The sequence below is a fragment of the Mchenga conophoros genome, linkage group LG2 (assembly GCF_057382185.1).
Source record: "Mchenga conophoros isolate Kocher_MC1m ecotype Shallow Benthic linkage group LG2, M_conophoros_male_GT1.1, whole genome shotgun sequence".
Classification (NCBI taxonomy): Eukaryota; Metazoa; Chordata; class Actinopteri; order Cichliformes; family Cichlidae; genus Mchenga; species Mchenga conophoros.
In genome coordinates this window covers 29,994,572-30,066,660 of record NC_140527.1, presented here as the reverse complement: position 1 = coordinate 30,066,660, position 72,089 = coordinate 29,994,572, and the positions used below count along the sequence as shown (strand labels likewise).

At 38.3% G+C, this 72,089-nt stretch overlaps 5 protein-coding genes across 5 annotated transcripts in view; all 5 read left to right on the top strand.

Moving 5' to 3' along the window:
- Positions 1–3,999: 3,999 nt before the first annotated feature.
- On the top strand, positions 4,000–9,266 carry LOC146582234 (uncharacterized). Its single transcript, XM_085293143.1, has 6 exons — positions 4,000–4,305; positions 4,395–4,757; positions 6,492–6,812; positions 6,927–7,184; positions 7,409–7,531; positions 7,721–9,266. Exons 1-6 carry the CDS (start codon positions 4,251–4,253, stop codon positions 7,957–7,959), a joined length of 1,359 nt encoding a protein of 452 aa, XP_085149269.1. The 5' UTR covers positions 4,000–4,250; the 3' UTR covers positions 7,960–9,266.
- A 2,306-nt stretch (positions 9,267–11,572) lies between these two features.
- LOC146582233 (uncharacterized) lies at positions 11,573–34,033 on the top strand. Its single transcript, XM_085246088.1, has 17 exons — positions 11,573–11,618; positions 11,705–12,067; positions 13,197–13,501; positions 14,750–14,759; positions 19,860–19,889; positions 20,040–20,297; positions 20,377–20,502; positions 20,722–20,902; positions 20,999–21,002; positions 21,635–21,726; positions 22,824–23,048; positions 28,267–28,316; positions 28,405–28,770; positions 29,859–30,179; positions 31,590–31,847; positions 32,323–32,442; positions 32,862–34,033. The coding sequence occupies exons 1-17, from the start codon at positions 11,573–11,575 to the stop codon at positions 32,933–32,935; spliced, it is 2,829 nt and encodes a 942-aa protein (XP_085102214.1). The 3' UTR covers positions 32,936–34,033.
- Positions 34,034–38,326: 4,293 nt separating this feature from the next.
- Positions 38,327–41,604, top strand: LOC146582232 (pregnancy-specific glycoprotein 22-like). Its single transcript, XM_085293152.1, has 5 exons — positions 38,327–38,498; positions 38,891–39,211; positions 39,507–39,827; positions 40,357–40,677; positions 40,870–41,604. Exons 1-5 carry the CDS (start codon positions 38,450–38,452, stop codon positions 41,133–41,135), a joined length of 1,278 nt encoding a protein of 425 aa, XP_085149278.1. The 5' UTR covers positions 38,327–38,449; the 3' UTR covers positions 41,136–41,604.
- Positions 41,605–47,265: 5,661 nt separating this feature from the next.
- LOC146582231 (uncharacterized) lies at positions 47,266–50,691 on the top strand. Its single transcript, XM_085293181.1, has 6 exons — positions 47,266–47,320; positions 48,259–48,621; positions 48,918–49,232; positions 49,385–49,642; positions 50,072–50,191; positions 50,483–50,691. Exons 1-6 carry the CDS (start codon positions 47,266–47,268, stop codon positions 50,560–50,562), a joined length of 1,191 nt encoding a protein of 396 aa, XP_085149307.1. The 3' UTR covers positions 50,563–50,691.
- An 11,016-nt stretch (positions 50,692–61,707) lies between these two features.
- The window catches only part of LOC146582230 (uncharacterized), a 21,684-nt gene continuing 11,302 nt past the window's right edge, over positions 61,708–72,089 (top strand). Inside the window, exons 1-4 of the mRNA XM_085293119.1 lie at positions 61,708–61,727; positions 62,051–62,153; positions 64,965–65,279; positions 65,841–66,095. Of these exons, the coding sequence (XP_085149245.1) occupies positions 62,105–62,153; positions 64,965–65,279; positions 65,841–66,095 (619 nt within the window). The 5' untranslated portion in view covers positions 61,708–61,727; positions 62,051–62,104. The remainder of the gene's footprint in view (positions 61,728–62,050; positions 62,154–64,964; positions 65,280–65,840; positions 66,096–72,089) is intronic.

Here is a 72,089-nt window from a genome sequence, read left to right as displayed (position 1 = left end):
CCAAAATCACAAAGACAGTTTTGGACATAAGATCATATTGCTGACAGTGGATGCCCAAATATGTTGTGCGACAGGCTCCACTATCAGCAGTGGTTCAGTATACAAATTTCACAGCTACTTGACTGACAAATTCTTTTGGACTCCTGCACTTCTGTATAGCAGCTAGACTGCTTCATACAGTGATGCCAGTTCCTAACACCTGAGAAACTTGAGCATCATCCTCATTTCCCTTGTAAATATAACAACTAGCTGTAAGTTCCTTTGTTATATCTACTGATTTCTGACACTTTGAAACTCTTAAAAAGAATTTTGTGGTCATTTCACAAATGATTTTGCTTTGAACCACCAGATTAAACCTTCTTTCAAAAGTGCACTGTAAATACCTTTAGGATGTTTTAAATATCACAATGTTATTGATGCTGTTATATCAGACAGATTTCTCCTGTCTGAAAGGGAGAGGCAGTACAGGCTTAAGAAAGAAAAAGACTCAGTAATAATAAAAAGGGTGGCGATTCAGATGAAGATGAGTGGGTAGGATCCACAGAACAGTAGAGACATCATTTAGGGACAAGGTGGCAGTGAGTGATTTAATTATTGAGTATGCTTAAACAACATTTTTGAACTTCTTAGGGTAACTCTCCTGTCTGAAAGGGAGACACAGTACAAGTTAAGGAGAGAAAGGCCTCAGGCTCAGTATCACACCTGGCTGGGAATCCTGGTGGGAGGAGTTAAACGATAAGCATGATTGGGATTCACAACTGACATTGTGAAAGGAAGGAATTGTTAGAAATAAGTTTAATTATGTTTCATTTTTAAATTAATTGCAATTAATTGCAATAGAGTTAGATAATAGAGTTAATACACTCCTCATTAGAAGGATACAAGCATCCCATGGTGTGAAGGGTTAACAGGTAAGAAAGTTGAGTGTTTTTAGGTGAAATTGCTACACGCTTACACAACAGAAAGGGAGAGGATGCCTTGGCCTTGTGCGGGGGTATAAACTGTTGTTCCAGTAATGATGATGGCGCAACAACAAATAGAAACTATAAGGTGTCAGTTAAAGCTGACATCAGCGAGGAAATTAAACATGTCTGGTAACAAGTGCAGACTTCCTGTGTTGTCTCACACAAGCAGCGCTTTCCACACCTGCCTTGCATATTGTAATCAACTGTGGAGTATTTCAGATTGAAGCTTGCAGCAGTTCTCATCATAGATCATGGATCATTGTCTATTAAGAGAAATATGTCTCATTAGCATTGTAAATGTGTACGATATGACCCACAAGCGTAAACTAGGCTTTACAAATGTGTACAATGATTCATGTGTAACTTTTGAGGACTCACATGTGCGTGCTTCAATCCACATACAAATCTGAAGCAATTTGGCCACATGTAAAAATATTTTACAAATGCATACATCCAAACCTGAATAAATACCAGGGGCAGATCTGCTTAAAGTACTTGAACTTAATACATTCTGGGTAGTGATTAGTATTCATTCAGGTTTGAGACATATTTCTCTCAATAGTTGCCATAATAGGGAACATTAAGTCATTTCTGTTACCTTGCCTGCAAATGCCTGTTTTGGGCTAACCAGTTCTCTTTTCAGTTCTCTTAGTTACTTCCTTTGTACTTCCACAGAAACCTTGCTAATCTAGGTGACCTTAGACTACCTCCACTGCTCCATTCAGTCCCAACTCAAGTAAGACTGTTAACCACCCACTGGCTTTTTAAAATTAATTAAATCGACCTTTCGGACGCCATTTAATCACTTTTTTCCCCTCTAACAAAGCTCGCGTGTGTCAGTCTGCAGTGCTGCAGAGTTCCCCCATACACTCCCTTTAATCCAAACAGACATGACAAAATGCACAGTGGACTCCAACACTCATCTGACAATCCATCCATGATCTGACCTTTCCAGCCCAACTGCCTGATCACGTTACGCTCAAAAAGGAGGGTGAGCAAAGCAGTACACATTACTGACTGGTACCCCACACTAATGGGATTATCAGGTTGTGATGAGTCCCTCACTGAGAGGCTTGATGGGGATAATGTGTTGGAAGCCATCAGTGAAGGAAAAGAATCGCCCAGGCTGGAGATCTTGTACAATATCAAACCTTTGTATAACTATGCACGCACTGGCTTCCTGCAGAAATGAAATGGGATTTGGGATACAGTCAAGAAACTAAACATTTGAGTTCAGAACGCCATGCTTTGAGTTTTTGCGAGTTTATGTTTTCTTGTGGTTTTGACGAGGGATTTGTTCTAACTCTGTGTTGGTTATGGTCTTCTGTTCATTCATATTCACCGATACTTTTTGGGTTTCTTTGTTTTTTTGTTTCTTTAGTTTCATGCTGAGTTTTGGATTATTTTGGGTTCAGTAGTTCCCTTTTGTGATTCCTTTCTGTTCCTCCAGTCTTTTCTCTGCGGTTTTGTCAGCATGACATCAATTGTAATGACATATACCAAACTTAATTTCCTTTATTGGGATTGTCCTCTTAACTACTCTGTTTACATTTTTTCAAACTGAAGAGTATGAAATGAATAAATTGTATATCTCATATCTCAATTCTATATCTTCTATGCTCAATATATTTTCAACTTCTTATTTGAGAAAACAGGACGTTTTGTCGACACGTGTGCATAAACATAGTTCTTACTTCCATTTTTAAGGCAGAGTAAGAGGAAGTATGTAAAACAATAGTCCTGCCATAACATTCGGACAGTTTCATTGCAACCCCCTCAGAGTTGAAGGTTCCAGCTTTGTTTTATAATGCAGAGAGTACTTATGCAGGGTTTGCTTTTCTCATAGATGTATTCAGTGCATTGATGGAGTTAGGGTATGTGAACCATGATTTCCTTAGATGATTTTTCACATTTCCAGTAGAGTGCTTATATATGACCTCTCTGCATTGAATCACATCTGTTATTAACCTCTGTCTCTCTTCCACAGCATGTCTTTTATCCTGTCTTCCTTCTCTCACCCCAACCGGTCGAAGCAGATGGCCGCCCCTCCCTGAGCCTGGTTCTGCCGGAGGTTTCTTCCTGTTAAAAGGGAGTTTTTCCTTCCCACTGTCGCCAAAGTACTTGCTCATAGGGGGGTCATGTAATTGTTGGGTTTTTCTCTGTATCTGTGAAGCGCCTTGAGGCGACTTTTGTTGTGATTTGGCGCTATATAAATAAAATTTAATTGAATTGAATTGAATATGTTGCTTACTTAGGCTTTGCTGATGTGTGCATCCATTGCAACATAAGTATATCATTTACATCCTATGTTTCTTGATCATGATTCTTCTTCTATCCATGTTCGCCATCACTCCTCGTGCTTACTGAGAGTAATCAAAAGTAAGTGAAAAATTGCAAAGCCTCCAGTGTGCAGAGTCTGCAGTGTTTAATTTAAATACATTCAGTGACATTCTGCTATTTACCACTGAAAACCTGTGTTATTACACATTCATTCTAAACACATTACGAGCCGTTTACGGAGAGAGATTTAAATTTGCATTGTTTTCATTTGTTTTCTTTATTCAAATACTGTAAGCGAGTTCTATTACTTTTGAGTCTGTCTGCTTTGATGGGTAAAAAAAAAACATGTTTTTTGTTTTTGTCTAGAGGACATTGTTTCACAGTTTCATGTTGTGGCAGTGATTTGCATCCATTTAGTATTTACAGTTTACACTCTTTCTTTATTGTTTATTTCTCTTTCTTTCAAAAAGCAAACTTACGCAAACCTGCAAACATAAAATGATGTCTCTCCTGCACACACTGTAAAGACCATGAAACAACAAAGCTCTCCCCACAGAAACCTCTGGTCTATTTTGAATTACTTCCTGTTTTTTTTCTTAAAATTTATATATTAAGACCATATGTGAAGGCTTTATTGACACTTGAAAGTTTTACCCCAGTAAAGAGTATTGCCTAGATTGTCTATAGATTGTCTATAGATTGCATAGGTAATTCCCCCAAATTACACCAGTTGAGGGAAAAAGATTCATTAACATTTGAGGATATTTCTTGAGATCAGTTCATTACAGCACACAAGCAAAAGCCTGCCTCACTTCTCTCTATGTCACTTCTATTTGTGTGGGCAAGTAGAAGTGAGTCACTTTATTTCCTGCTCTTGTGAAAACACCCTGTCTGTATCATCTACTGTTTGTTGTCAGTTTGCCTGAGGTTCACAGGAGGTTCAGCATTTGTTAATATTTTTCTATTATCTTTATTCTTTTAAGATTAAATCCACAGTGTTGATATATGAAGAGGATGGAACCGTTTCTTATTGTTGTGTTATTAGCAGGAGGAACTCATGGTAAGATTGTCTTCATAAAAAACACCAAACATTCACATTCGTAGTGTGATTCTTATAAGCTCATGTTCTTTTGAATGCATCTTTTTCAGCTTTCTTTCCAGTTGATGAAACTACATGTGATCTCAATGCAAACAGATGTCCATGCTCTCCTCTTCTTAAAGGAACTGTGTATATCCAATGTGATGTGATGGCTAATGCTAGTGGCCGTGATGTGAAGTGTTTGAAGGTGCTTCCCAGGGTGAACATAACTGTGTTTAATCTCAAGAAAGAAAAATTAATGATAGACAAGGAATTTAACAACAGACTACAGTTCATGAACGGGACACTCAAGATCACAAACGTGAAGAGGAATGATTCAGGTCAATACAGCATTGAGGTCTTTAATTCAAATGGAGTCCAAGAGAAAAACATTGTTTTCACCCTGGATGTTAAAGAAAATGGCAAAGTTGAAGGCAAGTTATATAACTTATTCTTTATTGCATAGTTTTGATGTTATTATAAAGATAATCGGACATGTAAACATTATGTGGCAGTAGAACTGTTAATCAGTATACATCACTTGGGCAACAAAATGATAGAAGATGAAATGACAAAAAATAAGCATATGCACAGAGCAAATGTACAGTGAACAGAATAGAACAGAACATTTCCTGATATATTATTTGTCTATCTATTGATGTTTCCAGTTATTTTTGCAACATGTGGACCACTACTCATATTCATAAATTAATCATCTTTTATTTCCCAGTAACTACCACATAAACTTAAAAGGCACACTGAAACTTTCCACTTGGTCATTGATTATTATTAGTTGCATTAAATTTAAACATTAAGGTTGGAAAAAGAAGCACTGTAGCAGATGATAAGAACACAAGTAAATCAGAAACCATTAAAAAGCAAAGAAGAAACAAAGCTGAAGTTCTCAATAACTGGGTTCACAAAATAGGGTTGGAAAGAATAACAGATGAGAACAATAATAAATTGGAAACCTTTAAAAAGCAAATCTCACTGAAAAAGATGTACTTGGAGTGTATCAACGTGGATTTCCTGACACCCGAATTGGGGTCAGTTAATAAAGTATTCGACCCCAATGTAAACTGCGTAACGGTACCTCAGAAAACCACACAGGCATTATGATTGTTGTATTTTTAACCTAATTCTGCAGCCTCAAAACCAAGTGGCTCGTTTCACATTTGAAACTTCTATGTTGCAAACACATAGACTTAGTTTGTGTTTGAATAAAAGTCTAATCATCTTCACATACAGGCTAATATTTTTTTAACTGAACCAAACTGTTACTATTAAGCTGCACATAGCTGTAAAAGACAATGACGGTTTTAGTAAACTTTGAGTAGGGCGGTTCATTTAGCTCTGTATTCACCAGCTCTTTGTTTGCTTCAAGCACTAAAACCACTTGATTCATTTTAGGAAAAGATCCTGGTTTGGGCTACTGGAATACATTTTAAAAGTAACCTTCCCATCACTGCATGCTCAGTGCCCAAGTGCTGTGTCAGCTAATGTGATGTGTGTTGCACCTTTCCACTTACTTGCTTGCTTTTCTTTAAATATTGATGCCTCTTTCTGAGATCCTTTCAAAATGAATATGCAGTAAAAAACAGCTTTGAGAAATTAGATCATTAAATAATCTGTAAAAGGTCAAAATACAAAAGATTACAAGAGCTTTGCTTTTCTCAGTTTCCATTTTGGAAAAATCACTTAATAACGGATTAAAATAGCCTTATTTTACAGCAGGTATTTTAAATGCTTGTAGAAAAGCATGGGCTTGGTGTCACATCCTCATTATCATCATGGTGTGACAGTAACTCAACATGCATATCAGCAGAACTCTGAAGCTACAGCAGCTAAATTAAATTCAGTCTTTTTTTTTTTCATTTTCATTTGTGATTTTCGATTTTCCAGTTAGAATTTCCAAATTTTCATTTTGAAAAAGATCAGCACAAGTAAAATAGAACCCTTGCTGTGTTTAAGTCATAAACCTGTGTAGTGCTCATCGGCATGAGCACTAAATATTTCTTCACATAGTGTGAAGTGAGACAGACAGTAGGCACAAAACATCGACGATTGTTTTAGGTAAACATTTGCAAAAGCTGCTGCAATCCTTCTGGTAGGGACTGAATACTCCAAAAGTTTACAGTTTTGCTTTTGTTTACTTTTTTTATTTGCAGGTTTGGAAACTTGCTGTGACATTAAACAGCATGGAGCTCAGTGTTATGGATCTTTAGGTGGAAATGTGGACATCCAACTGATGGACAATACCTCAAAGACATCAAAATACCAATTGATAAAAAATTCATTAAAAATACTAAATGTCAGAAATAATAAAGTTCTTCCTAATGCTGAAGGACAAAGATTTGTCTTTTCTCCCAGTAATGGAACATATAGGATTCCTAACATGAGCAGGAATGACAGTGGTAATTATACCCTTCAAACCTTTGATTCAGATGGAAGAGCATCAGGCGAGTGGACTTTACAGTTGTTTATTCAAGGTAATTCCTTTTAATAGAAATGTAATATTGCTTTAGTAAGCTTTAGAATTTTCTGCTTTTGCTGTTTTTCATTAAAGGCCAACTTAAAGACTCATCTGCATGTGTTTCTCTCAGCTCCTGTGTCCTCTGTCCTGCTGGTCTCTCAGTGTCTGTCCCAGGGAGAGAGGAGGGCGTCCTGCTCCTCTGAGGGAGGGGACAGTCTTCAGTACAGCTGGACTCTGAATGGACGCACACTGACAGATGCTGAGCTCCTTTCTGTAAATAATGAGACTAACATTATTACCCTGAAACAGCACGTCGCAGGACATCTGGTCTGCTCAGTCAGGAACAACGTCAGTAATGTCTCCAAAGAGGAGAGGATATCTACCTGTGGTGAGTGAGAACGTGATGAAAAAAGGTTGATAATTAGTTTTTGTTGATTATTTGTACTTTCATAAATCCTCAGACTGTTTGTGGTACATTCAATTAAAATGAGCAATCAGTAAAACAATGATATCACATCAGTAAATCAAGTGGTCAGCTGTAATGGTATATTAGTAAATTAGTAAAAACATGCATTTGTTTACTTGTTTGTTTTTTATGTCACTTTATTTCAGAAGCAGGTATTTTGCAAGTGATCGGTGGTGTTCTCTTAGCACTGCTAATTTTATTAGTTATTGGTATAGCAATCATCTTTGATCAGAGGAAAAAACAAAACTACAAACCTACAAAGGAAAAAGGTACAAAACCTCATTTTTACTTCACTCAGAAGTATCATATTTTTGCTAAGACTATGTTGATGCCGCTGTCATGTAAATTCAGAAATGGATAATAAAGGCATTGTGTTTGTGATTTTTAGTCAGAATCAGAAATGACAGTGAAAATCAGAAGTCAAACTAATGTTTTAATTTGATCTTACTACTCTGCAGACGAAGAGGATGACCAAGTGGAGCTCAGAGCAGCAGTGAATTTGCAGGCCGAGATTGAGCTGGAGTTCGATGTCGAGATTGAGAGTGAAGATGAAGATGAGGGTGAGGGCGAGGGTGAGGCAGAGGCAGAGAAAAAGGTGGAAGTGGAGTATGCCCAGGTCAAGTTTCCAAAGCAACCTCGACACACTCAACCAACAGGAGATAATTATTTATATGCAACAGTCCGTAAAATGAGGTGATTTAAATGGTCAGTGTCTTTATACAGACTGCACCACTGAAGGTCCACATGAGGAGGTGACATCAAGACACCTAAAGACACTTTTAATTATCAGGCAAATACACAAAGCTCAGCTGATTAAAACAGAGCATCAATGCATCCAGTTTTAGGTTCCTTCCGTGTTTAATTACAAGCAATATGTGCGTTGTCTGCATTTGCATTGTGTTAAAGCTCTGATAGAATTAAGGTCATGATTGTAGTCATCCTTTAAATGAAAATGATTAAAGTAAAAAGTGTGGTGAACATTTCTATGAATTTCTGTGCAGCAAAAACTTGAAACAGTGATAAAGCATCAATGTAAATAAGGCCCAGCAAAGGCTCTTTAGACTGCTGGCAAACTTCTATAGATATGCAACAGAAAGCATCATCTATTGTAGTATGACAGTATGGCATGGCAGCTGCACGGCACAGGACAGAAATGACATGGCCAGGGTAGTGAGAACAGCACAGGGCACTGTGGGAAATCTTCTCCCAGATCGGGACTCTGTGTATGCTTGCTGTGTCCAGAAGAAAGCCAGCTGCTTTGGTGCAAATCCCACGCACTTGAGTAAATGACTGTTTGTCCGTCTGCCTTCTTGAAGGTGGTTTAGGACTAAGCAAGAAGCATTAGACTGAAGCACACTTTTTCCCCTAGAACAATGAACTCTATCACCCCCTGTGCACACACACACACACACACACACACACACACACACACACACACACACACACACACACACACAGGACAACTGCACTTTGGAACATGTAACTACAATGCTACCGTATTTTCCTGTTCTGTATATTTATATATTATGTATCTTTCTGTGCTTTGTATACTAGTTGGTATTAAGCTGACCACATGCAATTCCGTTATGTGACTGCGTAATAAAGGAAACAACAAAGGATCTTTGACTCATTTAAATCTTTGAATCAGCCATTCAAAACAATGGACAATGCACAACAGAGCTGTAGGTGAAAGTTCAGGCAGGGTGGAGAGGGTGAAGATGAGTGTCAGGGTGATTTCTGAAAGAAGGATATTGGAGCTAGAATGAAAGGGACAGTTTCCAAGATGGTAGTAAGACCTCCTATGATGGATGGAGCGCTGATTTGGAGACAGAAACAAGAGACAAAGCTGGAGGTGGCAGAGTTGACAATATCAAGATTTACAGTTGAGTGTCCAGCATGCACAAGATTATAAGTAATTATATCAGTGGGGCAAGAAAAGTAGATTTAGAATGTAAAAAAGTAAACTGTGAATTTGTTTTAAGAATAAAGTGCTAACAAAAATGTTATCTGTGATGTGTGATGTACTTCTTGATCTGGTCCCTGAACATACCTGCAAAGGATGCAGCGTTTCCAGCTCAGAGTAACTCTTTATTACAAACTATGAACAATGCTTCTGATGTTGTCCACTCAACTCAACTGATGTAGGGCACCAGCTCCTTACTGTTAGCTTATCTTCTCTGCCACACACACCCTGGTCACAGCATACTCCTGTGTACTGTGAGACCAGGACGTTGCAAGTGTTGATCTTAAGCTTTAATCCACTATAAATAAATTCATGTAAATAAATTGTTGTGGGAACTTATGAAGATGTGTTTTCACTCAAGGAGTCAAGTTTGTAAAAGATTGATCTCCTAGCTGCAGGTAAATGTTTGGTCTCCCAAAGAGAAAATCTGACCGGCTCTAGTGATGTTTTCATTATTATTATTTTGGATCTGCTTATAATGTGTTACCAAAATGAACATTATAAGTTCAAAAATATTGGCTGGTTCCATTTTATAAGCTATAGCTGTGAGTATGTGGAAACTAGTGTGTTTATTATCAACTGGTAAGGATTATTTCACAAATGGTAAATGGTAAATGGCCTGTAAATGGCCTGTATTTATATAGCGCTTTATCCAGTCATCCACCCATTCACACACACATTCACACACTGGTGATGGCAAGCTACATTGTAGCCACAGCCACCCTGGGGCGCACTGACAGAGGCGAGGCTGCCGGACACTGGCGCCACCGGGCCCTCTGACCACCACCAGTAGGCAACGGGTGAAGTGTCTTGCCCAAGGACACAACGACCGAGACTGTCCAAGCCGGGGCTCGAACCGGCAACCTTCCGATTACAAGGCGAACTCCCAACTCTTGAGCCACAATCGCCCACAAAATCAAAATATGTTTACTTGACAAGGATAACAAGTTGAAATCGCAGAAGGGAATATGCAGTTTTGATTCATCTGTGATTATAATGTCACATTACAAACTTCATCATTCATTAATGCATATATATATATATATATATATATATATATATATATATATATATATGTATATATATATATATATATATGTATGTGTGTGTGTGTGTGTGTGTGTGTGTGTGTGTGTGTGTGTGTGCGTTTGTATGTTCTGTTTACATCTCCTCCAAAACGTAAACCCTAATTTCTATGCTTAATATATTTTGGCCTGATTATTTGTAAAAAACTGGTATTTTTGCCAGATTGTCCCAGGGTAAAAACTGATGAGATGCCCAGCTGTACACAAGTATGTTGCCTGACATGTGCATAGACATAGTTGTATAATTGTAACTTTTATTACCGCTTTCAGAATAGAAGATCCCATCCTTGCTCTGTAATACGGGAAGTACCCATGTAGGTTGTTTTTTTTCTCACGAATGAGTTTTTCTCAGTTCCAGTTAAGTGGTTGCATGTGTATTACTGCCTTAGCTTGGTCATCCATTCAAATGTAAGTAAGTTATATGCATCCTTCTTTTGTTGACGTTCACCATCACGTTTTATGTTTACTGTGTGTAACTGTACAGAGTCTGGAGTATTTAATTACACTACATTCATACAGACTGTCTGACATTTAACTCAATGTTTTGTGTTATTACATGCCTATTCTATTCTATTAGCACATTTCAAGTGATGTAAAGCTTAAAATATACATTTTAATTTCCTTTTATCAAAATAATATTTTTACAGTGTGCTTTGATGGATATCTGTGTTTTAATATTATCTGGACAGCATTGCTTCACAGATTCATGTTGGGGCAAAGATTTGCATCCTTTTAACAAGCTGCTTTTTACCTGGTTGTCTACATTTTATTCTTTATATATTGTTTATGTAACACTGATGAAGCGCTAATGAATTAATACAGGCTAGGTATTGAGTGAAATATTATTGTCCCATCCTTTCTGAATAAAAATGTCTCTTCAGCACACCCATGAAGCTTACTAAGCAGTATAGCTCTCCTCACAAGAACTTTTGTAATACTTATGAACTTGTGATTTTAGCTTTTGTGTGTCGTTTTCAAAAGTATACATTATGTGAGACCAATTCAGTGTTGTTTAAACTTAGTTATTGAAATAGTGGAGGAAAATGATTTGTTCACATGTGGTACATATTTCTTTCGGTTTGCTACAGCAGCCTGTATCATTATTCTGTGTGCTGGCAAGTAGAAGTGATAGTTTCTTTTCTGTTTTAGTGAAAACATCATGTGTTGTCACCGATTTACTTTTTCCTGTCAGTTTGGGTTTAGGTTTGTTGCAGATTTATATCTGGATTTGTTCATAATTTTCCAGTCAATAAATGAAGAGCATGGAGCAGTTTCTTATCATTGTTCTATTAGCAGGAGGAACACTCGGTAAGGTTTTCCTCATAAAGATGACAAACATATACATTTTTAGGATTAATAATTTAAACTTGTGTTTTTTCATGCTTTTTTTCCAGCTCTCGTTGCAGTTGATGAGACTACTTGTGACCTCAGGATGAACACAGGTCCATGCTCTCCTATTCTTGAAGGAACTGTGTATATCCAAGTGATGACTAATGCTAGTGGCCGTGAAATGAAGTGTTTGAAAGTGCTTCCCAGTGTGAACATAACTATGTTCAATCTGAAGAAAGAAAAAATAATGATAGACAAGGAATTTAACAACAGACTACAGTTTATAATCAAGAACGGGACACTCAAGATCACAAACATGAGGAGGAATGATTCAGGTCAATACAGCATTGAGGTCTTTAATTCAGATGGCGTTCAAGAGAAAAATATTCATTTCACCCTGGATGTTAAAGACAATGGAAAAGTTGAAGGCAAGTTATATATTTTGAAGTTATTATAAAGTTAATCAGAAATATAAGCATCTGTCACAACGGGACTGAAGGGACTCAAGCGCAGGCTCTGGGTCGTGAAAAATAAAGAGTGTTTATTTACAGAAACACCAGTTGAGCTATTTACAAAGTGAGGGAAAAGACAGATTCCGGGAATCCACACGAACAGGGAAAGACACTTGCACCAACACACGCTCCTAGGTCCACGCTCCTAGGTCCACACTCCATTCACGCTCCACGCCACATGCTCCTCTTCACTCTCCACCAATCCACAAGAAACACAAAGCTGGCTCCAATTCTCACACACTCAGTCACGCAGGTAACACGTGGACAGGTCCAGGGAAATCTATTCACAAAGATACGAGAAGATTACTACGGGAAGATCGCTAGAGATACGAGAATAAACAAGGCCGGGGTTAACACTGACAAGAGTTGGCAACGGTCCAGTGACGAGAAACACAGAGCTGACATCTTATATAGTTACTGGAACATTGTCGAGTGATGAGCCACAGGTGTGAGATTACGAACAGGTGCGTGGGCCAAGGGAGGGAGCCCACAGGTGAGCTCTCCCCAGGCAGTAGGAGGAAGGAGGGACAGTGAGGGAGGGAGAGAGAGAGCAGGAGCAAAAAATCTAAACAAAAACATGTGTAGTCACACTGAACCGACCGGTTAGAAACAGGGACCCTGACAGCATCATGCTGCAGTAAAACTGCAAAACAGTACCCACTTGTGCAACAAATGATAGAAGATCTACTGAAAAAACTACAAAGACAGATGCAAATGTTTCATGCTGCTTGATGTTTCCAAATTCTTGAAGAGAATGAATGGAAAATTTTGCAATATAGTATTTGTCTATCTATTGGTATTTCCAGTTATTTTCACCACACATGGGCTGGTATCCATTTTCATAATGTAATCTTTAACTTTAAACTGTAAAGGGACACTGAATTTTTAAACATGGTCACTGATTAGTGTTAGCTGCACTAAATTAGTACTTTAGGCAGTGAAGAAGAAGTATTATAGTAGAAAATTTGCCAGGAATGAAGCCAATCATTTCCATTTGAAGTGTGAATAATTTAAGCTCATGTTCTTTTGAATGCCTTTTTTCCAGCTCACGTTTCAGTTGATGAGACTACTTGTGACCTCAGGATGAACACATGCCCATGCTCTCCTATTCTTGAAGGAACTGTGTATATCCAAGTGATGACTGATGCTAGTGGCAGTGAAATGAAGTGTTTGAAGGTGCTTCCCAAGGGAAACATAACTGTGTTCAATATAAAGAAAGAAAAAATAACAACAGACAAGGAATTGAACAACAGACTACAGTTTATAATCAAGAACGGGACACTCAAGATCACAAACCTGAAGAGGAATGATTCAGGTCGATACAGCATTGAGGTCTTTAATTCAAATGGAGTTCAAGAGAAAAATATTCATTTCACCCTGGATGTTGAGGACAATGGCAACGTTGAAGGCAAGTTATATATTTTGAAGTTATTATAAAGTTAATCAGAAATATAAGCATCATGTTGCACTAAAACTGCAAAACCGTACAAATCACTTGTCCAACAAATGATAGAAGATCTGAGGAAAAAAACTACAAAGACAGATGCAAATGTTTCATGCTGCTCAATGTTTTCAAATTCTTGAAGAGAATGAATGAAAAATTTTGTGATATAGTATTTGTCTTTCTATTGGTATTTCCAGTTATTTTCACCACACATGGTATCCATACTCATAATTTAATCTTTAACTTTAAAGGGACATTGGACTGTTAAACGTGGTCATTGATTAGTGTTAGCTGCACTAAATTAGTACTTTAAGCAGTGAAGAAGAAGTATTATAGTAGAAAATTTGCCAGGAACGGAGCCAATCATTTCCATTTGAAGTGTGAATAACTTAAGCTCACGTTCATTTGAATGCGTCTTCTCCAGCTCTCATTCCAGGCGATGAGACTACATGTGACCTCAGGACGAACACATGTCCATGCTCTCCTATTCTTGAAGGAACTGTGTATATCCAAGTGATGACTGATGCTAGTGGCCGTGAAATGAAGTGTTTGAAGGTGCTTCCGAGGGGGAACATAACTGTGTTCAATCTGAAGAAAGAAAAAATAACGACAGACAAGGAATTTAGCAACAGACTCACGTTTATAATCAAGAACGGGACACTCAAGATCACAAACGTGAAGAGGAATGATTCAGGTCGATACAGCATTGAGGTCTTTAATTCAAATGGAGTCCAAGAGAAAAACATTCATTTCACGCTGGATGTTAAAGACAATGGAAAAGTTGAAGGCAAGTTATGCAACTTACTCTTTATTGTATATTTATGAAATTGTTATAAAGTTAAACAGAACTATATAAGTATCATACGTTTTCAGTGTGTCTTTTTGATTGGTGTCTGACACTACCAGCTATGGTGGTGTGCTGAGGTTTAATCTACAGGGTGGGCCATTTATATGGATACACTGTAATAAAATGGGAATGGTTGGTGATATTAAAGTCCTGTTGTGGCACATTAGTATATGTGAGGGGGCAAACTCCTCAAGATGGGTAGTGACCATGGGGGCCATTTAGAAGTCGGCCATCTTGGATACAACTTTTGTTTTTTCAATAGGAAGAGGGCCATGTGACACATCAAACTTATTGGTAATGTCACAAGAAAAACAATGGTGTGCTTGGTTTCAACGTAACTTTATTCTTTCATGAGTTATTTACAAGTTTCTGACCACTCCTAAAATGTGTTCAATGTGCTGCCCATTGTGTTGGATTGTCAATGCAACCCTCTTCTCTCAGTCTTCACACACTGATAGCAACACTGCAGGAGAAATGCCAGCACAGGCATCCAGTATCCGTAGTTTCAGGTGCTGCACATCTCGTATCTTCACACCATAGACAATTGCCTTCAGATGACCCCAAAGATAAAAGTCTAAGGGGGTCAGATCAGGAGACCTCGGGGCCCATTCAACTGGCCCACGATGACCAGTCCACTTTCCAGGAAACTGTTCATCTAGGAATGCTCGGACCTGGCACCCATAATGTGGTGGTGCACCATCTTGCTGGAAAAACTCAGGGAACGTGCCAGCTTCAGTGCATAAAGAGGGAAACACATCATCATGTAGCAATTTCAAATATCCAGTGGCCTTGAGGTTTCCATTGATGAAGAATGGACCCACTATGGACAAACCATCACTTTTGTTGTTCCAACAGTCTTGGAGGGATCCGTCCAATGTGGGTTAGTGTCAGACCAATAGCGGTGGTTTTGTTTGTTAACTTCACCATTCACATAAAAGTTTGCCTCATCACTGAACAAAATTTTCTGCGTGAACTGAGGGTCCTGTTCCAATTTTTGTTTTGCCCATTCTGCAAATTCTGTGCGCCGATCTGGGTCATCCTCGTTGACGCGCTGCAGTAGCTGGAGTTTGTAAGGGTGCCATTTGTGAGTAGCTAAAATCCGCCGAAGGGATGTTCGACTAATGCCACTCTCCAGTGACATGCAGCGAGTGCTACGCTGTGGGCTCTTGCTGAATGAAGCTAGGACAGCCACTGATGTTTCTTCATTAGTGACAGTTTTCTTGCGTCCACATTTTGGCAAATCCAACACTGAACAAGTTTCACGAAACTTAGCAAGCAGTTTGCTGACTGTAGCATGGGAGATGGGTGGTCTCGTAGGGTGTCTTGCATTGAAATCTGCTGCAATGACCCGGTTACTGCGTTCACCAGATATCAACACAATTTCAATCCGCTCCTCACGTGTTAACCTCTTTGACATGTCAATGGCTGTGAACAAAGAGAAACATGAAAGAATAAAGTTACGTTGAAACCAAGCACACCATTGTTTTTCTTGTGACATTACCAATAAGTTTGATGTGTCACATGGCCCTATTCCTATTGAAAAAACAAAAGTTGTATCCAAGATGGCCGACTTCTAAATGGCCCCCATGGTCACTACCCATCTTGAGGAGTTTGCCCCCTCACATATACTAATGTGCCACAGATAGGACTTTAATATCACCAACCATTCCCATGTTATTACAGTGTATCCATATAAATGGCACACCGTGTATATAAGAACAATAAACTTTATTTACATGGCACATTTATTAACATTTATTAAGGTTATTCACAGAAAGGGTTGGAAAGAATAACAGATAAGCACAATAATAAATCAGAAACCATAAAAAAGCAAAGCTCAGTGAAGAAACCAACTTGGAGTGTATCAATCTGGATTTCCTGACAACTGAAATGGTTAATCAAGTATTGAGCCACAATGTTAACTGTGCAATGGTAGCTGAAAAAGTGCCAGATGCATTATTTTTTGCACTTGTAACCTGATGCTTCAGCCTTATAAAAAAGTGTCTGTTTCATATTGTGTTACAAACTCAGTGACATCATTTTTGATGGGCACCTTTGTAATTCCAAAAAATGTAGGTAATGCTTTATAGTAAATCGGTTAATAAATAGTAAATTCATAGATAAGTAATATATTAAAAGAGCTTGCATTTGCACAGTCACCTTCCTTTGGGAAAACAACTGAACAACCTCTATTAAACCATTAAAATGTAGTTCACAGATGAAATGTAAAAACTTGTTCTGACTTGTAGAAAAACACTGGGAACCTGCTACATTTAAAATGGCTTAAAAAAGTACTAGCTTTGAAATGTACTCAAAGTAAGAAAGTAACACCAACTCCTTGAAGAACATTCAAAACTTTAACTTGTGAAGCTAGAACTAAACAAACAAAAAACCTAAAACACAGGGAATACATCAAAACAGCTTGGAATAACCAAGGAAACACAAAGACACAAGGAAGGATAAGCAAACGCACTGAAAACGGATGTAATATATACATGAGGGTGATTAGGGAAGAAGAAACACATGGGAAGCAAAACCAAATGCACTGATCTCGGGACGAACAACTGTCAAAATGAAACAGGAAGTACACAAACACGTGACACAGAAACCTGGAGAAGAGCGGGGGAAGAAACAAGGAGACAGATAAGACCACAGGCTCACACAAGCGACACAGGAGTGTGACAAAGACACAAGAGGAGCCTCACTAAACAAGAACACAAGACTAAAGCTGTATAAACTTGAACTTAAATCATCATTATAATACAAAGACCTAATAAATCTGATTTAAAAACATGAGGACTTGCATGTAAACTTCTAATTTCCAGTTGATCAAATACACTTAGAGCTTTTTTAGACTTAGAGCTTTTTATTGTCATTGTGCAGTTTCTTGCACAGCGAAATTGGGTAAATACCACTGAGCAGTCCTTGACTTTATATCTAACATCTCTTCTTCCTCTGCCACTTGAACCCTTGACTGTGGCACACAGTTTTTCCTCTTTGATCTCTTTTTATGCGACATCCCCTGGTGATTAACACACAAACAGGATTGTATTCCATGCGTTACTGCTTAGGCACAAATCGGTTTGATGTTTGAACGCATGTACTGATGAGAAATAATAACTCCTCTCAAATATGTTAAACCAATAATAAAAAGCCTGTGTTGAAAATGTAAGGAGTAGAACAAAATTTTTTAAAAACTATTCAAGTAAAGCACAGATACCTGAGAATTCTACTTTAGTACAATAACAAAGTACAAATACTTTCCAACTCTGTATAGTATCAAATAGGGCTGCTCAATTAATCGAATTTTAATCACGATTACGATCTGGAATTTCAACGATCATTAAAAATGACTGAGCCGATTATTAGCCCCTCCCTCATTTATCTGCGACACCTTAAAGGCCGGTCCGTGAAAATATTGTCGGGCATAAACCGTCCGTGGCGCAAAAAAGGTTGGAGACCGCTGATTAAGAGGACCCGAGGGAAGCTCGGAAAGCTAAGCAGAAGTTATTTGGAGAGTGACTGCCGCTGGTTGAAAAGAGAGTTTAAAAAAAAAAAACTTCAGTGGTGTTGCACATTATTTTATATTATTTTTTTAAAGTCATTGTTAACCCTTTAAAGCCGGTCAGAGCAGCACGCTCCGTGTTGTGTAACTATTTTTAAATCCCTGTAGAACCTGAACCGTGTAAGCTAGCGCAATAATTTGTTTTGCATATGAAACCGGAGGAGTTGTACTTACATCTGATGCCATCAGCTTGTCCTCGGTCACGGTTTCCTTCCACATATAGCTTTGCAAAAATTGCATAAAAAGCGCTTGCAGGAACAAAAACATAATATTCCAGAAACACGCTTTGCCGTTCCTATCAGCTGTTCGTAACACTTCCCAAGACTTTGTGGACTGGTGCCAGCTGAACTACCTCCAGATCAACGCCAGTAAAACCAAGGAACTGGTGGTAGACTTCCGCAGGCACAAGCATTCTCCACTGCAACCACTGAACATCCAAGGTATGGACATTGAGGCTGTGGACAGCTACAGGTACCTTGGTGTTCATCTGAACAACAGACTGGACTGGACTCATAACTCAGACGCCCTCTACAGGAAAGGGCAGAGCAGGCTGTACCTGCTGCGGAGACTCAGGTCGTTTGGAGTGGAGGGCCCACTCCTGAAGAAATTCTATGACTCTGTTGTGGCTTCTGCTATCTTTTATGGCGTGGTCTGCTGGGGCGGCAGCATCTCTGCTGGGGACAGGAAGAGACTGAACAGGGTGATCCGAAGGGCCAGCTCTGTTCTAGGATGCCCTCTGGACCCAGTGGAGGTGGTGAGTGACAGGAGAACGGCGGCTAAGCTGTCATCCCTGATGGACAACATCTCCCACCCCATGCAGCAGACTGTGACAGCACTGAGCAGCTCCTTCAGTGGGAGACTGCGGCACCCACGGTGTGGGACGGAGAGATTTCGCAGGTCTTTCCTCCCCACTGTTGTCAGACTCCATAATAAAGACTTTAACTGATCAAGCACACACATCCATACATATGCAATAATACTAAGTGCAATAATCCTTTCTGTCATCGTTGTATTTTTACTCAGTTGTATATAGTATTTGTATTTGTATTCTATTTTTATCTTATTGTATATTTATTTTATTTTATTCTACTGTATATAGTATTTTATTTTATTCTATTCTGTACAGTTGTGTACTGTATTTATTCTTATTGTATTCTAATTTTTGCCTCATAACTTTTGCACTGTCCACTTCCTGCTGTGACAAAACAAATTTCCCACGTGTGGGACTAATAAAGGTTATCTTATCTTATCTTATCTTCCCACAGTGAAATGATGCACATGCTGTTTTCTTTGCAAATTTGCATCATAGGATTGTTTTTTGTTTTTCCTGCAGTATATAAAAACTGTATCTCCAAAATAAAACTATGAAGACACTCAAAATAAATTTCCTGTTGTTGTAAACTATTTTTTGCAACTTTATTGTATTTAAAGTTTTGAGGGATAAGCCTCTTAAATTTCTCCAAGTAGAAATATATGTAAACAAAACAAAAGCGATTTTCAATTTTTTTTGTAGTTTATTGCACTTTTTTGCAATTTATGTAATTACTATGGACTTAATGCATACATATTATTAAAATATGGGCTATAACAGTTGTATTGATGTATAGCAACTTGAAATGCTCCCACAAATGGCACTACAGCATGTAAAAAAAATAATATAAGCTCTGGTGGACTTGGTTCTATAGTAGGTCTTAAAGGGTTAAATAAATATCGTCAAATAATCGTGATCTCAATTTCAGTGAAAATAATCGTGATTATCATTTTTGCCATAATCGAGCAGCCCTAGTATCAAACAGGAGTGACAGTGATAATTATACTCTTCAAGCCTTTGATTCAGATGGAAGAAAATCAGACGAGCGTATTTTACAGTTGTTTATTCAAGGTATTTTTTCTGTTCTGTTGGCAAACTAAATAATATATCACAAAATATCAAATACATGTATTTTGTTCTTTCCTTGTTTCTTTTTAGAGACTATAGAAAAAGACAGAGATTCTGATTTAAAATCTAAACTCATCTGTGTGTTTCTCTCAGCTCCTGTGTCCTCTGTCCTGCTGGTTTCTGAGTGTCTGTCCCAGGGAGAGAGGAGGGTGTCCTGCTCCTCTGAGGGAGGGGACAGTCCTCAGTACAGCTGGACTCTGGATGGACGCACACTGACAGATGCTGAGCTCCTTTCTGGAAATAATAAGACAAACATCATCACTCTGAAACAGCACGTCTCAGGACATCTGGTCTGCTCAGTCAGGAACAATGTCAGTAATGCCTTCAAAGAAGAGAGGATATCTACCTGTGGTGAGTGAGAACAATACTGATAAAAGCTGATTCTTAGTGTAATTTTTTTTTAAAAAGTTATCTCTTTATCTGCTCATAGGCTTTGTTTTCATCAGCTGCTCATTATTTAATGGGACACAGATGTCAGGGTGGGTGCATAAGTCCAGTAATACCCTTTGTCCCGAACCAACAGGAGACCCTTCCACGGCCACACAAACTGCAGTGGGTAAGGAGAATAACATAGTGTCAAATAATCCGCTTTGATTAAACTGCCATCAATAATGACCCAAGGTATTATTAAAGAGGGAAGATTAACTCTGATGAAGGGGATTAATTCATGGTTTTTTTCCCTTTGTCTTATAAAGTATGGTATATAAGCAAAATTCTACAATGACTCTTCTTTCACCGCTCTAACTTGTCATAAATATTTTGTTTTTCTGCACAGGTGCTTCCTGGTTCGTGTTTGGTTTGAAAGCCGCTGTGGTAATTATATCATTAAGTGGAATTTCGCTCTATTTCGCTTGGAAGAAAAAAACAATATTGGAGGGCCCTGCTGTCCCACAAAGGATGGAATATCCAGATAACTCTGTTTTGATGATTGCATTGAGTTCTCACTCCAACACATAGTGTCACTTTTCACCTGTTGTACATTTCTCATGTGTCCTCATAGGCTTGTAAATAAGCATTAGTGGGGGTTTTTTCATTCCACATTTTATTGACAGCTTAGTATATTTTTAGTATATGTCAATATGTTTTTTGTGTTTTTATTATTCAAGAACAGCAATCCAGCAAAATATAATCGAAGTGGAAAATCAGAGAAAGATCTTTGTCTCCTTCTTTCATGTATTATTTATTTTGCAATTGCATTTCATCTGTCTACTTGAAATATATTCCAAAAAGACATTAAGCACATATGTTAGTATTTTTTTTATCATGGTGGCTGTGTGGGTGCCAGAGGTTGGACACAAGACTTAGGCTACGTTCACACTGCAGGCGAAAGCGCATTAAATCCGACTTTCTTGACCCTATGCGACCCATATACGATCATGGTATGACAGTGTGGACAGCACAAATCCGATATTTTCAAATCCCACCTATGTCACTTTCGTATGTGGTACTGAGTCCGATACATATCTGATGTTTTAGAAAGCGACTGCTGTTTGGATGGTCATGTTCATGGTCATGATCATTCAATCCATCTTTTACGTCACTTACACAAGACAGACACCAATTATCAGCAAAGACAAACGAGAAAGCATGGCGGCGGAAACTGGAGACGGAGGGAGTCAATGGACAGAAACTGAGGTTTTGGACTTGATTACCATAGGGAGACAATTCTTTTCATGCTAAATTTGAAGGGTCGTATCGTAACCGGGCTGTGTTCGAGTGCATTGCCAAAGAAATGGCTGAACGAGGGAAAAGGCGAACGTGGCTACAGTGTCAGAGGAAAGTGAAGAGCCTTTGCTTTCTAAATGGTATTCTTTTTAGGATTGGGAAACATCCGACTGGGTTATGGGATTGGTGTAATGCTATGGAGACGGTTGAACATGTGTTTATTAATTGCAGGAAGTATGTAAGTCAAAGGAGAGTGCTGAGGTTTGAGATGAATGGTGGAATGGAACATTTTTTGTTTTTTGTGTTTTTTTTTTTTTTTTAAGAAGAGGCTCCAATGATTTTTAAGTGAAGTGAGAGTAAAAGCCAGGAGATGGCAGTAGTGCAACATCTTTGGATGCAAGCTGCCGTTAAAACCGACAGAAGAAGAAGAAGAAGAAGAAGAAGAAGAAGAAGAAGGAAAATTAAACAGGGACTAACAGACACACACATGTGTGTGGATAAACAGAATGAATATTACAGTTTTTTACAGTCGCTAACAAGCGCCTACCCATACTTCAGATACTTTTTCTAAACTCTTAACACAGACCCACACCTACAAAACACAATTGGCCAAATGGATAATATCCTTCCCAAAAATACACTTTGTTAAATATATACTAACTCCTCATTTCAAAATTAGAACACATCTTTCTCTGCACACACTAACTGTACAAAAACACTATAAATCTGACTCAAAATGAAATTAGTCTGTCAAAGAATAACACTTGTTTTCACTTCACAAGGTACATGCAGTCAAAGTACACCAGGTTTCAAAATACTGGCTATTATTGACATTACAAAAACTGCATAGACTTTTATGTTTCAGTTTCACAGGTATTTGCATGCGAAACATGCAATCCACCATATTGACACCAGAAATGTCTTGGTTGGTAACTGTATGTCCACATGTACAGTAATGTTCACATTCAAAAGCATTCCAGTAAAAAGCAAACAAGTTTTTGTTTCTTTACTGTTTACCACAGGAGGTACAGTAGAAACACGGTATGATAGGACAGAGAAAGTTTTACAGTATTGCTTACAGTGAACAAAATATCCATGAAACACACAAGAGCATTCTGAACAAAAAAACAACAGCAAAAAGCCAAGATAAAAGGGGGGGAGGGGGGCTAAAAAAAAGGCAAAAAATTTGCATCTAATCTCTGCGATCTTCAGGGTTAGGCCACATGTTTTCATCAACATCACATCTGATGTCAGCCAAGTCGATGCACCTGGGATAAAACCGCCTGGTATGTCGGATCCACCTTTGGCAATCGTCAACTGTGATGTCCCTGGAGCCAGCATCCATGGCTTCAAGGAGGGACATCTGGTCATGTGGCTGATGGTCATAAACCTTCCACCGCCATGCAGAAAAGAACTCCTCTATGGGGTTGAGGAAAGGTGAATAGGGTGGAAGGAAGAGACTTACCAGTCTTGGGTGGACTTCAAACCATGTTGTTATTGCTTGCGAGTGATGGAAAGCCACATTGTCCCAGGTAATTACAAAGGTCCTCATGTTTTCACCCTCCTGACCTTGCTCTGGAACCAGGCGCTGGTGGAGATCATTGAGAAAGGCAAGCAAGCGCTCTGTATTATAGGGTCCAACCTGACATTTGTGAAGGAGTAATCCTGCATTTGCAATTGCTGCACACATGGTAATGTTTGCCCCTCTCTGTCCTGGCACATCAACTGTGGCCCTTTTTCCAATCACATTCCGTCCACGTCGACGCCTTTTGGCCAGATTGAATCCTGCCTCATCGATGTATATGAATTCATGAGGGGCCTGGTTGGCCTCCAATTCCATAACTCTCTGAAACAAAGTTTATGTAAGTCATGTTAGTACTGTATACCATACTGTACTGTAACCTAGTATTGTGTAGGTTACCTACTTGCAAAGTGCAAAGCTTATAGAACTGGACATTGGATTGAATATACACTGTACCTGGACATATTGTCGTCGTAGCTCCTTGACCCTCTCACTGTTCCTCTCAAAGGGAACAGTGTAGAGCTGCTTCATCCGCACTCTATGTTTGGACAATGTCCGCGAAATGGTTGTGAGGCTGATTCTATCGATATTGTCGAATATCTCATGGTCCGCCACAATTCTAGGTTGAATTTCACGCAGTTTTATTGCATTATTTGCAGTAACCATTTCCACAATGGCAAGCTCCTGATCATTATTGAGGAGCTTTCCTCTTCCCCCAGAGGGTGGAAGACGTTGCATTCTTTAGAAAGACAGACAATTCAACATATGCATTACTGTATGACCATATTGACATGTCAAGTGAGAATAGGAACAATCCATGTAAAATGCAATACTTACCTATTGGTTTGTTGAAAGGTGCGTATAATGGAGGCAACCGTTGACCGCCTCAAATTGGGCTGCACTCTTTCACCAGCCTCTCTTAGTGAAAGACCATGGTTGATTACATGGTCAATGATAGTGGCACGGATTTCATCACTGACTACTGTTCTTGCAGTCCTTGGAATGCCACCACCACGCATTCTTACACCTATACCTTGCCCTCTCCTTGGGCCTGCTCTTCTCTCTGGGCCCCTTGCTCTTACTCCTCCTCGACCAGACATTACAGTGTTTATCTTTTTTTTGTTTCCAAAAACATCACTCCTCAAGGTCTTGCCTTATGAACCCCACTGAGTCTAAGCCAGAATGGAAGAAGGTGTGGTTGGCCCAATTTACCCAACATAAATCAGCTGTGTGTCAATTATTCAATTGTTTGTTTGTTTACAGCTGAGATATATTTTTGATATTGATATTGTTTTTGTACTGATATCATTGCAGGGGCAGAGGTTTTTATACTGTATCTACGGTTTGGAATATTGTTTTTGCTATTGTGGGATGTTGTGTGTTAACATTCGTAGATACTACAAGAACAGTCCATAGTTTTGTTGGGAGGTATAACTTGTCTGTTAAGAAAATGTAAGCATTGTGGAAATGTGTTCACTGACTGCATATTGGGTGAACACGACATGAAATGTGTGAATGGTATGGCCACAACAGACCGATCCTGTGCTAATTGTGTTTAGAGTTTTGCAAATGTGACAACTGTTTGGACAAACGCTTGTTAGCGACTGTAAAAAACTGTAAAAGTACACACTAGAAAAATACTAAACTATAAAGAAGTAACACTTAAGTCATAAATTAACAGAAAGAATCATTAGTCCAAAACCAACTTTAAACACTGGGTAAGAGACACAAGGACCATTACAGTTTTTGTTGTTTTTTAAATTAAATTAAATAATTGATGGATAATTGCTTAATTTAAATCAATAATAATAATAATAATAATAATAATAATAATAATAACAACAACAACAATAATTATTATTCTACATAAAAGTGTTTCCCATCAGTGTTAAATTGATTAATATTTTTGGTGCATACAGGCTGAGCTAATTTTAAATACTTTATTATGTGTTTAATGTGAAGCTTCATATTTTGTGTTTGTAGTGGCAGTTGTTTATTAGCTCAGAAACACAGGCCTACATCTTGATTTTTCAAAAAAAAAAAAAAAAAAAAAAAGAAGCCTGTTTACTTCCTGATGCTACCTGTATTTCCATATGAAGTGCAGGTCAGAACTGATCTCAGAACAGGGAAAGCAGAGCCACTGGAAGCTTGTGTGGCAAGTTTCTACCAGATCTACCATCAGTTTACAGACCAAAAGTTTATCTACAAAGTACATGCGCAAATGACCAGGAACACGTTACTGACCTCTCAGTTTGCCCAGCTCCAGTTATCATTCACAGGAACCAGATTGCGCTACACTTTGCTATGAGATGAAATAAGCACAGCTTTGACAGATGACTGTAGCCACAAGGTGGCAGTAATGTCAAGGATAGATGCACTTATTAACTGACGGGCGAGGAGCAGTGCTTTCTGATATCAAAGTAGCTTTAAATTGCTTTGCTTTTCGTGACAGAATACTACTGATAAAATATGAATTTATTAATTATCTGCTAACAAAAATATTGTTTGTGGTTATTTTTGGCCTGTTTCTATCAATATTTCAAGCAGTAATGATGTGAAATCTTTGACAGCATTTTATTTCCTGTTCAGTTAACTGTCTTTGTACTGTGTCATCAGCTTATCCTGTTAAGCTTTGCTGACATTTCAACTGTGGGCTGTTTCATTGAACAAAAACCTATCATCAGTATGCAGAGGTGTGAGGTCTCCCTCTACTGGTTTACCAAGGGGTTACTGTTGTTTATACATAATGTCTGTACTCAGTAAAACTCTTTGTTAATAACGTGCCAGTAGTTGAAATAAATGATACCTATAGAAGAAAAGCTATGTAAGACTGAAATTCAAAGCATAATATGTCTTCAAACCATAGACAACCAGTGTTGGGTGAAGGAATTGAGCCAGAAGAGAGCGAGTGAGTTGAGCTCTGCAACAGAAAAGTTACAAAGCAAAGGCATGGGTGTTAGACAAGTGTGAAATAACACCACAGTGTGAATGTATGTATTTGATCACTTTGCATGTATATTTCTCCTTTCTGCTAAGAAGGTGTGAAGAGTTTCCTTTGCCATTTCATAAGGTTGTGAATTATAAACATTAAATCAGCAATTTCACAAACTAAAAATCTCAAAAACATTATTTTAATTTTTTTAAATTTTTCAGGAAACTCAACATTAATCACTATCAATAGAATTTATGACATGACTACAAAATCAAGAGTTGTTCTTTTTGTTGTCAGGACACATGAAAACGTATTTTTACTATTAAGCCAAAGTGCTATAAGATCGAGTTGTAGTTGTAGCTGAAGATGTTCATTCTCTCAGGGGGGGAACTGACTGGATCCTCTGACATTTTGATATACAGCTGTGAGATTGCGCAAATCAGTGTGTTTACTGTCGTACTACTTAAGTTGTTGCATGTTCTTTCTCAAAAGTATATGTGAAGATCGTTCTAAACTACAGATAGAGTGTGAAAGTATACTATGGTGAAGGGTCAGAATATAAGCAAGAAGAAACATACAGAGGCTCTTCGTGGTAAAAGCTGCATCTGAGCTTGTCGTGTGTGTAGTGACCCTTACTGTTGTGGTTACAATGACAATCTTTTCTTTTATGTTAAAACCTAACATCTAACCTCAACACACTGAGCAGTACAACAATCATTAATGTCTGTAAATGTGTTTTGAGCAATTAAGCTCAGATGTATCAAATAAAATATTTATAGCTTAATTATACATTATAATGCCTGTCATGTCTGTGTTAAACTGGCATCAATTTGTTTGTAAACTTCTTTTTTGGGGTTATATCTATTTAAAAGAAAATATTACAGTCTCAGTGAAACTGCATTATTAGTTGGAGTATAAAATGACACGACTGGTTTTGGGAGTTTAAGTGTCACTAAATTGATACACAACTTCTCTCTCTACAGTTCTATTGTAGTTACATCCTGCCTCGTGTGAGTTTATGCATTCTTATCTGAATCTGATCAGTAACACCAAGCAATGGAAACCAATGAAAACTGAGTACAGTTTATTTGAAGCCGATCACTTACAGGAAACATGGTCATTCTAAACTGGGCCTATTTGCATCTTGGTAAAATAAAGGACCTTATCTGAAAGTTGTCTGCTGAGTCCACAGAGGCTGAATAGTAAAGAAGAAGCATAGAAGCTATGTTTGGAGTGTAGGTGATGCTATAGGAGACTCTTAAGGTGAGCTGTGTTTACTTATTTATAACCTGCAGTCAGTGTGACAGAACAGTTACTGAATACATTTCGATATCCTGTGTTTTATACATCAGACTCAGAATCAGAATCAGAAAGGGTTTTATTGCCAAATGTTGAGCGGGTTTACAACATTAGGAAATTGCTGCGGTGCTTCAGTGCAAACATACTGTTATAAATACTGTTATAAATTAAGCTTAAATAGACATGAAAATAAAAATGAGAATAAGAATTAAAAGTGCTAAGTAGATAGATAGATATATACATGAGTGCAGGTGGTGATCAGTGCCAAAAACATAAACACAAAGCTGAGAACAAAAGTTGAAAACCAACTCAAAGCTACTTTAAAGTAGCTTTGAGTTGGTGTAGAAGGACACTTCTACACTATTTGTGAATTGTTGCCTGTGCTTTCTAGGAAGAAAACTCAAGACGGCCGTAAACAAGAGATATTGTATGATAATCACCCTTTAAAAGTTTCGCTTTAGTGACACAGTGTTGTCTAGACTCAGTTTTGCAAGTACAATTAAAACAGGAAGAGGAAAATGAGAAGAAGTAAGACAGTTTAGCTTATTTTATTCTTTTTACAAAAATACTGTGTCTACATCATCACCCATTTACTGTTTCAGTGTGAACTAAAGGTCCCAGCAGATTTATAACCAGATTTGCTCATAATTCAATTCAATTCAATTCAATTCAATTTTATTTATATAGCGCCAAATCACAACATAAGTCGCCTCAAGGCGCTTCATAGATACAGAGAAAAACCCAACAATCATATGACCCCCTATGAGCAAGCACTTTGGCAACAGTGGGAAGGAAAAACTCCCTTTTAACAGGAAGAAACCTCCTGTTAATGTCATTTCATTTTTAAAGTGCATTTTTTTAATTTACTTTTCAAGATTCAAACCACAGCGTGGATGAATAAGGATCATGGAGCAGTTTCTCACCCTTTTGCTAGTAGTATCAGGAACTCATGGTAAGATTGTCCTCAAAATGATGCCAAAAATGTACATTTGAAGTGTGAATAATTTAAGCTCAGAATCTTTTGAATGCATTTTTTCCAGCTTTCTTTCCAGTTGGTGAGACCACATGTAATCTCACCAAGAACACATGCCCGTGCACTCCTCTGACTGAAGGAACTGTGTATATCCAAGTGATGACTAATGCTAGTGGCTGTGAAATGAAGTTTTCGAAGGTACTTCCCAAGGGGAACATAACTGTGTTCAGTCTGAAGAAAGAAAAAATAACAACAACAGACAAGGAATTTAACAACAGACTACAGTTTATAATCGAGAACAGGACACTCAAGATCACAAACATGCGGAGGAATGATTCAGGTCAATATACTGTTGAGGTCTTTAATTCCAATGGAGTCCTAGAGAAAAACATTAATTTCACCCTGGGTGTTAAAGACAATGGCAAAGGTGAAGGCAAGTTATGTAAGTTACTTATGATTTTATAGTTTTAAAGTTATTGTAAAGTTTATCACAAATCATATAAACGCCATCTGAGTAGAACTGCAAAGCACAGTGTACATCACTTGTGCAACATATAACAGAATTTCAAAGGAAAAACATATATCCACACTCAGACACAACTTTAATGTTTAAGGTTTCCAGATTCTTGAAGTGAATGAACAGAATGTGTGATATAACATCTGTGTATCTATTAGTATTACCAGTTATTTTAGTTACACATGGGCTGCTATTAATATTACTGATTTAATATTAAATTTTATGCTTTAAAGTCATACTGAAGCTTTCCACTTGGTCACCAATCATTATTAGCTGCACCAATGAGAAAATTAAAGTGTCAAGCACAAGTATAATAGTAGATGTGGTTGTGATTGTGCTGCTTTCACACAAGTTTTCCATGCAGCTTTTTTTGGGTGTCTAACAGCTATCATCTCTGGTGTTGTTTGGTGAGGTATAACAATATAATGTACTTTTTTTACATAGCACAATTCTTAAGTAGCTTCTGCACAGAAAGAATAAAAAAGATTCAAAAATAAGAACAAGCTTGAATGAGAAACGATGAAAGAAACAAAAAAAGTTCTGAAGACCTGTACTGAGGTCAGTTAATGGTATTTGTGTTTAAAAAAAACTCCTGCCAGATGCATTATTGTTTAAAAAAAACAATAATACCTCATTCTGAGATAACTTCAACATGAGTATGCGGTTAAATTAATTATAGCAATGAGAATTTTAGTTATCAAATTATATGGAAAAGTAAATCTAAAACTATCCTTTGCTTAATCCTCTGTTTTTCCCATTTTGGAAAATCACTGAATTACTGATATTAATCCATTAAAAGGTTTTTTTGTTTGTTTGTTTGTTTTTGTTTTTTTGTAGAAAGGCTACAGGTTATGTACAACATTTAACATTTTTTCTATTTGATGATGATGTGACTGTAAAGCTACAGTGACCGACAGCAACTACTACTTGGAGGGCATTGAACAATGAAAATTGTCAATGTTTTGATTGTGTTTATTTTGTTTATTTTTTCTGTTTATTTGCAGGTGTGGAAACTTACTGTGATGGCAGACAGGATGGAGCTCTGTGTTATGGAGCTTTGGGAGGAACTGTGGACATCCAGCTGATGGACAGCACCTCAAAAATAACAAGATACAAACTGTTAAAGAATTCATTAAAAATACTAGATGTCAGAAATAATAAGGTTATTTCTAATATAGTACAAGATAGATCAGTCATTCTCCCCTTTAATGGGACATTTAGGCTCAGTGACCTGAGCAGGAATGACAGTGGTAATTATACCCTTCAAACCTTTGATTCAGATGGAAGATCAACAGGCGAGCAGACTTTACAGTTGTTTATTCAAGGTAAATAATGAGAGTAAATTTTTCTCCGATTGGGAAATGATGACAATTTGTAGATAGAAATTTAACATTGTGAAATTTATTTTTCATTTGAGACTATAACGAATTAGATTTTGATGTAAAATCTAAACATATTTTTTTAACCTTTTGTATTCAAGGTAAACATTAATAGTAAATATTAAATGTTAAAATACTTTAATAATAATAAAAAAATAACAACAATAACTATCCTCTATGGGAAATTGACAACAATTACACACACACACACACACACACACACACACACACACACACACATATATATATATATATATATATATATATATATATATATATATATATATATATATATATATATATAAACTGACCGAGTGCTCAGTGAATACCTCAGGCAGCAGAAACCCAAGAAAGAGGAGGGAAACGAGGAACCATCATGGAAGGACAGGCCCCTGCACGGTATGTACCACCGGCAGATAGAGGAGGTGGCTGATATCCAGAAATCCTACCAGTGGCTGGACAAAGCTGGACTGAAAGACAGCACAGAGGCACTAATCATGGCAGCACAAGAACAAGCTCTGAGTACAAGATCCATAGAGGCTGGGGTCTATCACACCAGGCAAGACCCCAGGTGCAGGCTGTGTAAAGATGCCCCAGAGACAATCCAGCACATAACAGCAGGGTGCAAGATGCTAGCAGGCAAGGCATACATGGAACGCCATAACCAAGTGGCCGGCATAGTGTACAGGAACATCTGTGCCGAGTATAACCTGGAAGTCCCGAGGTCAAAGTGGGAGATGCCCCCAAGGGTGGTGGAGAATGACCGAGCTAAGATCCTGTGGGACTTCCAGATACAGACGGACAAAATGGTGGTGGCTAACCAACCGGACATAGTGGTGGTAGACAAACAGAAGAAGACGGCCGTAGTGATCGATGTAGCGGTTCCGAATGACAGCAATATCAGGAAGAAGGAACACGAGAAGCTGGAGAAATACCAAGGGCTCAGAGAAGAGCTCGAGAGGATGTGGAGGGTGAAGGTAATGGTGGTCCCCGTGGTAATCGGAGCACTAGGTGCGGTGACTCCCAAGCTAGGCGAGTGGCTCCAGCAGATCCCGGGAATAACATCGGAGATCTCTGTCCAGAAGAGCGCAGTCCTGGGAACAGCTAAGATACTGCGCAGGACCCTCAAGCTCCCAGGCCTCTGGTAGAGGACCCGAGCTTGAAGGATAAACCGCCCGCAGGGGCGTGCTGGGTGTTTTTTTATATATATATATAAACACACACATAATAGTTTTTTGGTAATTTATATATTTCACAAAATTTCATGTATTTTGTATTTTCCCTGTTCTTCATTGGACAATATAATTAATAACGCGCATCTTAAAATCAATAGTCATCTGTGTCTATTTGTCTCAGCTCCTGTGTCCTCTGTCCTGCTGGTCTCTGAGTGTCTGTCCCTGGGAGAGAGGAGGGTGTCCTGCTTCTCTGAGGGAGGGGACAGTCTTCAGTACAGCTGGACTCTGGATGGACGCACACTGACAGATGCTGAGCTCCTTTCTGGAAACAATAAGACAAACATCATCACTCTGAAACAGCACGTCTCAGGAGATCTGGTCTGCTCAGTCAGGAACAACGTCAGTAATGTCTTCAAAGAAGAGAAAATATCTATCTGTGGTGAGTGAACACATTATTAATAAAAGCTAAATAGCAATTTGTGTTTACTATGGGCACTGTAAGGTTTTCATAAATCTTTCGATTGTTTGCTCATTTCTATTGTTTGCACATTAGTCAACAGGGCACAAATATCATATCCATCCATTCCATTCTGCTTATCAGGGTGGTGGAGAGGGCTGGAGTCAATCTCAGCTATCTTAGGGCAAGAGGCAGGCTACACTTTTGACAGGTCCCCAGACTGATTTAGGGCTAACACAGAGAGACAGACAACCATTTCCACTCATACCTATGGGATATTTACATTAACCAGTTAACTTAACCCAACTAATCTCATGAAATCAAAATGTCAGCAATGATGACTGGTACTTTAGCAAATAAAAATGGAGTTTTATGAAGTGGATTCACTGATGTTTATTTTCTTTGTTGTTTTCTTCATTTGTTGACTTATTTGTTTTTATGTCATTTATTTTTGCAGCAGTAATTTTGCTATTGATGGTTCGTGTCCTCTCAGCACTCGTGATTTTCTTAGTTGTGGGTATAGCAGTCATCTGTTTTCAGAAGAAGAAACAAAACAACATATCTGCAAGACAAGAAGGTACAAAACTTTCATTGTGCTCACTGCACTCTGGTTGTTTATTGCTCTTTTTATAAATTGATAATACATTTAAATATATAAAGAATAAAATTTGCTCTTGCTTTTTTTAAAAAAACAAACAAACAAACAACCGTTTTACTTTCTTAAATATTGATAAGGAATGTCTTGATGCATGCTCAGTTATTCAGTTAAGTAAATCCCAAAAGGTTGATTCTGATCATGTTGATAAAGAAGTCATGTGAACTCACAAAAAAGACAATTTTAAATCAGTTTGTGTGTGATTTTTGCTCAGAATCTGAAATGACATTAAAAAATGTTTATCATTTCCTGTTTCTTTTTAACTCCTGTCAATCTGCACAAGTCACACTATTGTATTAATGACTTACTGAGCTTTATTTTATCTTCTTGTTACTCTGCAGAGGAAGAAGATGACGAAGTGGAGCAAAGAGCAGCAGTGAAGGTGTCAGACACAATATGCCCAAGTCAAGACTAAAAAGCGATGTAGGCACACAAAACCGACAGGAGGTGATTGCTTGTATGCCAAGGCCCATAAAGGTAATTTAAGTGATTGCTGAGTTTAGGTGGGCTGCAACACTGAAAGTCCATGGAGGAGAAGGTGATGGAAAGATACCTAAAGGTTTTTCATTTAATGTGATTTCACATCAGACTAATCATCAAAGCTCATTAATATTGATTTTCATTACCGGTACTTCGAGTTCCAAATTACGACAGGGCATCAATGCATCCAGTCTTAGAGTCTTAGATTCTCTCTATATTTAATTACAGAAGCACTGTATGTGTTTTCTGCATTTGTATTTTGTTGAAGGTCTGATGGAACAAAGACTGTGATTGTAATGAGGGACTTTCTTTTAATTTGAAATTGACTAGTTTTTGACTTTGTAATTGTGGAAATTAATCATCAGATTAAACTGTTGCATGACTGCAGTGCAACCAGTACTCTGGGCAGTGATAAAACATCCAAATTCCAGCTTCTCTTATAGAATTATTATTTTTAAAGAATAATCAAACACATTGTGTTATTTGGTGTCATCACTACTAAGCAGTACTGGCAGTATAACAAACACACATTCTTTATACATTTAAACACAAATCAGATCAGATTTCTTTATATGACACCAAATCATAACATCTCATGAAACATCACACAGTAAAACCTTAGAGTATTGTAGATTTGTGCACTGCTAAACTACTTTTTATAGTGATTAAAATAAGCATCAGTTTTGGATCTATGGGCACATGCGCAACACAGTGGAAGCCTTTTTTCACTTACAACAACCTATAAATGCTTTGAATACTGGACAGTAAATTGACAATAAGCTTCAGCACGAATATCAAAGAGATCTTCAGAGTCAAGATAACATTTAATCAGCTCAACTATGCTTTTATAATTATGTTCTTGCTTTTTTATTCAATGTCAATATTAGATAAACAACAAAATGCACATGTAGAGATAAATTTGGAGACAGTGACATTATTCTTTTTTGTTTAAGATTGTATCATTGTGCATTTGGTAATTTACAGAAATATTTAGATATACTGAAATGCACGTCTAACATAAACTTTGAGATGGTTGAATGATGTTGATAATTATTGTGTTACTGATGTCTTTGGAGTCTGTTTCACATCCACATCCTATCAGCATTACTGATGAACAAAGCTCTAAAGTTATTAAATATTTAATACTTTAATCTCGTTGACTTTTTGCATCATTTTTAAAATAAAAAAAACAAAAACAAAAAACAAAGGTTTCAGTGAGCTATCCTTATAATTACAGATCTCACATCTCTTTCAATAATCTTTGGCTCCAAAGGCTAATAACTACTTTGTGTTGAGCATTTAGGATTATTAAAGTAAGCATGATAGTCAGTGGTGAAAATATTCTCCAAGCCTACTATTGATACTGGTAGTAAAGCAGACAGTCTCATTATTGACAAAATTAATTGTGTTACAGTATCTGTGAAAAATGCGCAGAAAAGTGCACATTGTTTTTTGCATTTGCAGCCTGATATTCCAAGATCATACATTACGTGATAAAAAACCTAGCTGGACCTTTTATGTTGGAAACAGTTACACAGACTTTGAAGGCTACTACTTTTGTGTGCATTTTCTGTTTCACACAGTTTAGTTTTACTTATATCAGCTTTTTGTTAGATTTAAGCACTAAAACCTCAAGATTAAATCTGTCCTATTAATAACCCTTTACCTTAAAAAAAAAAAAAACAATGGAGGTGTGCCGAAGCAGCTATGTATCTACAGCTTTTTAATAATACTTACTTTTAAACTGTTACCAAATTCTACACTTGAATAAAGAGAAACTGCTTTAATCTGAAAACAGTCATCATCCCAGTCTGTGCTCCTGATAACACTGTCTGTTGTGTACAGAGAAGTGAAGCAACATAAGAGGTCAGGTAAAACTCAACACGCCAGCTCATCATGTATTTAAAGGGTTAGTTGTATTGGCAATTACAGACCATGTTTGTGTTTCAATCCGATCCTATCATGAAAAAATGGATACAGGAGGCCAACTCAAGGGGTTCAGCACAGCAGGATGTCATGATTCGGCTGTGTGGCAGGCAGGAGAGGACCCAAACGCAAACTCACGGAGACAAAACGTAAACTCAAAAACACAGCTTTAATGCTGGCAAAAAGTGGAACACGAAAACAGTACTAAACTAAACTGGGAACGCTAAACATAAAGTATACCAGGAACCACAGGGAGCCTCACACACAGCATGAAGGAGACTACGACACTGACAAAGAGAAACACAGGGCTTAAATACACAGAGGGATAACGAGGGAATGAGACACAGAAGGAGGGCACAGCTGGGAGAAATCAGGACTGACGAGACAAGCAAAGCAGGGCACATTCACATAAGACATGGAACTTCAAAGTAAAACAGGAAGGATCACACAGAGACGCGAACTTGACACAGTGGAGACAGCAACTAAGAAACACAGAGACATAAACCATAAGGCAGAGGACTCTAAGAACTGAAAGACACAGAGGGGAAATCAAACATGCAGACACAGACTTACACAGAACAGAGGGGACACAGAGAAACATGAAGGGCAAGGGATCGAAACTAGAAACCATAAAATAACTCACACAAGTACAATATTACAAACATCACAAGGAACTAAAAACGCTGGGTCAGGGGACCCAGGACCATGACACAGGATAGATGCAACAGAGCAAGGGAGAAACTGCAAAATGGAGATCAATGATATCTGGGACCTGGAAAGCATGGCAGGGAGATCATGAAGTTGTTTTGTTTTTTTTGGTACCAGTGTTGGTTATGGAGAAGGAAAAGTAACAGGTGAGTGCATGTGAGAGAGTATACCCCTATAATACTGCTGTAATGGTTTCTAGAGCAGTAAGACTGTTATGGACATGAATGCAACATACCGTTGGACCGCTAATTATAGGGAAGGGTCAAAAAGGGTCAAAGACTTTTAAAACTCACTGAGCAACACAACAATCATTAATGTCTGTAAATGTGTTTTGAACAAGTAATATGTTATTTAAATGTCTCAAATAAAATATTTATAGCTTAATTATAAATTATAATGACTGTCATGTCTGTGTTAAATTGGAATCAAATTTTTCATTAACTTCTTTTTTTTTGGGTTAATTTTATTCAAATGTAAAAATTAAAGTCCATTAATTAGTTGGACAATAAAATGACATGACTTGGTTTGGAATTTTAGTGTCACTAAATTGATAAACAACTTCTCTCTCTTCTCTCTCTGCAGTTCTATTATAGCTACATCCTGCCTATTGTGATCAATGGAAACCAATGACAACTGTGTTCAGTTGTTAAGATTAAAAAACTGTGAAGCAGTCGCATCCTGGATGGTCTGTATTTACCACAGGAAACATGGTCAGTGAAGGCTGGGCCTGTTTGTATCTTGGTAAAGTATAGGACGTTGTCTGAAAGTTGCCAGCTGAGTCAAAAGAGGCTGAATAGTAAAGAAGCACAGAAGCTATGTTTGGATTGTAGGTGATGCTATAGGAGACTCTTAAGGTGTATAATTATTTAAAACCTGCATCAGGTGTGGCATTAGGTACAGTTACTGAATACATTTCGATATCCTGTGTTTTATACATAAACACAAAGCTGAGAACAAAAGCAAAGTTGAAAACCAACTCAAAGACACTTTAAAGTGATCACCTCAGTGATTCGTCTGTAAAAACATGAACGGGGTTAGCTGGTGAACCAGTGCTTCAAACACACGTCCGCATCACTGCAGCCGCCGCACCAATCCGTCTGTTGATCTCTGGCTCCCTTTTCCCATCACTCGCGAACAAGACCCCGAGACCATGGAAAAAGACTTTCGGACTGCCTCGAAGAGATTCTGGCAAACCGTCAGGCGTCTCAGGAGTGGAAAGCGGTGCTCTACCTGCACTGTGTATAGTGCTGGCGGAGCGCTGCTGACTTCAACTGAGAAAATTGTCAGGCGGTGGAAGGAATACTTCGAGGACCTCCTTAATCCCACTGACACGTCTTCTAAGGAGGAAGCAGAGTCTGGGGATGAGGGGAATGACCCGCCAATTTCCGGAGGCGAGGTCACTGAGGCAGTTAAACAACTCCTTGGTGGCAGAGCCCCTGGTGTTGATGAGGTCCGCCCCGAGTTCCTGAAGGCTCTGGACGTTGTAGGGCTGTCCTGGTTGACATACCTCTACAATGTTGCGTGGAGATCAGGGGCAGTACCTGTGGACTGGCAGACCGGGGTGGTGGTCCCCATCTTTAAGAAGGGGGACCGGAGGGTGTGTTCCAACTACAGGGGGATCATACTCCTCAGCCTCCCTGGGAAAGTCTATGCCAGGGTGCTGGAAAGGAGAGTTCGTCCGCTAGTCGAACCTCGGATACAGGAGGAACAATACGGTTTTCGTCCTGGTCGCGGAACACTGGACCAGCTCTTTATCCTCTCAAGGATACTTGAGGGTGCGTGGGAGTTTGCCCAACCAGTCTGTGTCCAGTGTGTTTTGTGGACTTGGAGAAGGCATTCGACCGTGTCCCTCGGGGTGTCCTGTGGGAGGTGCTGCGGGAGTATGGGGTGTCTGGCCCGTTGCTATGGGCCATTCGATCCCTATACAACCGTTGCAAGAGTTTGGTTCACATTGCCGGCAATAAGTCGGACTCGTTCCCGGTGGGTGATGGGCTCTGCCAGGGCTGCCCTTTGTCACCGATTCTGTTCATAATTTTTATGGACAGGATTTCTAGGCGCAGCCAAGTGGCGGACGGTTTTCACTTCGGTGGCCTCAGAATCTCATCTTTGCTTTTCGCAGATGCTGTGGTTCTGTTGGCTTCATTGGGTGAGGGCCTCCAGCTCGCAGTGGAACAGTTCGCAGCCGAGTGTGAAGCAGCGGGAATGAGGATCAGCACCTCTAAATCTGAGGCCATGGTTCTCAGCCGGAAAAGGGTGGAGTGCCCACTCCGGGTCGGGGATGAGTTCCTGCCCCAAGTGGAGGAGTTCAGTGTTTAAACCTTGAGTGATCCCCTATCAATTAGTGAATATTGTGTACAATACTGTGCATGGATAGTTAATGTCCAACATGCTATCTGACAAGACCTGTTTGGAATACATAAATGATTTGGATGAGTGAGTGACTACTTTCGGTAATATACACAATGTTGCAGAAAATAAACATTATCTCAAACATTTTTAGGCAGAAAAAAATTATACTTAAAAAAAATTGAAAATGGTCAGACCTGAATACCATGAAAGGGTTCATTTCACTGCTCACACATGTATTCAATTTATATTCGACCACTAGATGTTGCTTTTGAAGACCCTTTTTTTTTGACAGTTTTTTTTTCTTTTCTTGATAGCAAAATGGGGATCAAATATGATGTCACTTCCTTTCATCCTCTCAGCGTGTGAAAAGTGAAGTACCAGCTGACAGCAGCGTGTAGCACACACACTTCTGTTATTGAAGGAAAAGTGACTGACTGGATCATAAGGGGCTGTACAGTGAGCAGACATGGAAGCTGTCATTGGACTGTTGTTTATGTTACTCGGTGTCTCTTATGGTGAGCTACTAAACTTTTTGTTCTTCTTCATTAATGCTTAATTTTATAATAAAAAAAGAGGTTTTGCTGCCACATGATCTAGCACCATCAATAAAATTAAGCTGAATTCACCAAAAGATTTGTTGAACTGCAGTTTATGAGTTTTATTTTAACACTTTAAATGATTTTTACTTCCTTTACTTATATTTCCTTAAAGATTAACGACACATTCTGAGATCATTTTAATGTGAAAATGCGTAAATATAGCTATGACATATAAACTCATTAAATAACATGTAACCTTATTTTCAGAGTCCTTCGGGGTTTACATTTTGACTAAATTAAATTCAGACACTGATTTTATCATCTGGATTTGATTTTGACTTTGTTCATTTGTTCACTTTTTTTTGCAGGTGTGATCACTCATTGTGATGGCAGACAGGATGGAGCTCAGTGTTATGTAACTTTGGGAGGAACTGTGGACATCCAGTTGATCAATAGCACCTCTGAAATACCTAGATACCAGTTGTTAAAGGATTCATTAAAAATACTAGCAGGGAGAAATAATACAGTTATGTCTAATGCCATAGAGCATAGGTCTCTCATTTTTCCTAGTAATGGAACATTTAGGATCAATGACCTGAGTAGGAATGACATTGGTAAATATACCCTTTTAACCTTTGATTCAGATGGAAGAAAATCAGGCGAGCGGACTCTATATTTGTTTACTCAAGGTAATCTTTTTTTGGTTAATAAAGCTGCTACTTTATATAAATATACGATTTTTTGGTAATCTTTATATCTATATATATATATATATATAGCATTTTCTGCTTTCTCTGTTCTTTTTTAGAGACTATCAAAATGAATTTGAACAAAACAATAGCAAATACATTTTTATCTTACTTTATATTTAATTTTTTTTAACTATTTAACTAATATGGAGCTGAAAAATACAGCTATGAGAGGTGAACTTGTTAAATAATAAGTAAAAGAATAAATTGTTTACTTTTTTGTTTTCCTTTACAGGTGTGGAAACTTACTGTGATGGCAGACAGGATGGAGCTCAGTGTTATGGAGCTTTGGGAGGAACTGTGAACATCCAGCTGATGGACAGCACCTCAGAAATACCTAGATACCAGTTGTTAAAGGATTCATTAAAAATACTAGATGTGAGAGGGGATAAGGTTATTTCTAATACCATTGCACATAGATATCTCATTTTTCCCAGCAATGGGACATTTAGGATCAATGGCCTGAGCAGGACTGACATTGGTAAATATACCCTTGAAACCTTTGATTCAGATGGCAGGACATCAGATGTTTGGACTCTACATTTGTTTATTCAAGGTAACATTTTCCCTGTTGGGAAGTGATGCTGCTACTTTACATACATTTGATAAGATTTGCAGCATTTTTGCACAACTATCCCCTGTTTCAGGAGTACTCAAACCTTTTCTTTGTGGGTTAAAATTTCCTCCATTTTCACTTCCTGCATTCATTTTCAATGAATAACTGCCACATGAGAGCAGCTTCCGAAAGTCAGTTTTTTAGACCCTAAGAACAGCAAAAAAATTGAGGTTTTGCATAACAGTTAGATACATATTCTGTTTTTGATTGCCAGCAGGCCTGAGTAAACAACAAACTACTACTAAAACAAAACGACAGTAGCCACAAAACCACTATTTCTGCTGATGGAATTCAGTCATTAATTTGTGCCCACCTGTGGGAACCATATGAAAATAATCATAAATAATCATGAAGCTTACAAATTTCTGTTCATTGTAAACATTTGCATATGCTACTGCAGTCTTTCTGGTAGTAACTTAACACTCAAAAGTTTGACAGTTTTGCTTTTTGTCTAATTTTTTATTTGCAGGTGTGGAAACTTACTGTGATGGCAGACAGGATGGAGCTCAGTGTTATGGAGCTTTGGGAGGAACCGTGGACATCCAGCTAGTGAACAGCACATCTGAAATACCTAGATACTACTTGTTAAAGGATTCATTAAAGATACTAGATGTGAGAGGGAATAAGGCTATTTATAATACCATAGCACACAAATCTCTAATCTTACCCAGTAATGGAACATTTAGAATCAGTGATTTAAGCAGGACAGACAGTGGTAATTATAGCCTTATAACCTTTGATTCAGAGGGTAGATCATCAGGCGAGCAGACTTTACAGTTGCTTATTCAAGGTAATTCCTTTTCTTCTCAATAAAGCTATTAATAGATATAAATTTAACAATGTTTTGCTGATCTATACAATAAATATAAAAAATGTTCAGATGCATGTATTTTATGCTTTCCCTGTTCTTCATTTGAGACTGTAAAGAATTTTCACAATTCTAGTTTTTAAATCTAAACTCATCTGTGTGTGTTTCTCTCAGCTCCTGTGTCCTCTGTCCTGCTGGTCTCTCAGTGTCTGTCCCAGGGACAGATGAGGGTGTCCTGCTCCTCTGAGGGAGGGGACAGTCCTCAGTACAGCTGGACTCTGGATGGACGCACACTGACAGATGCTGAGCTCCTTCCTGGAAACAATGAGACTAACATCATCACTTTGAAACATTACATCTCAGGACATCTGGTCTGCTCAGTCAGGAACAATGTCAATAGTGTCTCCAAAGAACAGGAGATATCTACCTGTGTTGAGTGAGAACATTGTAAGCAGTATCCAATAATGAATCAGCAATTCAGTCACTGTAGTTTCACAGCAATCCAGGTCATGGTAGTCTTGAGAGCTAGAGATACTTGTACTTCACTCTGCCACACAAGGTGCCCAAGTGCTACAGCCTGTATTAACAATAAGTAAAAGGACTGTTCTGCTCCAAAACTGTTGCTAATTTTGACCTCACGTGTGAGACGACTCGTAGACATTGTGAGATATTGCTTGTGCCTTGTGCAGAGTGTCCTACCTCAGCAGAAGGTGATATTATCATTATTCATGCCAGTATTTATAACTTTACTAATTATAGAATTATCTGTTTGTGTCTCAGAAAATCACACACAAATTATCACATACATTCACTTCTATCTGCAAAAAATTCAAATTAAGGCTGGCAAGAAACAGAGACACGATGCTGTTCATTTTGTCTGTATGAATTTATTAAAGACAGTTAATTGAACTCCTGGATTACTTCAGTCTTTCTGACAGTAGATTTAGGCCAGACTTGTATACCACCAGCATTTCAACATATCTTTCACATGTAGCATTTCTCACACCTGGGACTTTATATGAGTCAATTAGCCACAGAAAACATTTGGAAGCACTGCTGCTTCTTTAAAGATCAAAATACCTCTTAACTAAATTTTCTGAGCACATTCCTACTAGACCTCACATCATTGGAAGGAAATCTTTGGGCAATACCTACTTTTGAGTGTACTCAAACTTTTTGGTTTCAGTTTGAATCAACACACTATTTTGATTCCTCCATCAGAAGATTGTGGCTGTGGATAATACATGGATGTTCAACATCGTCTGCACCACATGCAGCTAAACACTTTCTCCGATAAATGTTTCAGCTACATTGACACCAAAAATCTTTACCATCTCATACCACACCTATATTCATTTTAGAATTTTATTGTGTTGTATTAGGTTTTAATCTTTTTATTTTTGTATTTTCTATAGCAAGTTTAACAGGTTGTTATGTGATAACATATAGCAACAATTATTTTTCATATGGAAATTTTTTTTTAAAAGCATTTCCACATGAAACAGGAATTTGTGTTTTACTGCAGTCAGTCTGAATTACTGAACTGAGATGATGATGGTAAATCATCCTGATTGTTTCTGTGTCATTTGTGTCAAATCATTATATTCCATTTTTGTCCAGTGGAAATACCCAAAAATCTACCTGGGAACCCACTGAAGATGTGCTTTTCACTACTTAGACATACTTGCACAAACACTCACACATAAACAGAGTTAAAGAAAAAATAATTTGCTTGGTGTTTTCAGATGCAAATTGCCCTTATTTACTTTTCTGAACAGAAATTGAATGTTATGCTTGTTCAGTATCTGACTTCTCAGGGAAACTGGCTCAAATATGGATATAAAAATGTAACATCAGTTTGTTATTTGCCAAATAAGGCAAAGAAGACTTTTTTTTCCCCATGTCCCAACCCATTAGTCAAGGGAATAAAAAAACATGGAGACAAGTAGACAAAACACAGGGAGATCAAACAAACAGAAGATATAACACAGATGAGACAAAGACAGACTGGACATGAGAAAGAGATCAGATATAAAAAGAAACGAACTGAAAACCTGAAACATAAGCATGCAAAACTCAAAGTCCCTTAGAAACTAAACATACGTATCTCATATAGTTCCATTAATGAATAACGTTAAACAAACCTTAAACCCTGGGTCAAAGATCCAGGACCATACCAGGCATTTTCCAGGTGGGCCGATGCACTTGTGGGCTGATGGGTGAATAATTTTTTCTCTGCGTTGATGTAATTATACAGGCTACAGCTGTCATTAAGGGCTGCTGTGCATTATTTTCATGAGCAAATGCAATACCCAATCAAATATCCTAATGCAACCAGTCCCTTCCATGTGCATTCATGCACTATGCTGAACACAGTTTAGTGTGGTAGGAGTAGAGAGTAAAGATGGATAAAAAAAAAAAGCGAAAAAGTGGAGCTGAAAAGCTAAGAAACAAAGAGAAAAAAATAGAAATAAATGCATCAAAAGGTGTCAAATTAACCAACATGCTAGCTATCGTGGCTACAGCAGCTGCTGCACCATTAACAGCTGTGTCAGCAAACCTGTGCAGTCAGAGGAATCTGTTATTGCTAGCATGGGCAACTACAAGTACAATGAAAGACAGTTTGGCATCTCTCCATTGGCAGTATGTAGATTTTTACATTAAAATTGCTTTTATCTTTTATTTTAAAGTTACAGAGATATGTACAGTTGTATAAAAGTTATATATTCTGTAAGGTGCAATATAAGCAGCAATTTAATCATATATATATACAGGGAGTGCAGAATTATTAGGCAAGTTGTATTTTTGAGGAATGATTTTATTATTGAACAACAACCATGTTCTCAATGAACCCAAAAAACTCGTTAATATCAAAGCTGAATGTTTTTGGAAGTAGTTTTTCGTTTGTTTTTAGTTTTAGCTATTTTAGGGGGATATCTGTGTGTGCAGGTGACTATTACTGTGCATAATTATTAGGCAACTTAACAAAAACAAATATATACCCGTTTCAATTATTTATTTTTACCAGTGAAACCAATATAACATCTCCACATTCACAAATATACATTTCTGACATTCAAAAACAAAACAAAAACAAATCAGCGACCAATATAGCCACCTTTCTTTGCAAGGACACTCAAAAGCCTGCCATCCATGGATTCTGTCAGTGTTTTGATCTGTTCACCATCAACATTGCGTGCAGCAGCATCCACAGCCTCCCAGACACTGTTCAGAGAGGTGTACTGTTTTCCCTCCTTGTAAATCTCACATTTGATGATGGACCACAGGTTCTCAATGGGGTTCAGATCAGGTGAACAAGGTGGCCATGTCATTAGTTTTTCTTCTTTTATACCCTTTCTTGCCAGCCACGCTGTGGAGTACTTGGATGCGTGTGATGGAGCATTGTCCTGCATGAAAATCATGTTTTTCTTGAAGGATGCAGACTTCTTCCTGTACCACTGCTTGAAGAAGGTGTCTTCCAGAAACTGGCAGTAGGACTGGGAGTTGAGCTTGACTCCATCCTCAACCCGAAAAGGCCCCACAAGCTCATCTTTGATGATACCAGCCCAAACCAGTGCTCCACCTCCACCTTGCTGGCGTCTGAGTCGGACTGGAGCTCTCTGCCCTTTACCAATCCAGCCACGGGCCCATCCATCTGGCCCATCAAGACTCAGTCTCATTTCATCAGTCCATAAAACCTTAGAAAAATCAGTCTTGAGATATTTCTTGGCCCAGTCTTGACGTTTCAGCTTGTGTGTCTTGTTCAGTGGTGGTCGTCTTTCAGCCTTTCTTACCTTGGCCATGTCTCTGAGTATTGCACACCTTGTGCTTTTGGGCACTCCAGTGATGTTGCAGCTCTGAAATATGGCCAAACTGGTGGCAAGTGGCATCTTGGCAGCTGCACACTTGACTTTTCTCAGTTCATGGGCAGTTATTTTGCGCCTTGGTTTTTCCACACGCTTCTTGCGACCCTGTTGACTATTTTGAATGAAACGCTTGATTGTTCGATGATCACGCTTCAGAAGCTTTGCAATTTTGAGACTACTACATCCCTCTGCAAGATATCACACTATTTTTGATTTTTCTGAGCCTGTCAAGTCCTTCTTTTGACCCATTTTGCCAAAGGAAAGGACGTTGCCTAATAATTATGCACACCTGATATAGAGTGTTGATGTCATTAGACCACACCCCTTCTCATTACAGAGATGCACATCACCTAATATGCTTAATTGGTAGTAGGCTTTCGAGCCTATACAGCTTGGAGTGAGACAACATGCATGAAGAGGATGATGTGGACAAAATACTCATTTGCCTAATAATTCTGCACTCCCTGTAGAGGATATATATATATTAGGGGTGCAACAATACTCGTATTGGTATTCGATACAGTGCTTTCGGTTCGGTACGCATATGTACGCATATATCGAACAATACAAAATTTTTATTTTATTTTATTAACTTTTCTTCTGAAGATGCTGTCTGTGTTGAGAGCTCAGTGGATCTGCGTTCGACTTCTCCGCCTAGGCTGCACCGTTGAGCGCAGATCCACTGAGTGCAGCACAAGCTAGCGAGACAGAAGTTTAGCTCATTGCAACATGGCAACTGCCTCAACGCTACCCAAAATTGAACCTCCCCCACCCTCATTCAGATCTGGTGTTTGGAACTATTTTGGTTTTCATGTGAAGCAAGACCCTGATGGTAAGCGCGTCATGGACAAAAGTAAAACAGTATGTCGGATGTGCCACACAATACTCAATTACATTTGTGGGAACTAGTGCGTTAGCGCAGTTAGCTCATTAACGTGTTGACGCCGTCCAGCCCCACACGCGGGGCAATCCGCGGTAACTCATTAACGGAGATTTGCGGCGTTATGGCGTTAAAGTCATTTTAACGAGATTAACGCTGACAGCACTAGTGGGAACACAACGAATATGACTGCACGTTAACGCCGACATCATCCTAGTGCAAAGACAAGTGGAAGCAGACAAAAACAACAAGCACGCATGCAACAAGCTTTACCCGAGTCATTTAGACAGCCGTTAGCTTATGATTCTCCTTATGGGGACCTGATATGTTTAATATGCTGCTGAAAGTATACCCCAGAAGAAGCGTATAGTATAGCTTTTATTTTGCAAAGAGCCATTTCTCTGTAATAGACTCTATTTTCCAAAGATGAGTGATTTGTCGATCAGATAGATTTATTATTTTATCCCTTTGTTGTTTCAGCAACATTAAATTTAAAAACTGTACTTTTGAATTAATATATATATATATTTACAATTTTAATAAATGACAAATTAAAAAGGCATGAACATTTTTTTGTATCAAAAAAATATTGAACCGTGACACCAAAGTATCGAACCGAACCGAACCGTGAATTTTGTGTATCGTTGCACCCCTAATATATACAGTATATGTATATATGTATGTATGTATATATATATATATATATGACTGGTCTGTTAGTTCAAAGTAGCCCTGTACCACTCGAACAGTTTCACTGCACCTCTCTCAGAGTGCTAGCTTCTATCTCTGCTCTGTGATGCAGGAAGTACCCATGCGTGGGTGTCTTTCTCACAGATGAGTTGTGCCTGGTTCCAGTTGAGCGCTCGTAAGTGGGTTACTGCCTCAGCCTGTGCTGATGTAGGCATTCATTAATTTGAAAGTGAATCATGTTTATCCTTATTTCCTTGATGGTAATTCTTCTTCTGTTAATGTTTAACCATCACTCCAGCCATTTACTGACGTAAGTAAGAAATTAAATGTTTTTATTTTTTTAATAAAGTACAAAATATTCAACCTATTTTTCAATTAAAAATTAAAAGTGATTACAAAATTGTAATGTTTGCTTTAACATGTCTGCAATTTTTAATTTAATTACATTTACAATAAAGATTCAAGGCATATTACAGATGCATACATTTAGAATACCTAAATTAATCTTCTTTACACAAATACTGTAGGCAATTTTGAATACTTGTGAGTCGTGCATCTACATTTTCATATTGAATTCAGCCTGCTTTGATAGATATGAGGATTCAATGTTTTAATATTTTCTGGAAAACATTACTTCATAGTTCCATTTTGTGCCAATGATTTGCAGCATTTTAACAAGCTGGTTTTTCCTTGGTTATTTACATTTTATTTGTTCTATACTGTTTATCTCCTTTCCTTTCAGAAAGAAAACTCATCCAAACATACAAACATAAAAAGGCATCCCTCCTGTGCAGTACAGCAGTACAGCTCTCCCCACAGGAAGTTCTGAACTATTTGTGAATTAACTTGTCACCGCACATGTTGCCTGTTCTTTCTCAAAAGGATATGTCAAGAATACGTGACATATACTTTTTTATACTTGCATTGATATGCTGTGAAAGTGTCACCCTACAGTGTTGTCTAGAGACTCAGTTTTGCTGATGCAATTAGAGCAGCGATAGAAAAGTAAGATATGTATGTTAAGGTATGCTGAAAAAATACTGTCAACAGTATATACGTTATACTGATTTATACCCAGCTTTGTTCATCATTGTCTACAGTAATTTTTAAAGATTAAAATCACAACGTGGCTTAATGAAGAGTATGGAGCAGTTTCTTATCATTGTGCTTGTGGCAGGGGGAATTCATGGTAAGATCATCTTCATAAAGAAGCCAAGTATTAGTATTTGTAGTGTGAATAATTTCAGCTCATGTTCATGTGAATGCATCTTTCCCAGCTCACGTTTCAGTTGATGAGACTACATGTGACCTCAGGACGAACACATGCCCATGCTCTCCTCTTCTTAAAGGAACTGTGTATATCCAAGTGATGACTGATGCTAGTGGCCGTGAAATGAAGTGTTTGAAGGTGCTTCCCATGGTGAACATAACTGTGTTCAATATAAAGAAAGAAAAAATAACAACAGACAAGGAATTGAACAACAGACTACAGTTTATAATCAAGAACGGGACACTCAAGATCACAAACCTGAGGAGGAATGATTCAGGTCAATACAGCATTGAGGTCTTTAATTCAAATGGAGTCCAAGAGAAAAACATTCATTTCACGCTGGATGTTAAAGGCAAGTTATATAACTTATTCTTTATTGTATATTTTTGAAATTATTATAAAGTTAATCAGAAATATAGCCATCTTGTTGGAGTAAAACAGAAAAACACAGTACACAACCCCTGTGCAACAAAGGGTAGAAGATGAAAACAAAACAACAACAAAAAAAACTACACAGATAGATATAAATGTTTCATGTTGCTTAATTTTTCCAAATTCTTGAAGACAACAAATGGGATATTTCTTGATTTAGAATTTGTCTATCTATGGGCATTTCCAGTTCTTTTCACCACACATGGGCTGGGATCCATATTCATTATTTAATCTTTAACTTTAAAGTTTAAAGGGACACTGAAATTTTAAACGTGGTCACTGATTAGTGTTAGCTGCACTAAATGAGTACTTTAGGCAGTGAAGAAGAAGTATTATAGTAGAAAATTTGCCAGTAATGAAGGCAATCATTTCCATTTGTTGTCTGAATAATTTCAGCTCATGTTCTATTAAATGTGTTTTTCCAGCTCTCGTTCCAATTGATGAGACTACATGTGACCTCAGGACGAACACATGCCCATGCTCTCCTATTCTTAAAGGAACTGTGTACATCCAAGTGATGACTGATGCTAGTGGCCGTGAAATGAAGTTTTTGAAGGTGCTTCCCAAGGGGAACATAACTGTGTTCAATATAAAGAAAGAAAAAATAACAACAGACAAGGAATTTAACAACAGACTAACATTTATAATCAAGAACGGGACACTCAAGATCACAAACCTGAGGAGGAATGATTCAGGTCAATACAGCATTGAGGTCTTTAATTCAAATGGAGTCCAAGAGAAAAACATTCATTTCACACTGGATGTTAAGGACAATGGAAAAGTTGAAGGCAAGTTATTGTAACTTATTCTTTATTGTATATTTTTTAAGCTATTGTAAAGTTAAAGTTAATTGTTCATGATTTCTTGTTTGTTATTGTTACTATCGCCAAGCCTCTGCACTTGGGTCTTCTCGTAAATGCTTGATTGCATAGTGTACACTTTAGCAAACAGTAAACAGAAAACCACAATTTCTGTTTTTGTTAAACATGTGCAAATGCTAAATGAAAAGAAAAACTGTAGTTCTTGTAGGTACTAAACACTCAAAATTGTGTCAATTTTTCTTCCGTTTACTTTGCATTGGCAGGTATGGGAACTTACTGTGATGGCAGCCAGGATGAAACTAAGTGCTATGGAGCTTTGGGAGGAACTGTGGACATCCATCTGGGCAGCATTTCGGAAATACTTGAATACCAATTGTTGAAGGATTCATTAAACATATTTAATGTGAAAAAGAATATGATCAGTTTTAAAACCACAGAACATAGGTATCTTTTCCTCAGTAATGGGACATTTAGGATCAATAACTTGAGCAGGAGTGACAGTGATAATTATACTCTTCAAGCCTTTGATTCAGATGGAAGAAGATCAGACGAGCGTATTTTACAGTTGTTTATTCAAGGTATTTTTTCTGTTCTGTTGGCAAACTAAATAATATATCACAAAATATCAAATACATGTATTTTGTTCTTTCCTTGTTTCTTTTTAGAGACTATAGAAAATGACAGAGATTCTGATTTAAAATCTAAACTCATCTGTGTGTGTTTCTCTCAGCTCCTGTGTCCTCTGTCCTGCTGGTCTCTGAGTGTCTGTCCCAGGGAGAGAGGAGGGTGTCCTGCTCCTCTGAGGGAGGGGACAGTCCTCAGTACAGCTGGACTCTAAATGGACGCACACTGACAGATGCTGAGCTCCTTTCTGGAAATAATGAGAGTAACATCATCACTTTGAAACAGCACGTCTCAGGACATCTGGTCTGCTCAGTCAAGAACAACGTCAGTAATGTCTCCAAAGAAGAGAGGATATCTACCTGTGGTGAGTGAGGTCTTTGTAAATAATATCTAATACTGAATCAGCAATTCAGTCAGTGTAGGTTCCCAGTCATCCAGCTCATGGTAGTAGTCTCGAGAGCTTGAGAAAAGACAGAAACTGGTCTTTTTTAGATATTTGTACTGCTACTGTAGTGTGAATATGTCTCTGCTCTGACTTGCCCTTGGGAAGTTAGCGACCAAAATGGTCAATTTGTACACCTTTCATAAATCATTTATTTATGGGCTATAAGCTTCATTTTCATTGATTGCATATTAATCAGTTGGACAATAATAATCACTGATGGCACATTAATAAATTAAAACTTTAATGCAATGAATTTATTGATGTAATTGTCTTTATTTTCTCCTTGTGTTTTGCCATAAAAACACATGTTGACTTGTTTTTTTTTTTAAATTTCATTTATTTTAGGAGCAGGAATTTTAACACTGATGGGTGGTGTTCTCTTAGCACTGATAATTTTCTTAGTTGTGGGTGTAGCAGTCATCTGTTCTCGGAGAAAGAAACAAAAAAACAAACCTACAAAACAGGAAGGTAAAAAAAACTTTGTTCTTTTAATAATTACATATAACAATTTTTCTGTTTGCTGTTTTTTAAATAAACAATTTTTATTCTTTGCCAAAAGTTTGTTGATACATCAAAAAAGCCAGAACTGAGCAAAATTAAAAGTCATGTTTTGTGTGCATTTTGGTCAGAATCAGTGAAACCATTTCACAATTTTCAGTCTGCTGAAGAAATGATGGTAAACTTCTGTTTAGACCTCAAACGATTATTTTAATGACTCACTTATGTTACTTTATTCTTCTTGCTTCTCTGCCGAGGAAGAAGATGACCAGGTAATAATGTTTACTGATGTCAGTCTCACACAAAAGCAAGGAAAGCAAGTTGTCAAAGAGGGGAGATAGAGGTGGAGACAGAGTAATCCCAAGTCACCCATGTGATTTACCCAGGGTTGTGAGCTTTATGATGTTTTGGGGTTTTACTCATTTTTCAAATTAATTTTGTTCAATGGGGCTTTAGGTTCATTGTGGTTAATGGTGAGTTTGGTGTTCAAGCTCATTAATCTTCTGTTCACATTCTACCTTCTGTTTACCTTTGAGTGTCATCTATAGATCTATATTTTTAGTTCATTTTCATTGGGAGTAACCAGGATGGACAAGAGTAGAAATTAGTATATTAGAGGCACAGCTCAGGTTGAGCAGTTTGGAGACAACATGGTTGTCATGTTGGACATGCAGAGAGCTGATATGATAGGAGAGGATACTAGGGATAGGAAGACGGACTGCTGGGATGGCCCCTAAAAGTATCAGATGGAAGAAGAAGAGGTATTCCTGACCTGTCCAGACAGTTTATAATAAAAGGGTAAACCTCATCTTCTGTTTCTGTCCTCTTATTTTAATATCTCATTTTCTCCATATACTGCATTGTATATAAATGTAATCATGAACACAGGTTATAAACATTGTACAAACTGCTTTTATTAAAAAATGAATTCATTAAAATATGTGCTGCAGTCTGTGTTCATCCAGAGTTAAATGTAGTGACACAGTAGAATATAACAAAAATAAATAAAATAATAAAAATGAGGCTTTTCATTTTAAAACCTGCATGTGTGCTTGTGGTTTGTGTAGTAGCACTTACTATTGCTTCACTGTGTTTCCTTCTGTGCACAATGACGGTTTTACCTGACATATAACATCAACGAACAGAACTTCAGACAACACTTCAAAACTGAGCAAAACAACAAGAAATAATGTCTGTGAAGGTGTTTCAAGGTTTGACGGAATCTGTTATTTATATTTCTTAAATTAAAAACAATTGTGGCTTAGTTACACACTTTTTTGGTAATTTTTGTGTACTTCAAAGTGCTTAAAAACCCCCTTTAACTTGTTAATTTAATTTAGCTGTAAATATCAAGTGTCGATGAAAAAGCATAATAAGTTGGACAATATTGCACATAATGTCATCTTTGTATATATCTATTTACTTACTGTATATAATGTTTTTCTCTATATATTTTGCACAGTCGAGGAGCGTATCAGGTCACATTTCACTTCGTGTTATACTTGTATAACTATGTACATGAAAAATCCTGAATTGAATCTTGAATAAAATTACAAAATTGGTTTAGGAGTTTTAGAGTTTTAGTATTACTAAATTAATGACTGCAGTCTGTCTTCTCAGTCTCTGCAGTTGTATTGTAGTCACATCCTGCCTGGTCTGAGTTCACACATTCTTATTTAGAAGCTGATCACTAAAACAGGAAACATGGTCAGAGGTTTTGCCTATTTGTATCTTAGTAAAGTACAAGGTTTACTTAAAAGCTGCCTGCTCAGTCACAAGAGGCTGAATAGTGAAGAAACACAGAAACTGTGTTTGTGTAGGTGATACTATTAGTTGTCCTTTGTGGTGAACTGGGTTTAATTATTTGAAACCTGTAGCAACCGTGATATTAAAGACAGTCACTAAATAGATTGTAATGAACGTTATGTGTGAGTTCACTAGGGAAGATCTGTAGTCACTCATTTGCCTGCTTCTCTGTTCTCTACCTCACTGCCACTTTCCCACGCTGTCAGTCTCAATACCGTCATCTTTACTCTAGTCCAATCATCTTCTTACTCACCTTCTTTGGGCTAATCAGTGTCCACTGCGCTCTTTATCATTCTCCTTTCCTCATTCATGCAGTTTTTTCAGCTTTTTACATGTGGCATATCATTAATATATATTTACATGTTATATATCAGCGCAAGGTCGAAGATTTGGTTTTGGCATTGGTGGGGACAGATGATTCAGCCACCGAACCCTGCCATGTTTCTTTTTTTTTTTTTTGTCTTTGCTTCTTAATACAAAGAGGAGAAATATACTTGCCTACATATGCTATTCTACATGCTTTTAAACCATTTAAAATCACAATTCATAGTTTTATATGTGAATTATATAATGTTAAATTACTATTAAACAAATGACTAAGTATTTTAGACTTTAGTTTACCTCGGCCATATTCCATATAAATCAGGTATTCAAAAATAAAAATAGTTTCAAATACAATCATGACAATAAAAGAATATGACTTTAAGGACTTAACAACATTACTTCATATTATAGTACACCAACATCTCTTATACAAAACTACTCATATAAGATTACCACAAAGTAAAAGATCTCTCAGAAAAATTATGCAACATTTTAGGTAAACTACTGCCCCTATCAAATCTGTGAGCTGGGATTTTTTATTCTAAACATGAACTACTGTTACAGCAACAGACATGGACTACTGGTGCCCCACACAACAACTCAATGTCCACTATGTGAAGCAGCCAAACACATGCCTTCTCCTTTCGTTAGCTGAGATAAACTTCTGGCATATTTGTTTTACATCTATACTGTCCAGTCTCTCCTGGTGGACAGGTTATTCATGGTTACATACAATTTTAGACTGATGTGGGCCAAGCCTAGCACATACTTACCAACTTTGAGAACTCAGAATTAGGGAGACATTCAAAAGGGCTGTTGGGGGTTGGGGGGTGGGAGTGGTATACATATACACAAAAAACTTGAATCTTACAGTGTTTATTTATCAAATAAAACAAGTTAAATGTCACTGTTATTATTGTCCGGCCGGAAACAGGCCGGGGGTGTCCAAATTCTGAAGCTGCGTCCACCAGAGGACCCGGCCTTCGCAGTCATGGGCCGGGTCCTCCATTTTTTTCCTGAATTATGAAGAAATATGGGCCCCAGTTGGGCAGCACGTAGTGTGGGCTGCCCATACTAAGCAGAGAGGGTTCCACAGTGGGGCCAATTGTACATATAGTAGTATTTCCACACTCTAAGGCAGGGGTATTAAACTAAAATTTGAGGAGGTCCAGTTGGAGAAAATCTTCTCAAGCAGAGGTCCGGGACACGTCCTCCGTGTCAGGAGCACGTTGTTGGGCGGTGAAAGAACTGGTTAAGATCCTTGTGGATTGATCATATTGGGCTCTGAGACTGCTAATTTTCTGGGACCTGAGTTCAGACTTGGGTGGGTATGATTGTTCAAAGGCTTTGTGCTTTGCCTCATAGTGGCGTTTGACATTGCCACTTTTAATCAGTGCCACGGTTTCTGAACATATGAGACACACTGGTTTGCTGCTTGCGGCTGGAGGAATGAACATATATGCGTCGGTCCATTCAGTCTTGAAAGTTCTATTTTCTCTTTTTTGAAAGCGCCATAGTTGTTTTACCTCTTGTGACTCCACCTCACGTCTTGTCTCCCTGTATCGTTTATCGCCTCGCTTGTCATTCGCCTCTCACCGTCTCTTTCCTCTGTCTGTCTGTGTCTGCATTCAGCGTTGCGATCGCCTTGAATGCACAGATTTGATTGGCTAAGTAGTGTCACGTGGGTGGCTTAACTCGCACTCGCTTGGTTTGTATGTTCCCTGGTCTAATACAATGTAATGTTACCGCTTAAAATTGAATCGCCCCATCAAAATTAAATATAATTTAATATTTTGTTAACTATAGGTCCGGGTCCACATAGGATGGCGTCTGGGTCCGGACTCGGACACCGGTCCGCCTGTTAGTGACCCCTGCTCTAAGGCTACGTCCACACTAGCCCCGATAAATTTGAAAATGGTGCTTTTGTCTGAAACGCCAAAATGGAGAAAGAAAAGATGTGTTTTCAAATGACAACGTATTAGTGTGGACATGGCCTAAGTGTGGGCTGCCTTACATGAGCCCCTAAGATGTGCCCCACATTTCACACTAATATACAGTACAGTACTTCTGATATTGAACATAAAATACTTTTGGTTTTAAACAAGTATTTTCAACATCATGAACAGAAAGCGAAAATATAACATGAATGCAGTCAGTTATAAATAAGTTGCGTAACCGTGTCGCCTCAGTGAAGACATAAAGTCAGACTATTTAAAAATGTGTTGATTATCAAAAAGTAATCCAGTGCAACCAATGATATGAAGCGAAAATGAAACCTTTATAAATAATTCCGAAATCTTTTCCCCCTAATTGTCTATATTTATTTGTGTTTGTGGGGCCAAAAAAAGAAACAAACAAACAAAAGAAAAGAAGTTGTTAAGTACAACATCAATGAAACCTGACACCAAAATTTTTAAGAATTCTTCTCTGAGGCTAATCGCTAACAGGGTACACTGGAGCCTGTTCAGACCAGCACACACACGCCTGTTTCTGAGTAAAAAACGTTGAAAGCTGCAGACTGTATCAACAAAGGCTGAACACTGAGCAGACATGGAAGCTGTAGCTGGACTGTTGTTGATGTTGTTCGGAGTTTCTCATGGTGAGCTACAAAACTTGCTTAATACCTAATCTTATAACAATGAGATGTTTTGCAGCCACGGAATCTAGTACAGTCCATAAAATAAGTTTGGAACAAAAAGAACAACAACAACAAAAGACAAATTTTTCCAGCTTGCTTGGCCTGCTTTTCTTTAAACATTAATGTGCCATTCTGAGATCATTGAATATGCAGTAAACACATATAAGTAAATACAACTATGACAAATTACCTCATTAAACAACTGTTCTATTTCATACCAGACATTTTTACTTTTTTTCTTGTAGAAAAGTACAGGCTACTTAAAACATTTGATGATGGTGTGGTAAGGCAACATGCACAGCTGCAGAGTCTAAACGCTACAGCAGCTAAATACAATTCAGACATTTGTTTTGTCGTTTGGAAAATTGCAATTTTCCAGCTAGGTTTTGTAAATTTTCATCTTGATGAATATCTGCACAAGGAAACTAGAGCTGCTAACTTACCTCAAACTATGTTTCAGTCACAGACCTGTATAATACGTATCTGTTCACAAATAAAAGCTTTACATTAATGGACTTAAACTGACAATCGTCAGAAAATGTAACCACAGTCCTTCTGGCAGGGACTACAAACTAAAATCCACAAGTTCCCGTGGACAATTTTCAGATATATTTTTTTGCTTTCCCAGTTATTCATTGGAGACCAAAATCCTGTCACGGTATCAGAATTGATCTGTGTGTTTCTCTCAGCTCCTGTGTCCTCTGTCCTGCTGGTCTCTGAGTGTCTGTCCCAGGGAGAGATGAGGGCGTCCTGCTCCTCTGAGGGAGGGGACAGTCCTCAGTACAGCTGGACTCTGGATGGACGCACACTGACAGATGCTGAGCTCCTTTCTGGAAATAATGAGACTAACATCATCACTCTGAAACAGCACGTCTCAGGACATCTGGTCTGCTCAGTCAGTAATAACGTCAGTGATGTCTTCAAAGAAGAGAGGATATCTACCTCTGGTGAGTGAGGTCTTTGTAAATAATATCTGATAATCACTCAGCAATTGATATGCTCACTTTGTATATCTTTAGCAAATTACGTGGGTTTCTTTGCTCATAGGCTTTATTTTCATTAACTGCACTTCAGTCATCAGGACACAGATATCAGAGTGTGTGCATAAAACTAATAACACTGTGTGTACTGAACCAGCAAAGAGTTCTGTGGGTAAGGAAAAAGAAACTGCCATCAGAGATGAATCATGATGGATTAGTAAGTGAAAACTAAGTAGATCCAATGAAATCAGTTTTTTCATCTTTTGTTGTCTTTTATCTTTGAAACATGCAATTTGTCATTGATTGGTGGTGGACTCTCAGCTCTGGTAATTTTCATGGCTGTGGGTGCAGTTATCATCTGCTCAGAGAAAAAGAAAAACGACAAACGCCTAAAACAAAACGGTAACAAACATCTTTTTTTTCTTTCTCCCATTACTCAGGTCGCTCTTTTTTGCATTTTTTAAGAAGATAAACAGAATAATTGAGCACTTTTAAATAGTTTTTTTTTTTATTCTTGCTAAGAGTTTATTGATATCTGTTATGTGTCAGTTAAATATGCAAGTATTGTTAACCAACTACCTTTAACACAAAGTGTTTGAAAGCAATTTTGCCCAGCTTTGTAAAGCTTAAAGCTCCCAAAAGAATGTTAAAAGTCATGTTTTATTTATTTATTTATCTATGTAAAATGCAAATCATTTTGCATCTTTGTGGTAAAACGAACTTTTTCCATACAGTGACATTTTTTGACTATTAGCAAACAGTTTCATAGAACATGAAAAATTCTTTAATCATTCACTGACTCTATTTGCTGCTCTGCAGAGAATGGAGATGGCCAAGAAGTCTATGCTAATGTTGGTGTTGTGGCAGGTGAAGCAAAGGGAGAAAATAGCAGAGCTGGAGTTAATCAAGTTTTCAAAATGAACTTGCCAGACTGAAACAACAGGAGATGGTTTTGTTTATGCTAACATCCAAAATATGCACGATAATTTAAGCGGTCACTACTTTTATATAGACTGCATCACCCAAAGTCCATGGACGGAGGAGGTGATGCCAAGATGCCTAGAGGTCTTTCAGTTAATGTGATTTCCCATCGTACAAATATAAACCATCAAGGATCATGCTTATTGATTTATTAATTTATCTTATTTTCACTGTATTGTGCAAAATGGTTCTGTTGTTAGGGAACCTCTGCATTTACTGTTACACTACTACTGTGACTGTTTTCCACACTATTTTTAAATAATTACATTTAAAATCATTACACTTTGTAAAAAATTCAGTGCAGAAAAGGTTTTGGTCATTGATAAAAGATCTGAATGCCCACAGCTGACTTTTCAGTTACAGAAGAAGAGAACACGTTATATTAAAGTTTTGTAGTTGTATTTTTTCTTTGATATCTGCATAATAAATTTTACAGTCGAAACAAAAATAATTTCCTAACTTATTTAAGTACGGTTGTGGTGGGTTGTGGTAAGTGGTGTCACTGCAGGAGAGGGAGCACCTGAACAGCATCCGCAATCACCCTTCACCAGCTTAAAGTCTGTGTTATAACTGTTGTCATTGCTGTTGGTGGTGATGTGTGTGGCTGGCAGCTGTAGAGCTGCAGCCATGTGTTTGTGACAGCAACCGTGAGAGAGTAAAAGTGTCAATAAAGTATGCTGAAAAGCATGTTCATGTATGAATCATCAAATCTGCTGTGGTATGTTTACAACAGTTTAGTTCAAATTTATGTAACATTACTTCATAATGTATGTCATCTCAAGAAACATTACACAATAAAACCTGCCAGCATCATATATTTGAATCTCAGACTGTGTTGATTTTTTATCATAGAGATCACAATAACAATATTGATTATATTCTGTCATTTAGGGAAGTTACGTGATCTGCATCTTGTCAACTTAATTGTATTTTCAATTAGCTCAGAGCCAGTTTACCACAGAACCCTTTAGGTAAGAAGATCTTTGACACTGTATTACAAGCTCAGTCTCAATTCAAATATCATCAAAATACAAAAACTCAGAATAAGATTTATGCAGCTTAACTCTGCTTCTACAGTCATGTTGAAGCTGAAGATGAAAAACTAGATACAAAGAAACTGTCAGCATGGTTAGAGTGGTGTAGTCTCTCCTTTTTTCTGCTTGTCATCAGAAAACATCTGTGGCATATTTACATATAAAAATTAAACTATTAACCTGATCTAGGGCATATAGATTTTAGGAATTAATGTGTAAATAGTGTTCTTAAAGAGAACTTTATAAAAATGTCACAAAGTAAAATGGCCTGTATTTGTATAGCGCTTTACTTGGTCCCTAAGGACCCCAAAGCGCTTTACACGTTCAGTCATCCACCCATTCACACACTGGTGATGGCAAGCTACAATGCAGCCACAGCCGCCTTGGGGCGCACCGACAGAGGAGAGGCTGCCAGACACTGGCGCCACCAGACCCTCTGACCACCACCAGTAGGCAACAGGTGAAGTGTCTTGCCCAAGGACATACGACCAAGACTGTCTGAGCCGCGGCTCAAACCGGCAACCTTCCGGTTACAAGACGAACTCCCAACTCTTGAACCACGATCGCAACAAAGTAGATAACGCTTCTTTCTCTACCAAAGATGTTATGTGAAAATACAGGCTTTCATATATTTTCCTTACGTACAGCTACACTGTAATATTTGTTCATTTGTAGAATATATCAAATAATATACTCTGGACTGAAAATCTTTATTGAATCTCTCCCTCGTTCTCTCTGGCTCTTTTTAGTGAAATTCTAGCAGCTTAATATCAGATATGACCACCATTATTCTTCAACACAGTATGAACTCTGTTAAGTAAATCTTCTTGTAATTTCTTTAAGTAGCTTTCAGGAATAGTTATCCAGGGTTCTTCAAGGACATTCGACGCTCTTCTTTGAAAGTTGGCTGTGATTTCTGCTGTTCTTTCAAGATGATCCTACACTGCTTAAATAATGGTGAGTTGCAAGTTTTGGGGAGGCCAAACCATGACTGTCCAGTCCTGGGTCAGTAACCCAGAGTTTGGATTTATTTTATTATTATTATTATTAATCTGTGACTTCATGGTTTATGATTACTAGTGTTTTGGTTTCTGTTTAAGCACTCTAGTCTTTCTTTGCTCTGGTAATTCTAGTTTTTTAAGTTTTGTTCTGGTGCCCCCATGTTTAGTCTATGTTTAGTTCTGTCCTCCTGTTTGTCTTGTTCCCCAGTCAGTAGTGTCTCATGTCACTCCTGTCCCTGTACTCAGTGTTCTCTCTGTTCAGTATCTAGTGTGGGTCTCTGTGTCTGTCATGTACTTCCTGTTTTATTTTGACTGTTCTGCTCTATGTTCAGCCTCTGTTCCCCGTCTGGTCTGTGTAATTAGTACCAGCTGTGTTTCCCTTCTCTCCCATTTCTTGATTAGTTAGATTACTCCGTCCATCCCAGTTTATATGTTCTGTTTCCCTGTTTTGACACCCAAGTTTGTACAGCACAATAAAGCTGCCTTGTATTATTGGGAATAAAGAGAGCTCAGTTTTTATCATATTAAGAAAAACTGTTTTGTTTCTCCTAGTGAATACTTTGAATTGATCCTTTAACATCTGGTATCTAAACATTTCTGAGCTGCTGCCCGTCAGTTCAAGGTCCACAGTTACTCCGGAAGGAAGCAAAACAAAAACAAAAAGAATTTAAATATTTATTTAAAACAAACATATTTTTTCTGGATCTGTTTGTATCAGTTGAAGTAAATAAATTATATGCAAAATTTATATAAGTCTGTGAGTAAAACACAGAGATCTGACAACAACACTAAAGAACATCTAAATATTAGTTTAATTGAACTTACCTAATTAGCTTATCCTAATAATGCGATGCATTGTGTTTGTTACTTAAGATGATGTGACGGAAAGGAAAAAGTAAGTGATAAGAACTGCGGACATGACCAGACTTACTCTGTGACCTGCCTTTGTTTAATTTCTGTTTGCTCGATGGGGAAGTTCACACACGAATCCCACAGGCAGGTTAGGGTTGGGGTGGCTGGTGCCAGTCACAAATCTGGATAAATGGTGAACGTTGCATCATGTCAAATATGGTAATATGTCAAACACATATCACTTGTGTCAGGGGCCGTGTTAACAGCAACCTGTAACAGAACAGTAACAAATATCTTAGAGGTGAAGTATGTGCAGAAACAACAGCAGTGTGTGAAAATGATGAGAATGATTAATGTGTTACTGATTTCAGAACTGTATTAAGAGTGGTGAGAATAACATTTCTGCTGTGAGAATTGTGCAAATGCAATCAATAAAAACTGTAATATCAATTTAGTTAAGCTGTTACACACACTTCAAACCTACCTGACCCCTGTGAGGATGCCACCTACAAATATGTCACTGCAATAATTCAGAACAAATAATCTGGCAAAACTTAATAAGTGTAATTTCCCAATTTCAGATTGATGACAGAATATGGGAAAGCATTGTTTTTATGATATTCCTGTAAACATCAGTGCAAAAATGCTTTGAAGCTGTATAATTCTTAATCACTGGAGGGCGCCATTATCTAAAAATTGAGCTGATTCCATTATGAATTCAGTGTTCAGGTTTTAAAATCAAATGTTACATTTCAAACCCAGTTTGGCTTAACTATGTTTTTGTTGAGTGAGTCAGGGGTGACAGAAGAATAGCAAGAAGAGTGAGACATGCTATGATTTATGGTTTGGATCTGGATGTTAAGATCTTCAATGGTAGTAACCCGAATGTACAAGACTCAAAATAAGTATATCAGAGGGAACAGCTCAGGTTGAGGATTTTGGAGACAAAGTTAGAGAAGCAAGTCTGAGAGGGTTTAGACATGTGGTGAGGTTTTTAAATACTGGAGAGGTGTAATCGAGGGTGCTGAATATCGAGCTGCCAGGCAGGAGGAAAACAGAAAGCCTGCAGAAGTTGATAATCTACCGTGGTGACCTCTAGAGGGAGCAAACAAAAGAAGATGAAAAAGCTGTGGTTTTCCTGATCTGCCCAGGCAACTAATATATAATATCAGAGATTATATTTCAATCTCCACACACATATTCTGCTTTGGATTTCTTCTTTCAGCATCTATTTTCCTCAAAATACTGTATCATATACAGATGTAATAGTTTGAACGCACCCACATTGCCTAAACTATTTTTATTAAAAATTAAAAGCAAAAAAATAAAACATCAAAAGGCATTGTGTACCCTGTGCTCATCAGTCTACATTTTAAACATAGACATAAACATAGAGCAGGAGCACAATATAACCAAGAAGAGTTATTGAGAGGCTCTGTGTAATAAAAGCTACATGCATATTTGTGGTTTGACACTTTTTTGTGTTTCACTTCTTTCTGTGTGATGGTAACAGTTGCTGTGCAATGACATTGATGTCTCCTTTTATGGCGAAACCTAACATGAGACCTCGACACACAGAAATTTGGTACATTTCAAAACCACTGAAAAACACAACAATCATTAATGCCTGTGAAAGTGTTTCAAGGTTTGACAGGTAAAAATAATTGACTGTTTTTCATTAAATTGGTAGGCAGCTTCTTTCTTTTGTCTCTCTTTGCAGCTCTATTGTAGTCACATCCTGCCTGGTCAGTGTTCACACGTTCTTCCACCAACAGGAAACATGGTCAGTGTAGGTTGTGCCTTTTTACATCTTGGTAAAGTAGAAGAGTTTGTCTGAAAGCTGCCTGCTGAATAGGCTGAATGGAGAAGAAACACAGAAGCTGTGTTTGTGTAGGTGATGCTGATATCATATTATTATTTTATATTACTGATGATGCTATTATTGCATCATATCTGTGGTGAGCTGTATTTAATTGTTTGAAATATGCAGCAGCTGGGGTAATAAGTGTTGTCACTGAATCGATGATAATATTATCTTTAGTGTTCTGCAGCTTAAAGGTTGAGCTACACTTATGATAAATTTATACAAAAATAAAATTCATTATAAGTTTTCCTTGGATTTAAAGTTGCCTGGATATTAAATGAAAGCTCTCTTTGCTACAATCTCCACTGATGTTTGTGGATGATTACTATTTACACTTATCACATGTAAGGAATCACTCGGACAGCTGAAAACTGTACCAGCACGCATTGAACAGTGAGAAAAGATGGAAGCTGTGCTTGGATTGATGATTGTTCTACTGGGAGTTGCTCAGGGTGAGTTTTTCAGCATTTGAGATGCAACACTTTTATAATGTAAAAATCTTATATATCAACAGTGTGTTTTGAAGCCATGGCATGTGTTAGTACATTTGACTACTTGAAAACAGCCAAAGGATCTCTTGTCTTTTATTTGTTTATAAGTTCAGCTTATTTACAGTATGCACTTAAGGTAAAAACAAGCAGTGCTGAGTTATAGTCATGTTGGCAAATACAGATTTCCAACATGACTAATGTGTTCATCAGTTACAGTAGCGGTATGATGCAATAGTGTTGAGTGATATATTTTTTAAAGTTTTTAACTGGAAAAAATATAGCTGCAGATAAATGGAGAAATTCTTTACTTTGTGCATTCATTTTTAGAATTTAGGCAGTTTTTGTTCATCCTTGCTGCACAAAACCAACTTCTTCTTCAACTTCTTCTTCTTGTAGTTTTTGTGGTTGAAATGGAATTACCTCATAATGGAATCTTTTTACCTATTTTCTTTTTCCCACATCTAAGGATGTTTACTTTTCCAACTAAATGTTAAAACTTTAAATTAAAATTTCGTAAGGTACAAAAAGTAGCTTGGTTTATTCAAAATTTTATTGCCATGATTTCGTAATTGTAGTTGTCATAGGTGACATATTATACACTGTTTACTTACCAAATTGCTTTAGTAGTACTCTATTTTCTGCACTATAAGGCACATTTAGAATGCTTACATTTTCTCAAAAATCAGCAGTGCGCTTTATAATCCGGTGCGCCTCATGTATGAATTCTGGTTGTGCTTACTGACCTCGAACCAATTTTATGTGATAAACCGTTCTCAAAAATCTGTCAAAAAGATTTTTAGTACGACTTTGGTAAGCTACGAAGCCGCACTGCTGTCGGAGCATTATGGATAACATAGTCAGGAGCCTCACGGAGTCTGTTCAGGTCCTAAAGATAAATGAACACTGGGCCATCACTGGGAGTTAAAAACCTTCTAAATGCTTTCATCTTTAATATAATGATCAGCATTGCTGCTTTACCAGGTGTAACAATTAAGTTCAAAATCGAGGCATCCATGAAAACAGAATTTATTAAATTTAATGGAGTTAGAAGTTAGCAGGGAGTTAGCTCGCTAGTTTCCACCTAAACAGGATATACCATGTTCTGACTGAAAGATTTCGTAAACAAATTAAGACGTACAGCTCTGCTATCACTTCCGACATAAATGAAGAGAGAAACTAAACAGCAGTGACGTTTGTAATGTACAGAGATGGGCAGTAACTTCCAGTCAGAGAATGTTGCATATAATTAAATTTTTGCTAGATGCATAAAGTTAAAAGATTAAAACTAACAAAACAAGTTTTAAAAAGAGACTTTTCCATTTGGTTACATTTTGTATGATGGATTATGTAGAAAAAGTAGAATTGGGCTGAAAGATCTATCGCTTTATCACCTATTCAGGTTGTAAATTGTGTTTTTAAAAAGTAACTAAGTAATTAATTACTTTTGAAAATAAGTAATCAGTAAAGTAATGGGATTACTTTTGGGGGGAAGTAATCAGTAATTAGCTACTGATTACTTTTTTCAAGTAACTTGACCAACACTGGTAATGTACACTATATAAATGGTGTATATAGACAAAGGCATCTCTTAATATTTGAATTCAGGTGTTTTCGGTTACATTGCCGCAGGCATATTAAATCAAGCACCATACAGCCCACTTTTACAAACATTTGTGAAATAATGCAAAGCTTTAAAGGACTCCATGAATTGATCAAATAATGAAATAATACAATAAATCAAAATTCAAAGTATAAAACTAGGGACAAAAATTTTATAAAAAATAAAATGAATTGCAAATAGCAGTAGTAAAAAGACGAAACATAGCTATCAAGTTGAAGCCTTCAATTTGACACTATTATAAACTCATATTGTGTTTGTCTCATATGATTCTAATTACAGATGTAGGCCTGTCGCTGGTATTATTACATAGAGTAATGATGTGAAACCTTTCAAGTATAAAACTAGGGACTGCTCTCACTTCCAACATAGATGAAGACAGAAAACTAAACAGCAGTGACTTTTGTAGGGTTACTAAAGTTGGGCTGGTTGGTATATAATGATTTGCTACATGATCGCTAGTGACACAGCTATGTTAGCACAACATAAACACAGTGAAGCTAGAGGACGAATGCTAACTTTTTTCCACTCAATAAAAGTTAACGTGAGGGTTCCCGATGGTATTCGGACAAATGCAATCGCATGGCAGGATGCTATAAACAGACCAAACTTCAGTCAGGAGAACAACTGAGATAACCCATCCACAATAAAGGTTAGTCATTAATATACTGCAACAACACAGGAATAGAGCAGCTGAAAGAAGATTCAACATTCATGAATCAATGGTACGGAAATGGAAGAAGCAAGAAGAATGAGTTGAGCAAAATTGACTTATCTGACGCTTATCTGCCTTATGTATGAAAACAGACCCGTTCGGGGACAGTGCACCTTATAATCCAGTGTGCCTTATGATCTGAAAATATGGTATATTTAGTCGTTAAGATATCTCTAAATTTTGGACTTTACTACTGTAACGTTGCAAGTTTGTTGCAAAGTTTGTAGTGACCATGTTTGCAGTGACCGTGTACTGGTGCCTCCATTACCTGTGACATATAAGACACAATGCCAGGTATAATACCTTGTTTTTACACGTTATAACCAATTAACCCACTGTGAGTGAAATATTCAGAATTATTTTTTAATTGCTTCAGTGCTGCTTAATATCTTTTTTATTGTTGTTGTTTTTTTTACAAAAATATTTTTTGAATTTGCAGGTGTGGAAACTTACTGTGATGGCAGACAGGATGGAGCTCAGTGTTATGGAGCTTTGGGAGGAGCTGTGGACATCCAGCTGATGGACAGCACCTCAGAATTACCTAGATACCAATTATTAAAGAATTCTTTAAAAATAGTAGATGTGAAAAATAATCAGGTTAATATGATAGGAAACAGGTCTACCATTATTCCCAGTAATGGAACATTTAGGCTCAATAACCTGAGCAGCAATGACAGTGGTAATTATAGCCTTAAGACCTTTGATTCAGATGGAAAATCATCAGGCCAGCGGACTTTCAAGTTGATCTTTCAAGGTAATTTTTTCCATTTCAAGAAATGACTACAATTATTATATATAGTGCTTAACAAATGTATAAAAACATCAAACATTTTAAACTTTATAGATAAATACTTTATAGTGTTTAAAATATAATTTGGATTAAAGGGCTAATAAATATTGGTGCATGAAAAATCATAGAAACATAAAAAATATATTTGCTAATCATCAATAATGTTTATTTAAGGCAGGTGTGGTATAAACGTTGCATTAGATGGTAGCCTAATAAATGTGTTAAGCCCTGTAAATGTAACATTATTTTGGGTAATCTACATAACATATCATCTTATATAATATATCTCATATTCTGTGTGGTATAGATGGTCCTTTACTTTACAACATAAACAGCTTGAGGCAACTGTTGTTGTGATTTGTTGCTATTAATAAAATTAGATTAGATTAGACTGAATTTGAATATTTAATTGAAAATTCTAAATTTAACTGTATTTTGTGGCTACAATTCTCTTCCTTATATACTATTAAGAATGAACAGTTCTGACATATAATATCAAAACTCATCTGTGTGTGTTTCTCTCAGCTCCTGTGTCCTCTGTCCTGCTGGTCTCTGAGTGTCTGTCCCAGGGAGAGATGAGGGTGTCCTGCTCCTCTCAGGGAGGGGACAGTCCTCAGTACAGCTGGAGTCTGGATGGACGCACACTGACAGATGCTGAGCTCCTTTCTGGAAATAATAAGAGTAACAACATTATTCTGAAACAGCACGTCTCAGGACATCTGGTCTGCTCAGTGAGAAATCATGTCAATAGTGTCTCCAAAGAACAAAGGATATGCACTTGTGGTGAGTAAGAACATGATGCAAAAATATCTTAAGAGTTATGAGTTTTACATTTGTTATAAATTATTGAAACAGCAAATGAATTCCTCAGGATTCATATTCATTAACTGCACTTTATCTGATGGGACACACATTACAAAGTGGGTGCTTGCAACCAAAAATACCCTGTGTATTAAACCAACAATGGGCCCTATAAAAGTCTCTGACACTCCTCTAGGTAAGGAATCAATCCTCTAGTAGTATCACTTACTCCAATGGTAACTCAGTTATACATAAGTGAACCTGGTCAAAGCTCTAATTTAATGTGATATTTGTGTCTCTGAACAGATAACTCCTTACTTTTATGTGGTTTGAGAGCAGTGATGGGAATTCTCTTATTAATTGGGATTTTCATCTACTTTGCTTGGAAGAAAAAGAAAACTGAAAAAGCTGAAGTCTCTGCTGTCCCACAAATGATGGACTATCCAGACAACTCTGTTCTGATGGTTGAAATGAGAAGTTCTACTTCTTGCAATGTGTAGTGTCAACTTTGATCTACTGACATTTCACATCTCTGTGCGTGTGAAAATAACACTTAGATGACACGTATCTCTTGTTTTTATTCACTAATCATGTTTTACATTTACACAGCTTACACTGAATTACCATGAGAAGGTCTGAGTATCTTATGCATTTGTATTCTGTGGAAACTAATATAACAAATGTTGTAACTATAAGTAGAGTAGTCTTTTAATCTGAGACATTTTTTGGCCTAAAATCAAATACATATTACATAATTGCAAATAGAAATAATCAACCCACCAGAAACTACTGTTTGTACTAAACTGAATTTGAGCACTGTTGCAAGTGGTTGAAATCAACATCACTGATTCATACTGTGTACTTTTCTTTTGTTATTGCTACACTGTAACAATATATTTGCAGGACAGGTTTATTTATTGCTGCGTTTTCTTGCTTACCTTGTGTATCTGTCTGGTTCTGCCTTTTCTGTGTTTCCTTAACTTTCTGTCTTTGTGTCAAGCTCATATGTCATAGTCTAGGTATTAATGTTAGTCATTTCCTGTTTTAATTTGCCATCCCTTGTGCTTTGTGTTCTGTTTTGTTTCTCTTATTTCATTAGCCTGGGATAAGTGTCTGTACTCCCACCTCTTGCCTGTTCCCTCATCTTCCTATATGTTCATGTATGGCCTCAGTCTCATTTAGTTTCATGTTCTGTTCTTCCTCTAGACAGTGTGCCTCTTGCTGTGTGTTCTGCTGTTCATGTGTCCTACCAAGTAAACCTAGTTCATTAGTTCCTGTTTCTACCTTGATTGAATTATTCTATTCTGTATTTTAGTTTTTGTTCATTTAGCAATAAAGCTGTTTTGAGTTTAACTTCTGTCTTTGCGTCCTAACCTTCCTGCTACACAGCCAGTGACATGTGACACAGGAAGCATGATGTTTAGAGTGTGAAACAATAGCACAGTGTGACTGTCCATATCTTATCAAGATGTACAGTTTCAGAGCTTCTGCTTATAAGCAGATATGTCCACTTGCTTAGCCAAGTTTTGTTAAATTCAACCAGCAATTTTGTAAACAAAACATCTCAAAACCTTTGTTTTTAAATGGATACATGGACTGATACTGTGATGAGGTCAGAAACTGCAATAGATTTCAAACTTGTAGATGACTACTGTAAAACTGTTAACTATTAAATAGGTCAGTCCAAGAAAGCGTTGATGATAAAGAGTATTCTTATTGTTACAGCAAGTGTAAAATACCCTAAAAAACCTTTTATTGTCAAGAGCTGTTTATTTTGGGTTCCTCTAATACATTTAGGGCCTTTGAGGTAGTGCAATAAAAACTACATTCAATAAAATCACTTTAAACAGAATATGGTCAGACAAAGCTTTAAATGGCCAAAAAAAACCCCAATGAAAGCAGCATTATTTATATGTGTCAATGGAAGGAGCCATTATGTGAGATATTTACAATAGTTGTCTTGGTGTTATGCCTCCAATGTTCAGGTCTTAAAATGAAACGAGAAGCACTCAGAGTGTGCAAACCTCTACTAAGGCATTTACTTTGAAAGGAATAGTATTGTACTCAATTTGTTTACATTTATTCCTTTAAATGTTTTTGAAAAGTTTGTAGTACAATAAAATGGAATAGAGTAGACCGTTTTTGTCATTGTACATGTACAACCTAATTGCGGGTGCCCCACGCCACCTGTACAGGAATAAAATGAAGATAAGATGAAGAGAACGTGGTAATGGAGGATTTTTAGTGACTTATCAACCACAGCACATTCACCATTGGAGGTTTCTTTTTTTTTTTTTTTTTTTTTTTTTTTTAAATGACATCAGAAACAGCAGTATGCGACATTACGTGATGGCAGAGCTTCAGTTCATCCTTTGTCATTTTTTTTTTTTTTTTTTTTAATAAATAGGACAGGGGGAATGAATGAGAGAGAGAGGGGGAGAGAAAGAAAGAAAACCCAAGGGGAGAAGAGACGGTGAGAAGGGGGGGGAAGAGAGACAAAAAAAAAAAACTCCTGGGTCACCTGTATGGAGAAAAAACAAACAAACAAACAAACAAACAAACAAACAGAGGAGACAGCAAACAACAAAGAGCAACATAATAATAGAGAAAACAAAGCACCATCACAATAAACTAGCTAGTCATAGATATCAGTATTTACTAAGTAATAAACGATATTGTGCAGCACGCAAGATAGACAGCGCACAGTGTGCTTTGAGGCAGCAGCCAAGAAAGCTTTAGTCCGCGTCTGTGAATACCCATGTGTGCATACCTGTGTGGATCAGCATGCTTGCATTCCAAAGGTTTCTCCATGTAATGATCTGCTAGGGAGTGTGGGGGGGCCACAGCCCCGTCCTCCAGGGTGTGAAGCGGGTATGGAGGAGATCAAAACTCCAGACATCCAGAGGCCCCCAGAACACAAGAGACCATGGAAGACCAACAGAGGGGCAGCCGCGCCACTGTTCCAGTAAGAGCTGAGGAGAGTCCCAGATGAGGGCTCACTCAGCAGCCGCGGAGCAGAAGCCAGGGGGGGTTGCAGTGACGCGCCCGTGAGCTCCGCCGGCCCCCAGCTGCGCCTGAGTGACCGAGCCCTAGGCCGAGAGGCCGGGGGCACCCCACCTCCAAAGGGGCCCGAGCGAGCCCCAGGCCCCAGGCCCCGACAAGCGGCCGCCAAGGAGTGAGCCGGTGTGTACCCGGACGCCCACCCCCAGACACAAAGAACCACCAACACACCGACACCTGAGGGAGTCCGCCACCGGCAGGGGAAGTGGTGGTGGGTGGAGATAGGCCTCCAAACCTTGGAGGGCCTGAGGTGTCCCCAGAGAGGTGGCGTCTGATACCCAACCTGACATATAGACACAGACATACAGGCACACACAGACACAAACATCCATTCCCACCCTCATGCTCTCATATGCACTCACTCCACACTCAACCAACGTGGAGACAGACATAAAGAGACGCTGTACACACGATCACACTCCCCAAGCGTACTCTACAAACCGGGTCTAGGTACCCTTGCCCCTGGAGGGGGGAATTGCACCCAGACCCAGGTGGTGTTACCCTTTTCCCTGCGGTGGGGAGAGGCAGACCACCCCGACTCCGCAGCAGCAGGGAGGCCCCACACCCCAGACCGCAGTCGGACGGCCAACTCCTCCTACTAGCCCCCCCGCTCCAGCAGGCCGCAGAGAATGGGGGTGGGAGAAGACTCCAAACCTCCCTCCACCCGCTCATTGTAGTGTTGATGCATATGTGTTCTAAGGTGCAATTAAAACCCAGGAGGGCTTGGAGCTACCTGCCAAGGAGCAGCAGGTAAGCGCATGGTCCCTCCTGCTAGCCCTCAATGACTAAGTGTATTTAAAATTGAGAGGTGGGCAACGACGTCAGGGGTGAGGTATACACCCTGATGGTGATTTGGACTCCGTGATTGTGCCCACCCCCAAGATCCTATATGTATGTGTAATGAGAGTGTGAATAATGTGAATGTCTAAGTTGTGGGATAAAATTGAGGCAGAGGCAGCCAGAAGGGGACGGGGGGGGGGGGGGGGGGGGGGGGGGGTAGCCTCCTCTGCACCCTGGTGACATACCCCCACTCCAAGGCCCTGCATGTGTGGGTGGTTGTGGAGGAGCGGGAAGAGGGAGGCAGCTGGAGATGGGGAGGGAAGGAAGGGAGGGGCAGGTAACCCCTCCCTGGGGCCAGCTCCCCCGCTGACCCCAGTAGGCACTCCCACCCTCCGCGACCCGCCAGGGAAGGGGGGCCCAGGCCCATCAGACCGGGGCCCAGTGCAGTAGCGCCCCCCGGCTCCACAGAGCCCTGGACAGTCCACCCAACCCCACCACAGAGAAAACTGCACCCACCCCACCAACCACACATCTTCCAGACTACATAAGACGGTAAACGCCCAGGCTGAGATCTTCCTCCACCTCTCCTGTATCTCCCCCTCCTGCAGAGAGTTCCTGAGAGAAGAAAGCTCCTGCCAGATGTGACCATCCCCCCCACCAGTTGAAGAGCCCCCCAGGCGGCTCGATGCACCGGCGGCACCCTGCTCCAGGGCCGGGCCCCCATGCACCCACCCGCCCACAACCCCGGCAACACACCAACCAGGACCCGAGCCCCCGAGGCCCGGCCCGGGCCCCCGCCCAGAGACGGAGCACCCCCAGAACCTCACGCCCATCCCGGACCCACCCAGGGGCAGCCAGGTTGCCAGGTCAGTAACCCACGTCCGTCAGCACAGACCCTCCCCTAGCCCCGCTGCACGCAGCCGCGAGGAAACAGTCACCTGAGAGCCAACAGAGCCCCCAACCGGACGTGACCGCTACCCCGGGTTGAGCCCCCCAAGGAAGATGCCTCCGGGGAACCCCCCGACGCCCTAAGCCTGTCCCTACCCCCTCACCAATCACAACAGTGAAGGCGGGACCAAACTATGACCCCCCACCCCCACTAGGTGATGGAGCTGATAAAAGGGGCCCAGAGCAATTGATCTGATGTGGTGGCAGAGGCTGTGTCAAGACTAATGTAATCTAATAGATAATTTCTATATTGGTTAGAATTAAGATTATTTTTATTTTTCCAGTTCATGAGGACTGTTTTCTTGGCTATGCATAGGGCAGTGAAGATCATATGGGCTATATTCTTTTCTGAAGTGACATTATCTAAGCTGCCCAACAAACACACTAAGGGGGAGGTTGGAATGTTACATTTCAGACATTTTGATAAGTCTTCACATATCTCGCGCCAAAACTTTTGCACTGGTGGACAGAACCAAAGAGCGTGGATGTAATTGTCTGGTGTATTGCCTTGACAGTGTGAGCAGTTGTTGGAAGATGTAAAGCCCATCTTAAACATCCGATGACCTGTATAGTGCACTCTATGAAGTATTTTGTATTGTATTAATTGCAGACTGGGATTTTTAATTAATTTAAAAGTTTTTAAGCAAATCTGAGACCAGAAGTTTTGGTCTAGGTTGACTGATAAATCTGCTTCCCACTTTGCAGTAGGAAGGGATATTGATTTAGAAAGTGTTCTGTATATTTTAGATAATAATTTGGGGGATTTAAGAGTAAGAAAATGTGCCGCACTTAGTGGTGTTTGTAATTCAACTTGACTGAGGTTAAATTTCTTTTTTACTATGGATTTAATTTGTTGATATTCTAAAAACCTTGTCTTGTTGATCCCATATTGTTCAACTAGTCTGTCAAATGGAATAAATTCTGTTCCCTCTAATATATGTTCTAAGTATTTAATTCCTTTACAACTCCATTCTGGGAAATTAATCATATTATTGTTTTGTAATATGTCAGGGTTATTCCAGATAGGTGTACGTTTGCATGGGATTAATGAAGACTCCGTTATTTTTAGAAACTCCCACCATGCTGTCAGAGAAAAGCTGATGTTGATACTTTTAAAGCATTCATGTCTTTTGATGTTTGAGCTAATAAATGGTAGGTCTGAAATCTCTAGATCCTTGCATAGTG

Bases quoted from the DNA above. Each gene is read 5' to 3' on its own strand.
- LOC146582234 (XM_085293143.1), top strand. From the start codon at position 4,251: ATGAAGAGGATGGAACCGTTTCTTATTGTTGTGTTATTAGCAGGAGGA. The intron at 7,185-7,408 runs GTGAGTGAGAAC...ACTTTATTTCAG, and splicing joins GGAGAGGATATCTACCTGTG to AAGCAGGTATTTTGCAAGTG. The intron at 7,532-7,720 runs GTACAAAACCTC...ACTACTCTGCAG, and splicing joins CAAACCTACAAAGGAAAAAG to ACGAAGAGGATGACCAAGTG.
- LOC146582233 (XM_085246088.1), top strand. From the start codon at position 11,573: ATGGAGCAGTTTCTTATCATTGTTCTATTAGCAGGAGGAACACTCG. The intron at 19,890-20,039 runs GTATTTTTTCTG...TGTTTCTCTCAG, and splicing joins TTTACAGTTGTTTATTCAAG to CTCCTGTGTCCTCTGTCCTG. The intron at 28,771-29,858 runs GCAAGTTATGTA...GTTTATTTGCAG, and splicing joins AGACAATGGCAAAGGTGAAG to GTGTGGAAACTTACTGTGAT.
- LOC146582232 (XM_085293152.1), top strand. From the start codon at position 38,450: ATGGAAGCTGTCATTGGACTGTTGTTTATGTTACTCGGTGTCTCTTAT. The intron at 38,499-38,890 runs GTGAGCTACTAA...TTTTTTTTGCAG, and splicing joins GTTACTCGGTGTCTCTTATG to GTGTGATCACTCATTGTGAT. The intron at 39,212-39,506 runs GTAATCTTTTTT...TTTCCTTTACAG, and splicing joins TCTATATTTGTTTACTCAAG to GTGTGGAAACTTACTGTGAT.
- LOC146582231 (XM_085293181.1), top strand. From the start codon at position 47,266: ATGAAGAGTATGGAGCAGTTTCTTATCATTGTGCTTGTGGCAGGGGGA. The intron at 49,233-49,384 runs GTATTTTTTCTG...TGTTTCTCTCAG, and splicing joins TTTACAGTTGTTTATTCAAG to CTCCTGTGTCCTCTGTCCTG. The intron at 49,643-50,071 runs GTGAGTGAGGTC...TTATTTTAGGAG, and splicing joins AGAGAGGATATCTACCTGTG to CAGGAATTTTAACACTGATG.